Source organism: Lissotriton helveticus, chromosome 3_1 (assembly GCF_964261635.1).
Source record: "Lissotriton helveticus chromosome 3_1, aLisHel1.1, whole genome shotgun sequence".
Classification (NCBI taxonomy): Eukaryota; Metazoa; Chordata; class Amphibia; order Caudata; family Salamandridae; genus Lissotriton; species Lissotriton helveticus.
The window spans coordinates 1,996,212,577-1,996,284,665 of NC_136061.1; positions in this window are offsets into that span (position 1 = coordinate 1,996,212,577).

Here is a 72,089-nt window from a genome sequence, read left to right on the forward strand (position 1 = left end):
TTACCTCGAAACCGGTCCGGTCCTCGGATGCTTGATTCTGGTCTGGGAAAGATATGGCTGTTGTAGTTCGGACTGGACTGTTCCCATGGGGCAACAGGGTCAGAGCTGATTTGCATAAAGCCATTATCTGACCCAGGGTGGTGTGGAGTGCAAAAAAAACGATGGATTTGGGCCCAGATCTTTTGACTGGGGGAGTGTGTGACATTGATCCACATTCAGTCCATCACTTGTTGTTTTTTGCAATTGCCGCCCTAAGTGCGCTGGGGATGCCCAGACGTGGGTCCCAGGCACTCCACACCACTTGGAGTCAAGCTAGCCGGGCTGAAGAGAGGTGTTACCTCGAAACCGGTCCGGTCCTCGGATGCTTGATTCTGGTCTGGGAAAGATATGGCTGTTGTAGTTCGGACTGGACTGTTCCCATGGGGCAACAGGGTCAGAGCTGATTTGCATAAAGCCATTATCTGACCCAGGGTGGTGTGGAGTGCAAAAAAACGATGGATTTGGGCCCAGATCTTTTGACTGGGGGAGTGTGTGACATTGATCCACATTCAGTCCATCACTTGTTGTTTTTTGCAATTGCCGCCCTAAGTGCGCTGGGGATGCCCAGACGTGGGTCCCAGGCACTCCACACCACTTGGAGTCAAGCTAGCCGGGCTGAAGAGAGGTGTTACCTCGAAACCGGTCCGGTCCTCGGATGCTTGATTCTGGTCTGGGAAATATATGGCTGTTGTAGTTCGGACTGGACTGTTCCCATGGGGCAACAGGGTCAGAGCTGATTTGCATAAAGCCATTATCTGACCCAGGGTGGTGTGGAGTGCAAAAAAACGATGGATTTGGGCCCAGATCTTTTGACTGGGGGAGTGTGTGACATTGATCCACATTCAGTCCATCACTTGTTGTTTTTTGCAATTGCCGCCCTAAGTGCGCTGGGGATGCCCAGACGTGGGTCCCAGGCACTCCACACCACTTGGAGTCAAGCTAGCCGGGCTGAAGAGAGGTGTTACCTCGAAACCGGTCCGGTCCTCGGATGCTTGATTCTGGTCTGGGAAAGATATGGCTGTTGTAGTTCGGACTGGACTGTTCCCATGGGGCAACAGGGTCAGAGCTGATTTGCATAAAGCCATTATCTGACCCAGGGTGGTGTGGAGTGCAAAAAAACGATGGATTTGGGCCCAGATCTTTTGACTGGGGGAGTGTGTGACATTGATCCACATTCAGTCCATCACTTGTTGTTTTTTGCAATTGCCGCCCTAAGTGCGCTGGGGATGCCCAGACGTGGGTCCCAGGCACTCCACACCACTTGGAGTCAAGCTAGCCGGGCTGAAGAGAGGTGTTACCTCGAAACCGGTCCGGTCCTCGGATGCTTGATTCTGGTCTGGGAAAGATATGGCTGTTGTAGTTCGGACTGGACTGTTCCCATGGGGCAACAGGGTTAGAGCTGATTTGCATAAAGCCATTATCTGACCCAGGGTGGTGTGGAGTGCAAAAAAACGATGGATTTGGGCCCAGATCTTTTGACTGGGGGAGTGTGTGACATTGATCCACATTCAGTCCATCACTTGTTGTTTTTTGCAATTGCCGCCCTAAGTGCGCTGGGGATGCCCAGACGTGGGTCCCAGGCACTCCACACCACTTGGAGTCAAGCTAGCCGGGCTGAAGAGAGGTGTTACCTCGAAACCGGTCCGGTCCTCGGATGCTTGATTCTGGTCTGGGAAAGATATGGCTGTTGTAGTTCGGACTGGACTGTTCCCATGGGGCAACAGGGTCAGAGCTGATTTGCATAAAGCCATTATCTGACCCAGGGTGGTGTGGAGTGCAAAAAAAACGATGGATTTGGGCCCAGATCTTTTGACTGGGGGAGTGTTTGACATTGATCCACATTCAGTCCATCACTTGTTGTTTTTTGCAATTGCCGCCCTAAGTGCGCTGGGGATGCCCAGACGTGGGTCCCAGGCACTCCACACCACTTGGAGTCAAGCTAGCCGGGCTGAAGAGAGGTGTTACCTCGAAACCGGTCCGGTCCTCGGATGCTTGATTCTGGTCTGGGAAAGATATGGCTGTTGTAGTTCGGACTGGACTGTTCCCATGGGGCAACAGGGTCAGAGCTGATTTGCATAAAGCCATTATCTGACCCAGGGTGGTGTGGAGTGCAAAAAAACGATGGATTTGGGCCCAGATCTTTTGACTGGGGGAGTGTGTGACATTGATCCACATTCAGTCCATCACTTGTTGTTTTTTGCAATTGCCGCCCTAAGTGCGCTGGGGATGCCCAGACGTGGGTCCCAGGCACTCCACACCACTTGGAGTCAAGCTAGCCGGGCTGAAGAGAGGTGTTACCTCGAAACCGGTCCGGTCCTCGGATGCTTGATTCTGGTCTGGGAAAGATATGGCTGTTGTAGTTCGGACTGGACTGTTCCCATGGGGCAACAGGGTCAGAGCTGATTTGCATAAAGCCATTATCTGACCCAGGGTGGTGTGGAGTGCAAAAAAACGATGGATTTGGGCCCAGATCTTTTGACTGGGGGAGTGTGTGACATTGATCCACATTCAGTTCATCACTTGTTGTTTTTTGCAATTGCCGTCCTAAGTGCGCTGGGGATGCCCAGACGTGGGTCCCAGGCACTCCACACCACTTGGAGTCAAGCTAGCCGGGCTGAAGAGAGGTGTTACCTCGAAACCGGTCCGGTCCTCGGATGCTTGATTCTGGTCTGGGAAATATATGGCTGTTGTAGTTCGGACTGGACCGTTCCCATGGGGCAACAGGGTCAGAGCTGATTTGCATAAAGCCATTATCTGACCCAGGGTGGTGTGGAGTGCAAAAAAACGATGGATTTGGGCCCAGATCTTTTGACTGGGGGAGTGTGTGACATTGATCCACATTCAGTCCATCACTTGTTGTTTTTTGCAATTGCCGCCCTAAGTGCGCTGGGGATGCCCAGACGTGGGTCCCAGGCACTTCACACCACTTGGAGTCAAGCTAGCCGGGCTGAAGAGAGGTGTTACCTCGAAACCGGTCCGGTCCTCGGATGCTTGATTCTGGTCTGGGAAAGATATGGGTGTTGTAGTTCGGACTGGACTGTTCCCATGGGGCAACAGGGTCAGAGCTGATTTGCATAAAGCCATTATCTGACCCAGGGTGGTGTGGAGTGCAAAAAAACGATGGATTTGGGCCCAGATCTTTTGACTGGGGGAGTGTGTGACATTGATCCACATTCAGTCCATCACTTGTTGTTTTTTGCAATTGCCGCCCTAAGTGCGCTGGGGATGCCCAGACGTGGGTCCCAGGCACTCCACACCACTTGGAGTCAAGCTAGCCGGGCTGAAGAGAGGTGTTACCTCGAAACCGGTCCGGTCCTCGGATGCTTGATTCTGGTCTGGGAAAGATATGGCTGTTGTAGTTCGGACTGGACTGTTCCCATGGGGCAACAGGGTCAGAGCTGATTTGCATAAAGCCATTATCTGACCCAGGGTGGTGTGGAGTGCAAAAAAACGATGGATTTGGGCCCAGATCTTTTGACTGGGGGAGTGTGTGACATTGATCCACATTCAGTTCATCACTTGTTGTTTTTTGCAATTGCCGCCCTAAGTGCGCTGGGGATGCCCAGACGTGGGTCCCAGGCACTCCACACCACTTGGAGTCAAGCTAGCCGGGCTGAAGAGAGGTGTTACCTCGAAACCGGTCCGGTCCTCGGATGCTTGATTCTGGTCTGGGAAAGATATGGCTGTTGTAGTTCGGACTGGACTGTTCCCATGGGGCAACAGGGTCAGAGCTGATTTGCATAAAGCCATTATCTGACCCAGGGTGGTGTGGAGTGCAAAAAAACGATGGATTTGGGCCCAGATCTTTTGACTGGGGGAGTGTGTGACATTGATCCACATTCAGTCCATCACTTGTTGTTTTTTGCCCTGTTCAAGTCTGAGCGCCAATCCACAGTTCTCAGACCAATCACAACGCTGCATCGCAGCATTGTGATTGGCTCAGGGGAGCCTCCGTGCTGGGTACTTTCTGCTGCTGGCCGGGAGTCTGCAGGAAGATGACGGAGGACGCAGGAGAGGCGGCACCCGGCTGTTCCAGGTAAGAGGACTTTTTATTTTTAATTTGTTGTTCCGACCATCATGCCCCCCCTGTACCCCTACCTCACCACCTGTGTCCGATAGCAGCCCCTACTGGGAGCCACTAGGCCCCGCTCCATTAATGGTACATAGAGATTCACTAGGGACACCCTATAACTGTCAACAAGGAGCAAAGGTCTCTAAAAATAGTCTACAGATCATCACCAGCAAAGTCGCAAAAAATTATAATGAACGAGAAAGGACACACATTCCAGAGATAACAACTGCCCATCACTGACACAGGGAGTGAGCTCCAAAAGGGGAATGAGCGCAACGCCGCACCGCCACTACTGCCCTGTGACAATTACCGTCTCCTAGGTCATGCTCTGCATGATAAATGTTAACCCCCAGATATTTAAATGTGTCAAACCTCCACTGTACCCCGAATTCAGGTACTTCTGATAGGGCTATGAGCAGGAATAAGTAGGACTTCTCCAATTCTTATGGAAGTCTTCTATCCCTCTGAATTCACCCAAGGATGTCATTTTGAGGGACATGATGTCAGAGGTACACAAGTGCATCGTCCACATAGAATGATATTATATGCTAGCAGGTCACAAGCTCTAGGTCCCATTTGGGGGGCTTCGTTCTTAGTAGACATGGTAGGGGCTTCATTGCCAGGGAAAAAAACAACAGTGAGAGCAGGCATCACTGTCTGGTACCCCTTTGAATAGGGATTCATTCAGAAACCAGTTTTCCTGCGTGCACCCTTGCCAACGGTTGGGCATAAAGAAGATGCACCCAGCCCAAGAACTCCAGACGTATTCCCAGTCTGTGCAGAACTTCCATAAGGAAAGGCCTACTCAATGTATTGAAGGCCTCCTCAATGTTTAGGGAGGCCAACCAGTAATCTCATTACCCCATCCTGGGCCATGACCTTGAAGGGTCTTTTCAGATTGAGAAATGTGCTGCACCTCTCCATTAACCCATTCTGATCATGTGTTCCAAGAGGTGTATAATGGGCATCAACTAATTATCCAAGAATTTACTCAGCACTTTACAATCTAGGTTAAGTAGTGACAGGGGGGCGATTGGGCCCATCCTCTAAGGGATCCCTTCTAGGTTTAAGAAGGACCACTAGTAAGGCCTCTATCATGGAAGTGTGGAGTAGTCCTTCAGTATTAAAAGCCTCTAGTATTGCCAACAACCTGGTGCTAGTTGTAAGGCATATGTTGCATATACTTTGACAAGCAAGTCATAAATTCCCAGTGACTTGCTACCGGTTGTTGAAACATCAACTTAATTTCCTCAAGAGAAATTGGGTCCTCGAGATTTAGGCCCTATCGTCTGAAAGCTGGGGTAATGTGATCCTGTCAAGATAGGCAGCTATGAGGGATTTGTCAGCATTTTCGAGATCGAATATAAGGCACTATAGTATTTCCTAAAGGCAATGTTAATGTCCTTTTGGATATGGCCATGCCCCTTCAGCAGGTATGTATTGCTCCTATGGGAGATTCTACTTGCTCCGATCAGAGCAGCCAGGCCAATAGTTTGCCTGCCTTGTTGCCCTCTCCATGTTGATGCATTACATATTCTCTATACTCAATGTGAATGAACTTATCAAGGAGCTCTTTGTGTTCTTTTCTACTGTCGCTCAGCTTTTGCACGAGGTCCCTATCCTGTTCAGCTCCCAATTCTAAGTCCCTGATGGTGTCTTCTAGGTAGCTCAACTCCCTCAACAATGCCAATTTTACCCATAGGTGGTCATGAGGCACAGGTCGCTGATCACCACTTTGAAAGTATCACATTCCACCGTAGAGTCCAAGGCATTTCCCTCATTCACTGTAGCGTTTCTGGCTGCCCTTTTTTGATCTTGAACTAGGTTTTAACAAAAGCTCCTTTTCTGGCTAGCTCCTGTCTTTGCATCCTGAATTCAAGCCTCATTTGCGCCGGAGATGTATATCCAGGCAGCCAGTATATTATTCTCAGCGCTCTTGCGATGGTGCCATTCAATGTTTCCGCGTCCCTCCCTCTCATGACTTCACTTCCATAGGTGATTGATGGAATAAGTTTGGCCTGTATCACCTTGGTCTGTGGGAGAAAGCTTGGACCAGCGGTTATATTTTTCAGGTTTCTTAATGCTACCGCTGTTGTTATTCCCTCTTTTTTATTGCCTCAAATTGTGCTTTATAATTGCCTTTGCTGTCAATCATGACCCCCAGATATTTGTAGTCTTGTACAACTTCAGGCTTGACTTTTGCCAGGTGCCAGTTGTATTTTATTTTTATTTTCCTGTGATTTACACACATGACTTTTGTTTTGTCTTGGTTGATGCTTGGTTTGTTGGTATCTGAGTATTGAGATGTAATGTCCAGCAGGCGATGTAATTCTATGGGTGTCCGACTGATGAGTACTAAGTGTTCTGCGTACAGTAGGTTGGGTAGCTGGCGACCTCCTAACTTAGGGGCATGCTTGTTGCTTCCGTTAAGTTGGACTGAAAGCTCGGCCATAAATAGATTGAATAATGTCGGGGCTAATACACACCCTTGTTTTCATCCTGAAGTTGTGTTAATTTTTTTCGATAGATGGTCTCCTGCCCGCAACTTTACTTGTACCCAGGTATTACTATGCAGAAGGATTAGTTGTCTTAGGAGCATGGGATGGGATACCTAACATTTTTAGTTTTTGACACAGAATATTTCTGTTTATGTGATCAAATGCTGAATTATAATCGATATAGCAGATGTACAGAGGCTGTTTGATTAAAAGTGCAGCGTCTATCATTAGTGAGAGGGCGGAGATGTTAGTGGCAGTGCCCATGTCTCTACAGAAACCGGTTTGATTGTAGGGTATTGCTCTAATTTCTGTGGCCCATGTTTTCAATTCTTAAAGGAGTACCCCGGCATAATATTTGGTTTCATTGTCCAAAAGAGCTACCAACCGCTAGCTCTTTGGATCGCTCCTGTTGCCTTTTTTGCAAATAGGAGAGATGATTGAGCCCCTCCACGATGATGGTAATATTGACTTCTGCAGGATTCTATCAAAGATCAGTTTTAAAACTGTAGCCCAAAAATCAGGGTCTTGTTTGAATAATATGGGGGGATAACGTTTAGGCCGGAGCTCCTTCACGTCTGCCTTTCAAGATTCTTTTGTAAACTTGGGTGTTTGTGATTGTGAAGTTCTGTCCATGTTCTGCATTAAGGTTTGGCTGTAGCAGTTGATTTTCCATACTAGGCACAGGGTTATTTAAGCCAGTTTGGGGAGTCTGTTCTTTGTTAAAGTGAGGTTCGAGGTAAGTTATCCATGCTTCTTCTGTGAAATTGGAGCTGATGCGCTGGCCTTGCGGGTTAGGTAGGGCATTAATCTTCCTCCAAAATTGTGCGCTATTGTTGTTTTTGATGTCGTACCGGAGTCTGGCCCAAAGAGATTCTTCGGCTTCCTTTTTGTTTTGTCAAATACGTTTTTTGCGAGTAGCTTTTAACTGCCTCAGCTATTGTAATGCCGAGGGGTCTTTCTTCAGCCTCCGCAATGTGAGGTTTATCCGTGCTTTTAGCTTTTTTAATTTGGCGTTATTCTGTTGGTTGGAGCCTGGCCGTAAGTTTTGATGACACTTTATTCTCCAGTTTTGAGAGTGGCCCTTTATATCTCCGCAGCTGTTACGTAGGGCGTTTGTGAATGCCTCCCAGCCTCCAATTATGTCGGGGTTGGCTGCTTTCCCTTCTTCTCAGAGTTGTTTCGCTAAAGAGAGGAGACCTTCATGATCATTGGTGCTACATTTTACTCTTCTCTTGTTGTTGGCATATTCTGAGCAGAATGAGTTTGCTGGGGGCAATTTGTATGATGATGGCTTTTCTACCGTGATTTCTTGGGGTAAGTGGTCGCTGAAATCTATGCTCCCAATGCAATAGGTTTTTACTTTTATGAACATGCAGCGAGAGAAGAATGTGTAGTCAATTGTGGACCTTGTTACTTCGTTGTTAAATGTTGCTGTTTGTGGGCGATCCCCAGGGAATCTGCAGTTTAATGCGCATGAGCCCAGTTGCTCTAAGAACGACAATAGATTTTTCGAGATGTTTGTGAGTCTTCAATCTGTGTTAATGTCTTGCATGTCCAAGCAAATGGATCCTCCTCTGAGTGGTTGTCACCAGCTCGTCTCCTCAGCATGTTTAAATTGAAGTCCCCTGTGATTATCCAGTTATTTGTTTTCTCTTCTGTTATTATTTTCACCAGATTCTTCTTTCTTGGACACAGCACTGGACCAGCTGGGGTTACGGCAACTCTGGGCAACGTCGGGCACCATGGCAAGCTTCAAAATAATCGTAAATAACATTGTTAAAAAAGAGTCTATCTTACAAGACAAAGGGGTTTTGACAGAACGCTCACATGGCTGGCTCACTATACAATCCTACTATAAAGCGACTCCTCAAGCTTACCTCCTTTCTAACTTCTCCAAAATCACCAAAGAGAAGTTTCTGAAATTTCAGTTAGGTTTATTACCATCTGCATACCATCTGCCCCCTTGGCTGCGCCCTCCAAAGCCAGCAATGTGCCGTCTTTGGGGGTAAGGAGAGGAGGACATAGTCCAATCATAAACATTTGCCGTGAGCTGATGAGGAGCGCCGGTTACTACTTAGACCTATTTTCAACAAAAAACAAATACGGTTGTGCAGACAAGCGGTGCTTGCAAGCTTCTCTGGTGAAGACACTCAACTAAGCTGCTGCCTGGTAAAAATTTTAACTGCAGCTGATCTTCGATTAAAACAGCGCATACAACTGTAACAGCGTTTTAAGCACATCATTTCAAGCATTTTTGCACATGTAAGCCTCAAAGGAAAGCATCAATAGGCTAACTATATGGTATTTTTTGCACAATTCAACGGATGTTGAGGCGGCACTAGGCACTTTAAATTGCACTTTTCAGCATGTCATCACTCTGTAGCCAAGACTCTGATAAGGGGGGTAATCCTATCTCACGAACTGCTGCAAATCTCTACTAACAAAAATGAAGAAACAAGACTATTGGTCACCAAGGCCGGGGGAGTGCTTCTGTCCTGCAATCTTAACGTGTCTTTTTAACTGTGGCTCTCAGCCTTTTTAAACTGAGGTTTTATTGCTTATAAGAGATGGTTAATTTTTTTAATGGTTTTAATTAACTGCACAATAAATAAATGACTTACTTACTTACTTACCCTCATTCACTGTGAAGTACTGGTCAATAAAATCCCTGCACTACTCCTCTGAAACCTGGGTCTTTAAGCGCCTCCATGTTGAGGCGCCACACGGGTATGTGTGTAAGCTGTGGGCTCCATGAGAGCAAGAGTTTCAGGGGGTATAATACAACAGTGTGCATCCTAGACACTCCACATTCGTCACACTCTGTCCTGCCTCTGTATTACAGTAAAATAAATCAATCCTGGTGTGTAGAGCATCTAAGCCTGAGAAGAAGGAAAAGGCTCTATGGTTTGGGTGGTGTGCCCACCATTGCTCAACTACCTGGGCAAGGGTGGCTGATTGATATACGGATCTGGAGGCTGTTATATTGTAAGTGTCCCATAGGAGAGGAGTCAATTTGTCTAGCATAGTGTCAGCAACCCCGTTGAAGTCACCTCCCCAAAGACATGGTGCGTGGTGTACCAGAGCAAAGCATGAAAGTGTTTGGGGCCTAAAGCGCTACCAGAGATGGCTGAGCACCATCTAATGCACCCTCTACCATGATATATCTGCCCTCTTGATCTACCAGTGAATGAGTAAGTGTAAAGTGTACCCCGGGTGCTATCCAAATCAAAACCCCTCTGGAATACTTCAGGTAGGAGGTGCCCACCACTGTACCTCACCATCTTTTCTTGATTTTGACGAGCTGTTGTGTAAGAATGTGAGTTTCCTGGAGGTAGGCAAAGTGTATCTACCTGCATTTAAGGATGGAGTGTATACAATATTGTTTAATGTGTGACGCCATATTCCAAACGTTCCAAGTAAGGACGTTGTACTTATCTGATACCATTTAATGTGCTGGTGTCAAATAGGGTTACCTGGGTTGATAGTGTTGGGCCCGCCATGCCGCCTCTTGTCCCCAGCTAATCTGATTTGTTTGACTGTTGGGTACAGACCCAATGACCATGTAAAAAAGCAACTTATACATTTAGAAAATCTCAACTCCCCTCCCAGACTATTCAGCCAAAGGCCTCTCCATCACCAATGAAACATTATCAGTATGTGTGCATTCTTCTCTTGTATGGAGATCAAGAGGGGTGCCAAGCACTCTGTGCAAGTAATCTGTAAGATATCTGAATCCTCCAAACACAGAGCATGGTCCATGGCTCCCTCCTCCCTCTAATCTGCCTTTATTTAATGTTGGCACTCATTAGGGTGACGTCTGGTTCTCTCCGCAGTTCCGATCCCCCCCAGGTCTACATTTGGTGCAGAGGTTGGGGAATCAGATACCCTTGGACGATCCACCATGGAGTCCCAGTTCTGTCACCGCAATGACTCATTCCCTGCCTTCCTGTTCTTTTGTGGGACCACTCCACCATATCCCGTTCTTCTGGTGTTTGACGCTCTGTCATCAGTCCTTTTGGTGATGAGGGTTTTGGAAGTCCCTTTTGTCTCCAACCAGTCCCAAGCTTCTCTTGGCATTGCAAATGTCCAAACACATATAATTTTCAACTTTGCTGGGCGCAGTTAAAGCATGTTGGAGTGTTATTGTCCTCAATGGACCTTTACTGCCAGGAAGGATTCACATTGTTTTGTATCGCCACTGTGTAGTCCGGAAAAATATTGACACAGCTGTTATTGATTGTCCAGAGACCACTAGCTCTGGTAGCCTGTAAGATGTGATCTCTTTCTCTATAATTGAACAATTGGGCCACCACCAGTCTGGGTGGGGAGCCCAGCGGTGGTGGTCTGCCAAGGATTCAACAGAAAGGAAACTTGAGGATTTACCTTCCATTACTGCAATGACCAATCAGCCTTCCAAGACAAAGTCAATGCTGGGGCCCTTCTTGCTCTTGGGGAGACCCACTATCAGTATGCTGTTTCAGCGCGAGTGACATCCCATTGTAGGAACCGTACTTCCTCTTGTAGCTCATGGACTGTGAAGTCCATTTCCATTGCTATTGGTTAGAGCATTGCCATGGTTGACTCTGCCCTTTCTTTCAGTTTCTTGTGGTCTGTATGGACCAGTCAAACGTCTAAAACTAAGGCAATTAATTTAGGCTCTTGTGCTGCCTGCAGGTCTCTCACCACCTGCAGGGGGATGTTGAATATGGCTGTGTACTCCTGTAATGTGTTTTCCACTGTCGTGGCAGGAGCAGATTTGTCTTGTTTGCCCAGTCCCGTCGCAGAGTCCTTAGGGGTCCCCTGGTCTGTGGCATTTCAGTCTCATTCTTGCCCCCTGAGCAGTGCCGGGCGGGATGTCCCCCATACTCTCACCAGAAACAGTGGTATCTAGTAGGGGGACAGGCACCCATGCTCAGATTCGTGTATCCCTGTGATTCTCTGCATCTTCAAGGTGAGAGAGGCAGTGGGAGAGAGGGCATGGCTAGAACAATGTAGAAAGTGCCTTCTCCCACATGTCCTCAGTGGTCCTCACTCACCAGGATCCATTCATGGCCACTGTCACTCAGCCTGAAAAGGATTTCTAACAGTGACTTGATTAGCAGGATAAAAGCCGTTCTGTGCAGTTGCCATGTATAGCCATTAACTCCACCTACGCTGCTTCTCTTAGATCCCCCAGAAACTCCACACATGGGTTCCTGCACCCCCTGATGGGGAGGTCTCTATCAGGGACGTAACAAAGGTCCAGCAGCCCCCACAGTGCGGGGGGCCTCCCAGGCTTACTCATACTGGAGGGGGTCCCTTTAGCCCCTACTAATGTGAGTGTGAGGGGCCCCTTCAGTGTATCTTGCATGGGGGCCCCTCATGTATTGTTGCGCCACTGGTCTCCATGTCCCAGCAGCCTCTTGGCTGGTAGCATGTCTGAAGTGTGTGAGTAGGCAAGGTCGCTGAGCGCGAGTCCCTTCTCTTCCAGTTCTGACGTAGTGCAGTTTCCTGGGCTGGTGAAGTGGGGCCCCTTTCCTGGCAGTGATTATTTCACCTTACTTCTTTTTCGATGTGGCCATGATGGCTGCCCGTCCTGCCGGTCTGGGCTATGATTGGGATGCCTGATGAGGGAGGAGTTCACATCCCTGATCTCTGGCTCCATACCCTTCTCCCCAGCAGGGTTCCAAGAGTGCACCAATCGTGCCTAGGCCACTGCCGACTGTGGGCCCCCAGCAATGTGGTGAGGGGACCTCTAGAGGTCCCTTGGGATCTAGACACTTCGCCCCTGTGAATGTTCAAGGGACAGCGCTTTGGGGACAGGATGCCGTCATGGGTTGCAGATCGGAGTTTGCATTCCAGCATGCCGCCATCTTGGATAGGCCCCCATCTTAGACAGATCTGCAACACACTATATCACTCATGGCATGCTAAATGACATAATTGATGAGGTCACTATGGTTAGCTCAGTAAACTACAAATGGTGAATGTTAGTATTTGTATTATTTCAACACATAGCTGTAGCATCACTTTTACCATTGTATTTTTCAGTGATTTTCTCAGGTTTTGTGAACAGCAAGGTAAGATCTAGTCACCATACCTAACTGTAATGCCACTTTAATATTTGTTCTTTCCAACAAATTTCTGGTTTATATTCACCCAACTCCCCTGCTTTGCACACATATTGGCCATGTGCACCAGTGTGCTGGCGGCAGGGCTTAGTTTCCAGCCCAGGCTCTGAGGCCAACCTCTGTCGGGTTCCCAGCCCGCTACAGGTTCCCAACCCCTTACAGTGCATGGATTCAACTGTGCATCTGCAGGTTCTGGTTTTTCACCAGACCCCACGCCCAATCCAGGCAGGCACTCAACCTCGGCACTGTGCATAGGAAGGGAATGGATGCAGCACCTGTGCTCTGGCCCCACCCTTGGATGCCCAAACCACCACTTCATACGGTCTTCAGCCATGCACAGCATAGGGTTCACTTCACTGTTACTTTACGTTAGAAAAACATCAGAAATTCACGGAAAAAAAAACAATACCAATAATTAGGAGAAAAGTCTGTTAAAATGCAACATATTAAACTTAAAAAACACTGAAATTCAATAGTTATATTTAACTGAAGTGGCTATAACTCACGCCCTCATCATGCACTGCTTATGAACTCACACATTACATCACTCATGACATGTTTTATGATATCATTGATAACATCACTGATGACATCTAAAATAACAATTGATTACACTGTACACCTTGAGGGTCTAAATTATAGTTACTACAGTAAACTATAACAGGTGAATGTCAGTGTTTTTTTTTGGTTTAAAATATTACGTTTTAACAGATGTTTTGACCTACCTACAATGTCACATTAACCTTTAGTCAGTGAAAGTGATAGATATATATTTACTGTATGTATGAACTTCAAGTGTGTCTTTGAAACCAATCACTGTGTTATTCTAAAGCCTGATGAAAATCATAGATAATTTAAAATACATTGGAATGTTAAGTGGTCTCTTGAATGTTTCTCATTCCTTTGCTGTGGGTAGAGTATTCTAAAAGCTTTAGAAGACGTGTGCCTCCGACTATATAGATGTTACATGCCCTTCCTTCCGTTAGAGGCAGGAGCAAGGTAACAAACATTGTAGCTCTTGGCAGCGGGCTGTTATGACGCTCTATCATTTAATATTATGTGTGTAAGTAACAGAGGTAGTTATTCACCAACAGTGGAAATTGTTCTTATATTTATACGCTGAACTGGACTCGACTTCTGTGATAATTGTATCCTTTTTTTCAGTTGTGTCCTATCCTTTTTAGCCCACTCAGCGGTAAAGAGCACGGCGTGTTGCTGTGTGATTACCTCGGTAGTTATATGTGACACTTGCTATCCGTCCTCACTCGCAGTTCTAAGTGGGTCACATTTTTGAAACAGCAAAGAAAAGAAAATAGTTTCTTTTTTCTTTTTCTGTGCGCTCTTTGACGTATTTGGTTTTTTTTTCAATTCAAGATCGTCCATCCTTAGCAGAAATAAAAGCCTTTAGACGCCTTTCAGAAGCCACTAAGCCGTTTTCTCAGATTTTTCCGTGCAGGGCAAGTGTGTGGAAAATACCCTTAATTCCTCAATTTTTGGCGTTGGACTTTATTTCACGCTGGGGTTCAGCTGGATGGCTCTAGGCCATACAGAAGGTTTCACGAGTCAAAAAGTCTTGAATTGATGTCTTTGTTTCCCCATTGCTGCTGTTTGCATATGACCTTTTGCTACCTTTCTATAAAAATATATCTTCATTCTAAACTGTTTTCATTGTTCTCACATGATGATCTTAGTTTAAAAAACAGTGGCTCAAGACAGCGAAATCTGGCATTTATAAGGCAAGCTATTAAATATCATTCAGAGGGAATATGTGGGGTTGAAAAGTTTCCAGTGTTGATCCACTCTTTGCACTCAGAGGGGATTTATGGCTTGAAATTGACATCCTATGTTGTGGTTATGGCTGCAGGCCCTGGTTGCTCGCATGAAGTGAAAGGCATATGTGGGTATAGAGTGTAGGTGAAATGAGGTGGAGTGGGCACCGCCAGTGCTCTAGGCCCACATTTTGGCATTGTCCCCTAGTCTATCAGGCCCACCATCCCTCCTTGTAAAAAAAAGTGCAGGGGTAAACCTTGATAAATAAGTAATATTATAATGGAAGGAACTTTGTGATGAAGGAGACTCTGAGTGAGGGACTGGAAACATTAAATCAATAAAATGTACAGTGTGATTTTTTGATGGTTCACCCATGAATGTCTGTAGGGAGAGTGTTGAAATACAATGTGTAAGATACTGGGTTATTGGTTGAGAGGGGCGGAAGCCCCACTCAAGCAACAACATCAGTTCTTGTATGGGAAACCCACAAAAGTCTCTAAAGTAACCTTTACTTAACCCTCAGGTAGTCTGGTACAAAAGCAGTCAGGCATAACTTAGAGACAATGTGTAAAGTATGCAGCACACAAACAGTAATAAACACAAGAAAAGTCCCATACCAATTTAGAGTAAATTTTAATAAATAAAATGACATGAAACCAAACAAAATCCAATCAGTGGAAAGGGAAAGTTTGATGTTTTTATTTTTTAGTGAATATAGTGCCAATAAGAAGAAAGTGTAATTTCCTATTATCTGGTTGCCCTGGACCTGGGGAAAAGTCACAAGTTCAGATTGACTATGATGGAGCATGGGCTAGATACTTGGATCAGATTTGTGCCACTGAAAAGTAATCTTCTCAATTTCTGGAATGAAGACTTTCATTTGCGAGGCCGCAAAGAGGAGACTTTTTGTGCGGAAAGCAGGTCGGGTTTTGTAGTCGGTCATTGCTGTATCACAAACAGCTGGTCATTGCTTAAGCTGCCACTGATTGATAGGTGCAGAATACCGCAGTCGACATGAAGAGCAGATCTTACCACAGCTTCTGGTTGGCGGTTGGCATAGGAAACATAGTATTGGCACAAATGAGTCAGTTCGTGGTCACGAGAAGCCCAAACTTCAATATTTTCACTTTATACTCCAGGAAGAACTATTATGGATAACGGCCAAAGTCCATGATCTGGGGGCACCTGTTGGCGATCAGCAGCAGGTTTCATGCAGGTACAGTTGCAGGTGGTCAAGTAGGCAGTTGCAGGGAGGCCTTTGGAAACTTGTGTCCCTGTAGCTCACACAGGAGGTCAGCCAACTGATCCTTGGAGTCTCTCTTTCTAAAAGTGGCATTTTCAGAGTTGTAACTTAAAATCTAGCTTCACCATTAAATAGGATTTTAAATTGCAATTCATAAACAGCATATCTCTATTAGCTCCTCATCTGAAGTTCATGCTTATCAAATGTAACAAGCTACTCCAGTGTTAGTCAATGGGTGATAAACCGTACAACAGTGAAAAACTACTTTAGGAGCTTTCCACTGCCAGGACATGTAAAACTTAATTGCACATTTGCACATTTCCTACTTTTTAAATACAATGCACCCTGCCCTATGAGCCTTTAGGACCTACCTTAGGGTTGACTTATACGTAAGAAAAAGGAAAGTTTATGCCTGGCACAGGTTTATTTTGCCATGTCAAAATGTCAGTTTAAAACTGTACTATAGGCTGCAGCGGTGGGCCAGAGACATGTTTTAAAAAGCTTCTTTAGTTGTTGGATGAAGGAGTGCTGTAGCCCACTAGTAGCAATTCATTTCTAAGCTCTGGCTACAAGTGGTACCAGTTACTAGGGATTTACAAGTAAATTAAACATGCCAATTACATGTAGTCCAATTTTACCATGTATGAAGGAGAGAACACAAGCACTTTAGCACTGGCTAGCAGCAGTAAAGTATACAGAGTCCTAATGCTAACAAAAAAAGGTTTCACAAAAATCAGGAAGCGAAGGCACAATGTTTGGGGGAACCCACACCAAGGATGTCAGGTCTAACTGTATGCTTATGTTTATATAAAGGAAAATGTATATTAATAAGCAAAAGACTACATATCTGAGGTTAACAGGGAAGTTGCATCCCAGCAGGACCAAGTGTGTGAGGTGCATTTAGGGAAGTTATGAAGTAGTACAATGATCTATTAGTTGATGGTTACTACTGTGTGTTGGTAAGTTCAGCCTGTGGAAATATAACCCAGGATCTACCCTCAGCTGCATATGCTCTCACTTGCAAGAAATATTGTATATATTGTAATATTATATATACCAAGGGGCTGGGAGCTCACCCATTGCTTACCATTCATTGGTTTCATTGTCACTCTTAATTGCAGCCCTCTAATTGACCTGCATGTGCCGGCTTCACTTCTTGTTTTTTCATATGGATTATGGACAAAGTACTGATTGCTTCATTTTTAATGGGGCCCTTCCTCTGCTCATGCTGTTATTGAGAAACTATTTTTCTGCTTCTTTATTCTTCATGTCATGTTGCTTCTTTCCTCCAGTGTTCATTTTATAATTTCCCTCCATTGTATGTGTTTTTACTTTTAAACTGCCCCCCCACTCCCTCATTGTCCATGTTGCTTTTTACCCCACTCATCCCTTCAACCCTTGTTCATGTTGGTTTTAAGCCCCCTATCCTCACTTATTTATGTTGCTTTTAACCCCTCCCAGCTCCACCTACCATAACTAATAAGAAAAAAGACCTATGACGCGGCCAGAGCTGGCCACCTCATAGCACTTTTTTATTGTCTTGCTGTTTAACACTCTCCCTCCCATTGTCCATGTTGCCCATTCCCTCCTACCCTCCCCCAATCTTCAGAGTTGTCCACCCTCACCCGCACTGGCCGAGTCCTAGCACTTTTTGCATATGTTTAGCCATGATGCACAGCAGCCACACTGCAGTATAAAATGGTTAAAACTAAAAAATATTGGCAAAGCCAACAGCTCTCACATAGGTGAGACCTATTGGCTTTGACAATCTTGTTTACATACCAATGAATTTATGATTTTCATGATGTTTAGCACCAAAAGTTATTTTTGTAATACTGTTGTGCTGCTTATCGGAGGTGATACTCACCTGACAGTGCTGTCTGACATGAATCGCTAGGAAAATTGTAAGTACTTCCAAATAACTGACTGTCTGCTAACTTAGTCGAGTTTCAGAGTATCTCATTGGGACAGGAGACACACTTGGCAACTGATGTTAATTACCTTATGATATTGCAGGGGTTTCAAAGCTGCCAAGTTTTCCAGGTCCATGTGTGATATACTGCTCCAGTTCAGGTTTCTCTCCTTGAATTCTGGGTATTCTAGTCCTGTTTTATAACGGAATAAACTAGACTACAGCTCCCAAAATTCATAGAAAGAACATGGACTGGAGCAGTACATTATGCATGGAACTAGGAAACTTGGCAGGGCTGATGTTTATCAGCCAATGTCCTGGTTGAAATTACCAACTACCTCCATTATGCTGATGACTTAAAATACAAAGCTTTCCTTTTCAATGCAAAAATTGAGTTAGAACAGAATTACAAAAAACGATTGTGGAGTGAAATAATGTGATTTGTGCAAGTTCTCCTAGTGTGATCAAGGGTACAAGCAGAGTTTTTATTCTGAGCATAATGTCGTCCTGCTCGCCATCCATGTAATGTAATGTAACGTGTACTTATAAAAGCACACTGCAACCCATTGGGTATACTGGAGCTAAAGAGACGGAAAAGATACCTATAACAGAGACAAGTAGGCATTCAACTCTGGGATAGAGACAGGTTTTTATTTTTCTTTCGAAACAGCAAAAGATGGAACATAAAACTCCCCACACCACTCTCATCATGAGCCAAAGACTATCATTAAGTACCACAAGCTATATTAAGAAATAAGCCACTTTCAGAATTGATTGCTAAACCTTCACTGTATAGTATCTGTACCCTCCAAAATATAAAAGCAACTGCTGAAGAACCGGGGTTTAACCCAGCGGCGTCAGGGGCACGCCTAAGATCTTCGAGTTCACCTGTCTTGGTATTCAAAGACACGGAATACTTCTGGATGGCGTCAGAGACCAAGTTTATTAGCTGCAGCTAGTAACAGTGATCCTAGAAATATATCACGGTGTAAATTCTCAGGAGACTGCTCATTTTACTAAGGCGAGACGTCTCCTTTTATACCCAATATTCACATTATAAATGTAAACCCACTGCACAAAATTCTAGCCAATAAGATACATTTTCAAACAAAGTATCACATAGCAAAAACTCAATTTACAGTATCCCAACCCAAAAGTTAATTATTAGGAATGTCCCAAATTCAATCTCCACAAGCCGGACAAACCTATAATTGAAAGCATAACCCATGTAATGAAGAAACATAAAAAAAGAAAACAGTAACCGATGCTGAACAAGATAAAGCACGTGCAAGGAAACTAAAAAGTTAACGATGTCCTGAACATTGATTGGCAATCTCAGATAAAGATCGATAAGGGAAATTGGCTTTGCGAGGTCAGTTTCAGGTGAAGAGGTCAGTTTCTTACAGTTCATTTCAGAGTCAAAAAGAAACCTAGTTAATGTATACATGAACTAAGAAGGCCAGGCCCATTCGTTCGCCAGGTTACTTTTACAGGCCTACGTGAGGGCAACACAAAATGGTGGCACAGAACAAAATGGAGTCAGACTCGAGAATTATAGAACCTCACTGCATGGGAGATTCCTGGGTCACTGTAAAAAAGTATTTTTCTTGATAGCTTACAAACAGAACACATACTTCCAAAAATGTGAATGCTTTTTGTAGTGTCTCGTAAATATGTATAGTGGAAGCCTTCTGGTCACTGATGGACTTCATAGAAGAATGACGTAATTGTTAGGGTATGTCTGGGTGTGGTTAATAAAGTTCATGGCGCAGTGCATACAGTTAGTTCATGGTTGTACTCTGAAGAAGCAAGACATGCACTACAGAGCTCTGTGTATGGCACAATCCTTTACGTGCAACCGGTTGGGGAGGACGCTATATCTGGTGATAAGTTAAGGGATCTGAAACCTGATGCAACAAGAGTGCTTTCCCTGAGAGTTTGCTGAGGTTCAGCATACTGCTCTGGCGCACTACGTGCGCCGCAGGCTAAGTGAAGCAGTCAACAGTTGGCATATGTGGAGTCAAAATGATGGAAATTACGGTCACAGTTTGTCCGGAACTTGCTAGTAAGTGCTAAAGGTAGTGAAAACCAGGTTTGATGCAGGAGGCTAAGAATGGTGATGACCACGTACAGAAGACTAAACAGTTGTTCACCACCAAAGATGAAAAAGAGGCCATGCGATATCGGATCAGCTACAATGATGCTGATGCAAGCACGCAGCTGGGGCTTAGAGATGGTATGAATGGAGCAGCTCCTCACGGGCAGCAGACAGTGCCAGAGAGGGCCCTAATCTTAATATCCGTGAGGTCTATGATGCTGTCATTTTCTTGAAACCACCACTTACATTCAATACCACCAAAAAAGCTGAATACTGGAGCCAGATGGATTGCTTGGATCAAAAATTTCAAAGATTTCATTGACGCACTAGAAGAAACACATGACAAAAAGATCATCAAATACTTAAAGAACCTTGCAGATGACAGAGTGAAAGAAGCGATAAAGAAAATACCACAAGCGGATGAAACATCTTACCGTCAGAATAAGACAGCATTAAGATTCAAATTCAACCCAATGCTGCACAACTACTATGAAAGGTACATCTTCAACCAAGCCAGACGGCAAACTGGAGAAACGATGGATGGGTTTGCTGGAAGACTTGAGGCCTCATCAAGCTTTGCAAGTTAAATTAATTCAATGATGAAGAAGCCATCCATCTGAGAGTCATCGAAGGTTGCCTTTCCAACTTGTTCAGACGATGGATGCTGCATGAGACACTCAGTCTGTAGAGTGCTCATGGCTGCCAGAGCACAAGAACATTCAGATCCAACCCAGAGAGAATCAGCATTGAACATGAAAAGTGAGCAACAACATAAGGTCGAGGGCAATAAAGTGATTTCTAAGAGGAAAATGAAATTGTGTTTCCGATGCGGATTCTCCTTTCCGCATGATAGTAAATTTCCTGCCATTGGCCAAACATGCAAAGGCTGCGAGAAAGGAAACCACTTTCTAATGGTTTGCAAAGCTAAAGAGAAACTGACTGCATCACATTTAGAAGAGAAAATGGATGCCAGAAACCCTCTAGCCACGACCACAAGGCAAAGCAGCGACACCAATTGAGGCAAGTGGAAACTAAACAAAGTCAATTGTCATCAAATTCATCTTCCAAAGGTTCTTCAACATCATTGTCGAGTGACAGTGTAGAAAATGGCTGTGTGATGATGGTGTTGAATGGTGAACAACATAAGCACATGAGTTTGGCTTCATGCAGAGAAGAATCCATGTCCAAGCGAGATCACCATGTTCTTTTGAACATTACCTCAAAATCACACTGAAGGTGAATGATTTTGCCAATCCTTTTATTATCGATAGTGGTGCATAGATAAACATCATTCCTTTTTACCAAAATTCCGTTTCACATTTGCGCATGCTCTGATTATGTTCGTTTCAAAAAGATACTCAAAATCTTGCTTTTTTGACTGCACTCCTTCCTCTGGGTCAGTGATTCATCACACTATATTAAATGTCGGTAACGTAACATAACATGCTGGGAGAGAGTACCAGGTAGGACACTACACGTTCCACTGTTAATGGTACAGTCTCAACAGCAAAGCTAAGTCACAAGATGTTAAGAGATTCAAAGCTGTACCAAAAAAGAGGAAACTGAGGGACCATGGTTCCTGTCAGATTAAAATCCCCATTTCCTCTCCACCACAAATGGGCGACTCATGGACAAAATAGCCGGTAAAAACATTTAATTAAATTTAAAAAATACCACCGTAACCATCAGGCTCGTGTAAAGAATAAGACAAAATATAATGTGCTGAGTGAATAAATCAAGAGTTGACCAGGTGCAACCACAAGAAAGCAGAAAGCAATAGTTCATCAGGGTAAACAAAGAAGGGAGCTGATAAGAGGACTGTACTTCACAGGGAAACATTGAGGGAGTCATAACAGAAAATGGATCAGAAAACAAAGGTGGTAATACTCCCCATTTTTTACGAGATAACTATTTAAGCAGGATCAGGGTTCCAATCTATGTACATTTAAAACCTAGCAGGGCAAAGTGCATTCTACAGCTTTGAAAAGCAAGCAAGTCTTTAAAGCAAGGATTTCAGACAAATCTCTGATCAGTGATGTGAATGCTGATAACGTTTCAAGGGGAAACTGTGAAGTCGTCAGTGACTTTTTAATGTAAACTTTGTTTTCATGTGATGCACACGAGCAATGAATTGGGCACATAATCTACACAACTATCAAGAGTTTCTAAAACATTTCCAGTTGATCCCATAATGTAGTTTTGTGGGCAGTTTAAAGATTGATCGAAAACGAAAAAAGGAAAGTTATGATGAAAGAAAATTGTAGGGGTCTGACTGAGCAAGTAAGAAACTCGGAAATTCATATAGACAGAAAAGTATTTTGCAAATAGCAAATTGTAAAAAATCTTGGATTGGATCGTAGTAAATTATATGTGTTGAGCAATGGGCCTCAAACATGTTATGAAAGGGAACAGGCAGTGACCTATAATATAGAGACAGTGGGCGACGGCAACTGCTACCTGTCCATGCCTACAACAAATAGTATAGCAGCAACAAGACCGGACAAACGTACATGTATGGCAGCAGTAAACAAAAACAATCGAAATAATACACACCATAAGCAAAAAAAACTACCTAGCACCCCCTTTATAAAGATAGTAAATGACATCTGTACGAAACAATTGACAGCATAATAGATGGTGGAAAGTGAGATTCACGCGTCATAGCCCAAAGTGAGCCTGTTGTGAGAATATAGTGTGGTGCTATATTATGGATGACACAAACAGCACACAGGACAAGCAGGAGACATTCACGTATACCGCAAACGTCAGATGTGCTTTTCATTTGAAGTGTGCCTAGCACACGCATGACGTCCACAACAAAGGAGAAAAGCACAATTCACAGTAATTAAGTAACCAGATTGGAATTATGTTTTGATATAGCACTTCATACCACATTTCTAAGCACTATAAACAACTATTTCTGACTTAATTGAATTTACTTTATTGGCCTAAGAAGGATGGAAGCTTGACTTGGCCTTATCTGGATTTTATTTCGTAATCTTCAAATGACTGAACAGGTCAACACTTAACACTTAACTAACCCAGTCAGTGTTATTACAACAAAACGTGATGCACAATAGCGACATCAGTCATGAAAACAACAGGTCACATCTTACAGTCAGGACGAACATGCTTACACACCGATATTCTCAACACACCCTACAAAACAACAAGCAACTCACCGACGTTCTAAATACCGCAGGAACACTCATTTAAAAGGTAAAAGACCCACCGGTGGAAAGGGTAACAAAGCCAGAGACAGATAGTTAACAAGAAATCAAAGAGGGTAAATAAACATCAGCACACCAACAAGATATAAACATACTTGCGAAATAGCAACAACTCACCAATGTAGAGGGCAACGAGAATTAAGGAAGACAGAAAGGTACAAGACAGTGTGCTGAACTTGAAGTTATGAGCATACACCAGCTTCACGGCACCGAGCCGTGTCCTCTCAGCAACAAAAACGCGCAGCTTATACGTTATTCACACAAACACGGATGTAACGAAAAGCCATGATGCATTTTCGGTGTAATGTCAGTGGCATGGTAAAAATGCTGGAGTTTAGTGATATGAGCGACACCGACATGTTTATTGGTGTCTGTGTTGGTCAAATAGAGACAGACAGTGAGCTGTCCTGTGGAACTTAAACCTCAACTTGTCAACTGTAGACTTGCCCTTTCCTTTCTAACAAATGCCACTCACGTTACTTTATCTGTATAAATGACTACCAAGTGTGCTGCACAAACTATAGCAAGGCTCATAAGCTCATCAGTTTCAGGTCGAAGATTCGGCCACAGTGTGATATCTCACTTACTTGCTTCCAGTGTGAGGAGCACTCAAGCTTCACTCTTAGTTACAAGATGAGCTGCTGGGCAGACTGTATGCACAGCTTCATCATTGGTGGGCCAAAGTGCATGTGCCACCGGAGTAGAATTTTTAACACTTTCTTATCCGTGCTGCATAGAGCCGTATCCAAAATATGTATAATGTTTAAATGATGTATAGACAGTTCTTTAAATGGGCCGGTACTGTCCTGAGTGTTATGTTGTGGGCCCTGGGCCCTCATTGCTAGAAAGGACTGACGCAGACACAGTCAGATACTTGGTACAACTGGCCCAGAGCACATGGGCTCGGCCCCTTTTATTAAAGCTGTGTCACCTGACCAGTGACATCAGTGGTGGGTGGGTGTTCAGTGTGCTGGCTTACAAAGCACTAGACTGCTGACCGTGATTCTGGATCACTACATCCCTCCCAAACTTCGGGGAAAATGAAAACAAATGAAAATCCAACCTGTGGAAGAAAAATGCAGTTCGCAAACCCCACGATAAAGTTCAACCTGTGGGAATGAAAAATGTACATACAATATAACACTGGACTCTGTAATTTGAAGTGAGTCTCTTTGGTGGATTGCAGGTCGCAGATGGTGTAGTTACTGCATTCAGGACTCATGAGTCATTGTGGCATGGCTTGCCGTTCTTCGGCGGGTCCTATCTTCTGTCTGCGCCGCCTGGACGTTGTTCTCTTTCTTGCCTTTGCTTGGCACCACTGGTGACAGTTTGTATTTAGATAGAAGGGTGACGTGATCCGAGTATTGTTTGTCTTCTCGGTTTTCCTCTTCAGTCCTGGTCCTTGGTGGTGTCTCTGGGCAGGCTTCAAAGTATTTCTGGGCAGATGAAAGGAGTAGGTGCATACATCCCTCTCACTAGGATGCCCCTCTCCGCCGGTATTCTTCTCTCACAAGATGTCCGGGAGGACCTCTTTGCCAGGCTTCCACTGGACTGGTGTTGTCGGTCATGTTGCTCCACCTTAGCCTTCGGGCCGTGAGCGGGGCGCTCCACGATCTTCACCGTTGTGTCCTAGTTCCACCTGAAGGTTACACTGTTGACTCTTTTCTTGCACACGAAGCTTCCCTCTCAGTGGGTCTTGCAGACGCACCGTTGTGGATCTGTCTCTCTTGCGGGACTTGCTGCCACCAGAGTCCCTTGAGGCCTTTGCTTCTTGGGCTGCCACGGGTTGATGTGGAGTGGTCAGTTCCTCAGCCGGATGTGTGAGCACTCTCACCATTCAATCTTCCGCTCAACCCCAAAGGTAGAATTGTTGTCAACAGTCCAAACTTGTTCTCTTCTAGGATCGCTACATGGATGGATGGCTTGTAGGTGGATATCTTTGACTTGTGCCGCCGGTGTTCATGCCAGGCCTTGTTTTCTGTTGCACTCCGGTGTTCTGGTGCATGTCACCATCTTCTTCTGATGGGTGTGTGAGTTGACTGGTCACACCTCTTCACTTCTTGTGATCTTCTAGTGGCACTGTGGCACTCACTACCCTTCTTCTCCTCCATTCCTTTCACGACGTGGTCGGTCCCTTTTCTTTTCTTCAACCACCCAGGCCATCTCCGTGTGGCGTGCACTCCACACGAATCTCCCTGGTTGCGTCCTACCCTTAGGACACGCCTTCTCTTCTTCCGATGACCAAAACCAGGCATCGCACCTTTCTTCCTGTCGCTCCTCCTTTACTTCGGGTCGGTGTCATCAGACATCTTCTGGGTCCCGTCCATGGACCTCTTCTTGATCTATTCAGTTACTATGCCTTTGATCTTCTAGCATGTCTTTGCAGTCGTGATCTTCTGACTGTCCGCTTCTCCTTTCTTTTCTTTCCGGGTGACCAACTGCCTGGTCATCTTCTCCTTTTCTTTCCGGGTGACCAACTGACTGGTCATCTTCTCCTTTCCTTTCCGGGCGACCAACTGACTGGTCATCTTCTCCTTTCCTTTCCGGGCGACCAACTGACTGGTCATCTTCTCCTTTCCTATACGGGCGACCAACTGACTGGTCATCTTCTCCTTTCCTTTCCGGGCGGCCAACTGACTGGTCATCTTCTTTTCTTTCCGGGCAACCAACTGACTGGTCATCTGGCGGTGACTTTTGGCAAGTCATCTTCGCTGTGACCTACTGACAGGCCTCCGAGGATGCGTTCCCTGCGTTATTCGGTCGTGGTGGCGTGGAGTTCCTTCACTCCTTGCGCGGTCCTGCGCAATGCTGTTTGGTTCTGAGGTGTGGAGTTCCTTCACTCCTTGCGCGTTCTGCGCAATGCTGTTCGGTCCTGAGGTGTGGAGTTCCTTCACTCCTTGCGCGGTCCTGCGCAATGCTGTTTGGTCCTGAGGTGTGGAGTTCCTTCACTCCTTGCGCAGTCCTGCGCAGTGCTTTGCTTCTGGCGCATTCCGGCGCCGTCTCCTTGCGTGTTCCTGGAGTTTTTCCGGCGCGTTCCTGCGCTGTCTCCTGGTACGTTCCCGAGGGTTTTGGGCGCGTTCCTGCGCTGGTGAGGCGTTTCTGAATCACTCTTGCGTCTCTGGTGGTGCTCCTGCGCCGCTTTCTACCTTGGACGCTCTTTAGGATTTTCTGCATGTGCAGTGCTCACTGATTCTTTGTGTGCACAGACGCTTTACACTGCCTCTTTCGTGTATGTCCCTGTCTGGGCATCGTCTGTGTGCACTACGCAGTCTTAGCATTGGGTTGCCAGTGGCAGTCTCTGTTGTGTCTTCACGTGCTCCTGACGCTTTCGCTGCGCACTGCTCACAGTGCCTTAGGTGCAAACCTTGCGGTCTCCTTGCTGTTTGGGCAGCTGTTTGTGCTCGGACTCCTGTCTGTAGATTGCCACAGTCTAGAATTGTCCCTGAGCACCCTCAGTGCTGATCTGCTGCCCTGTACTTGATCAGAGGGTGCATTGCCGCGAGATGGCCACTGGGTGGCAGTGTTCTATGCTTTTCTCGGTGTCTCGCAGCTTGCTGGGACCCGTGGAGATCTGCTCCTGTCCTGCCTCATGCTGCACTCGCCGCACTGGGGCGGTGAGAGACCAGACTGGCACCCGAGGGCTACTTCCTTACTCTTGGTGAGTGTCTCGGTTACTTTCTCCGGCCCCTCGCAGCAGGCAAAATGTTCACAGGCTTTGGGGGAGGGGGGGTGACTCTGATCGCTGCGGGCAGTCTCTTTCTTTTTCCCTTGGGGTCATGCAGTCTGCCATTTGACTGGGGGGTTCACCTGCAGCTGGCATTGGACCATGTGCCTCCCTGCACTGCAGTGCTCTCCCTGCGCACCTCCGCCCGGTCGCCGCAGCACCTCAGCTCACACGCTGCGCTGGGCGGAGGAAAGGCCGACTTCAGTGAGTGCTTGCCGCTTTGAACGGCTGCAGGCTGTGTCCTCTCACCGCTGCCGCAGCTCCACAGTTCATAGGCTGCGGGGGACAGTGTGCGTGCAGCAGCTGCGGGTACTGGACACTGTCGCTGCGGGTGGGCTCCGCTTTTGTATTTTCAAAAAAAAAACGGCAGCTCTCCACGCGCTCCCCGCCGCCGCAGCTTCAGTCACACGCTGCACGGCGGGACTGGGGGTCGCTGCAGGCAGGACGCGGGTAGGCTCCGCTGGTCCTGCTTAATGACGGGCAACAGCTGGTACGGCTCACATTGCTTGGGGCACTTAAGTTGATTGCGGGTGGGCTCCGCTTGTGTGTGTATAGGCGCCCGGCAGCTCTCCACATGCTGCGGGCGCTTTCTTTGGATAATTACCCCGCCGCCGCAGCCTCCCCTCAAACGCGCTGCGTGGCAGGGACGGAGGAGGCTCCTAGCAGGCCGCGGGTGGGCTCCGCTGGCCGTGCTTCATTGCGTACTGTTGGGGCACAGTATATGTTCATAGCGGGTAGGCTCCGCTCTGTGTTATTCGGCGGCGCCGGCTGGCAGCCGCCATTATGCAGTTCTGACCGTTGCGGGTGGGCTCCGCTTTTGGTTTCCGCATATGTTGTGGGCTCACCTTTGGTCAACGGGCGTTTTTGACCACGCGGGTGGGCACCGCGATGGTCTTCCTCGTAGCAGGTTCCGTGGCGACTGATGCAGGTGGGCTCTGCACGGCTCTCTGTCTTCACCCCAGGCAGGGGGCTCAGTCGCGGCCGACGCGGGTGGGCTATGGTCGGTCCGCTCCTTTTCCTCGGCACTTCGGGCCGTGCCTCCACGTGGCACTCGGTTGCGGCCGACACAGGTGGGCTCTGGTCGGTCCGCTTCACTTTCCCCTCACGCCGGGAGGCTCGCGCTGGGCATGGAGGTGCGGGGTGAGTTCCCGGTCACCTCTGCTTCATGTTCTCGGATCGGGGCACTACACACGCCCCTCGGGCCTCTCGGCGGCCGGCGCCGCTTCCCCAGAGGGGTGCCCTCCACATGGGCAGTTCCCTTCTTCTTTCCCGGGGACGTTCAGCTGCGGCACGCGTGGCTAGCGTCCGCCCTCCTCGTCGCCAATGTTATGTTGTGGGCCCTGGGCCCTCATTGCTAGAAAGGACTGACGCAGACACAGTCAGATACTTGGTACAACTGGCCCAGAGCACATGGGCTCGGCCCCTCTTATTAAAGCTGTGTCACCTGACCAGTGACATCAGTGGTGGGTGGGTGTTCAGTGTGCTGGCTTACAAAGCACTAGACTGCTGACCGTGATTCTGGATCACTACACTGAGTACTGGGATATCTATATTTTTTGAGAGGGAGAGTACCTTCACTTCTCAAGAAAATCGTAATTCTTTTAATTGGAGCGTACCGGCACTTCTCAGAAACAAGCAGGTTATCCGTCCCAGAGTTCCGCAATCAAATAAGGAGCAAGAAAGGGAATATAACCAGGTAGCCCTCCACTCACGTTTGTCACACAAAAACAAAACCTGGTTATAGAGAACACAATGTCATCTTTGAAAAATCTGTTAGACAGGTATTATAATTTACTCCTAGGTATAGCTCTGCTTAATTATCTAGTCATGCCCACCTATAAGTGTTCATCATTGTTAAAAAAAATATATTATCAACCATCCACAGCTGTTCTCACACCCACTAAAGAAAAATTGTGAGAAAAGTCAGAAAGTGCCTCACCTAAGCACCCTCCATGGAGCTACTGGTCGGTACTCACCAGTTTTCTCATTCTGTCATAATCTGCACTTCCTTTTAGAAAAAACATGTGACCTAACTCTTAAGATCATGTGAAGTAGGGAAAAAATAACTTGTAAATGATGGTGTCATCCATCAACCGTCTAAGCCCCATAATGTGAAAAGAAGTGAATTGATATCCTGATTAAAAATGAGTTGTGAACAACAATCCCATACATTCTTTCATGTAATAGTGTCCACACTCTATTAAAAGAACTAACATGTTAACTTGAACGGCTGACAAGTTTCATTACCCAAAGAATTTTTGGCAACTTCAATTGGGCACAGGGACGCATCTCCACCTCAATGATGCAATGGATCGGGTGGTTGTCAGGTGGACTTCTGCCAGCATCTCACCAAGGGGGGTCTCTAAGGGTTGTCCACCCCCAAGGAACTCAATGCAGTAGAAGGAAAATATACCGCCAGACCAACAGTATGCGTTCCGATCCTCCCAGAGTACCTGCACTTTTATTTTTCCATTTCAAGCACTGTGTATAGCACATTGGTTGGATGCTAGGCAAGGATGAAGTGTGATCAAGTTACATGGAGCTGAGTGTGTCTGCAGTTCCAGAGGTGGTTTGATCACTCAAAGAGGAACATACAGGTAATGTTAACTAAAGATAATCCTTGATCCCCCACAGACTAGGAGGATTTTTATTGCATGGATGATGATCTGCAAGAGTGTGGGAAGGGCCACCTCTGAGCACCACTGCGAACTATATTCCAAAGAAGCAGCAGTGTATGCACTAACAATTGTTAGAGCACTTTACTTACTGGGAGAATTTACCACCAAAGAACCTATTGTAAGGTGTTCAGTCACATAAACTCAGCAGAGGCTGTGGGAGTCAAACCCATCTCCTACTCAAAAACCATGGAATGGAGACAAATTGGAGTGATTAAGTTTCCAGTATAACCTCCGTGGAGGGGGGTGGAGGGAGGTAAAAAGGGGGCGCCACAAGACCTTCCTGCTTTTTCTGATGGACGAGGGATGGGTGGGTGCCCTAGCACTTCTCCATTTAATCTGTATTGAATGCATCACTCTTGTACAGTATTAGGTGCCTGTTGATGTTACACACTGCAGATGATACAAAGGTTACTTTCCCTTTCATCAGTGATGTAGGGAGCCTCCCAGTTTAGCAGCCAAAGCAGGGGTTGCCGCTGTACAAGGTGGGCTGCTAAGCTGGGTCCATTTAAAACACTAAGGGGCATATTATCAAGGTCGGTGTTAAAATTATCGCCGGTTTAGCGGCAGAAAACTGTTGCTAAAGCGGAGATAATGTGCTTGATAACATGCCCTGGAGAATTCCAATAGAAGCCCAGGTTCACACCAGAACATGGACTTCTATTGGATTTCTCAAAGGCATATTTTATCAAGCCCATTATCGCCGCTTTAGCGGCAGTTTTCTGCCACTAAACCGGTGATAATTTTTAACGCCGCCCTTGATAATATGCTCCTCATTAATTCTTTAGGGCTTCTTCTGTTTGCATGAGCAGATGGAAAATCCTAAATAAACCCTTAAGGGAAAACATGACAGCGCTAAGTGTTGTGGGCTCAGGGTTTCCAAATGAGACAAGACGGTGCTAGGACAGAGAAATTGAAATTAGGGAGAGAAGCAGAGAGAGAAGCAAATAGAGCGAGTGCGAAACAGAGAGCTAACAAAAAGCAAGGAAACAAAGAAAGATAGCAAAAAGAAGATGTGAAATGAATGAATGAAGGTAGAGCGCGAGTGTGCAGTGGTGAAAAGAAGGAAGTTTGAAATGATGTAATACATGTGGAATAAAGGGTGAAAAGCAGTAAAAGTGAAAGTAAGATTTAAGGAGGATTAGGAGGAAAGGTATGAAAGATAACACGCATTGGTAAATGCATTAGGTTTCGCCTATGTGTTTAATAATAAGCTGTGTTTTGTTGTAGCTTGGTAAGTAGTTTTGCATTATAAGTTACTGAAACTTTGTTAAAGTGTTATAACTTACAACTATAATAGCTAATGGAAATAAACAAGAGAAAGACACATGGTTAAAGGATTCGTAAGCAATGCATGGATGGCAGATGGAGCAAGGATGGTGCATGCAAGAGAGAGGTGGTAGGTAGAGAGGAGACTCGAAGAGCAAAAATCGCTAGTGAAGTGAGAGGTAAAGGGAAAAGAGAGAGGGGTTCGGAGGGCAAGGGAAGGTGCAGGAGAGAGTTAAATTGCTGAGGCCAGTGAAACTATGGCGCATAGTAGGGGTTAAGATGCTGGTCGAAAAAGGATTCGCTTTGGTTCAGTGTGCGTGACACATAATGAAAACAATTTCATGTTGTGCAGGGATCAGGTAATCACTGAATGTGGCAGCCACAATTATGCAAGTATAAACAACATTGGTGCACTGAAATTAACAAAAACATTAGAATGCCGACATAGGTTATCAGCACATATTAAAGGAAGAGGGAGCAACCCTGGTATGTCGGTGCCACATCAGAAGAAAAACACAAACCATCAGCACATATTAAAGGAAGAGGGAGCAACCCTGGTATGTCGGTGCCACATCAGAAGAAAAACACAAACCATCTGCAGGTACGACCATGTTGTTGATAGTGTCCTCAATGCAACTCTATGGGGCAGATTTACAAGCCCCTTGCACCACTTTGGCGTCACTTTTAAAAGTGGGAAAAGCGACACAAAAGTGGCGCCAGGGGCTTGTAAATCTGCCTCTAGGTATATAGAGTGCAGCCGCTGACAACAAGTCCCACCGCCAGCCATGGGAAACACGACCCAGTGTGTGCGAAATGATTAAATACCCAAACATATATACCCCATAATTTAATAAATGCCTATGACCGAGGAACCACCCTGTGGACGGGCCCAAAGCAAAAACAAACAAAGAAGAAAGAGGGAGCTTGTGAAAACTAGAGCAGTGTAGGCCCCCTGACGTTTCAAACTTCTGATCTTTCTTCCTTTTGATATCCCAGGGAGGAGTTGAGGGCTCTTCTCCACCACCAAATGCCAGTCTCTCGCCTGGCCAACATCAACTGCTTTTCCCTCAGAGCTGGCTAGCAGATCCCATTCATGTTGAGTACTCTATTTCATCAGGCCACCCAGTCTTATACATTTAACACTACAGTGCATCCTGGGACCAAGAGTCTTGTTAAGTTCAATTGGACTAAACAACCTTGACAAAATGATCTGCAATCAGGATACAAGTCGGAGGGGACGTAGCATATGAAATGCCCCACACCCACTATTTTAGAGAGGTCACTCCGATCCCCAGGCCTGAGACAAAATGAATTGCAAATATGTAGTGGTTTTCCGTTGTATAAGGAACAGTAGAGAAAACAAGCCAGTTTACATGGAAACAAAGCAGCTGTAAGTGATCTCAGGTCACAATGATTCAAATTGGCCACAGACATAGTGAATGGCTTTCCCATGCGATCTGGAGATCAACACTGAGCGCAGCCCCCCTTTAATCGGATTTCCACACTATAAAATGTTTTGTTCAAAGTCCTTTCACAAAGCAAAAAGTAGCAACACCAAGCAGTATAACAGCAGTATGCATGCTGTTTTGAACCGCAGACAAGTATCTTGCCTTCTAAAGAAGATGTTAGAGAAACAATGTCATTAATATAGCAAAAGAGAAAAATCTCTTGGAGAAATCACCAGTCAGATAAATCACACTCCACTGTATCATCTTTCAGAAGCTACTCACTCTCAGTCTTAGCCTTATTGGTAGGGAAGTACACCTAGAGTATCGATCGCCTTCTTTAATATGCCCACATAGGCCCCCTTTTTAGGAATATGTAAGGAATCAGGGTAATTTACAATTCCTTTTCTTTCTATGAGAATTATTTTAGGGTCATTTATTGGATCTTATTTACCAATATTACATTTTTCTGAATTTTAGACTAACACTAACTAATGGATATGTTCCTGAGAGATGGTAGTTCCGGGATATACATGCATTTGGAGGGCTGATTAGTCCCCATCATCAAGTCCTGGATTGTCGATTTGAATATTGAGATTTTAATCAAGGTATGTATTAGACAGAATATGGGCTGAGATAGGGTTGAAATATACCATTTATGGTGGATTGACAACATTTTCCCCTCTTTTAGGTTTTTATAAAGCATTACGAACTATATCCGTTAGGAGACTATAGACCGCAGGAATAACACCCAGGAGGTAGGTTGCCTTTTTTTTGTCCGAATTGAATATGGCCATTATACTTTTTAACATTCCTTCTTGGAGGATAGTAACACCCATACATAATACTATTTTTTACAGTACAGGAAATAAAAAATGTCCTGGCCGTAATATGGACTTCTGAAAGGTTAAGTCTCCAGTATCTATGGGAACAATCAGTTAAATAGGAGGTATACATATTTAGGTATCCATTTTGATTTTCAGAAGAAGGTTTTTTAAGAAATAGGGGGCATAATTCAATAATTCACATTTGTCTCTTTTTGATTCCTAGTTTTATGTGTCTATGACCAGATCAGTGATCGTCAAAAGGTTCACTTTCCCCTATAGCAACAGCCATAGAATTTTGGTGAGTGCAATGATTTATTTGTTCTCATTTATGGTGTGAATGTGACAGTATGTCTGTGCAGCAAACAGGTGAACAAATGATTGGTCTCAGTTTTGACGTGGACCCTTCTGACAAATATGAATCTGACCTACAACTGTTGTGTTTAAAAGATTTTCTTGGTTTAGTCATGGAATATATCATGTAAGAATTATATGTTACCTTTTGCAAGAGCAAGCTGTTAAACACATAATTCATTGCTTTCTTAAGACTGTGTGTCTGATATTTGTTTTGCTTTTCATGTAGAGGAACAATGCATAATCAATTAGAGAGATATTTATACTATTGTCCTTAAGAAGGTGGTCTTATACTGTTTTTCCACCGAAATGCTTTGACGCCCCCTTGGTTTTGTTAAATTTGAGGAACAATGAACAATTTGTGACATTTTGCACTTTCCCTTACTGATGTCTTCAAATTAACAGTTTTTCAAATGACAAATGTATATTTCTGGAATGCTGTCTCTCTTATTTGTGATGTTTTATAATTAGTATACAATATGCTTTTTATGAGATTATTTTGAATGTTTTTAACTATATTGTTCTATGTTTTTTTTTAAGTCTATGCTTGATTAAACAGATGTTATTCAATTGCCTTTTGGGTCCATTTAAGAGTGAGAGTAAGTAGCTTCTGATAGATGATACAGTGGAGTTTGATTGATCTGACTGGTGACTTCTCCAGGAGATTTTTCTCTTTTGCTATATTATTGGTTCAATGAACACTGTCTCTGAGAGTAGTGGGGCCTCTCTCCTTTTTATAGAGAAACGATGTCGATAGCATTTGCTGTTTTCATTTACCATCACAATTCTTCATTCTCTCATATTTGTCTGGCAGACTAGAGGGTCAGAGGGAGTAGGAGTGTTTGGTGGACAGAGTATGGGAGGAGTAAAGCTGGACAGGCAAGCAACACGTTGGTGGGGCGTGGTGGGGAACAGGGTTGGTAAAAGGGGAGTAACAGGAGCACAAGGGCACAAGGAAACAGATAGTGGGAGAGGCCACAAGTAACATAAGCGGGGGGACAGATTGACTGCAGACACTTGCACTCTTAGAGAATGTGTGTCTAAAAGTAAAACAAGCTTGCTTGAAATACCTTCTGTTTTAACCTAATAAGAGAAGTTCACCCCACTCATTTGTTATTAGCGTGACTCTTGCCTGATTCCAAGATAACAGCAGTCTCACAAGGGCCAAGATAAGCTCGGTATTTTACCTAATGGTGGAGCATGGGGGGGCAACATGAGGGATGGAGAGGAACTGCGGAGAGCCGTAAACAAGCACAGGTCAATTGATGTGCAGGATGAGCTAAGCTCTGCATTTCAGCTGCTAGTGGTGAGTGGGAGGAGGGAAAAGAGGGGGAGCAACAAAATAAACATGCCCTAAAGTGGATGAAAATAGTACTTGGGCCTCGGTCCTTGGGCCTCTTATCAGTATAAGAGCAAACACATGAGGAATAATAGTAAATAGTATGCTACGGCCAATGAATATGGAATAAAAGTAAGTGGCAAGCACATGAACCAATGGAAAGCAAAGAGTGGGATGTAAGCCCCTTTTAGGATTTATATTGAATGCAATAGATTTCACAAGCACAGTGTGAGTGCTGTGCAGGCAAAACCTAACAAGGCAAATGAAGAGATAATGAAAAGGGGAAGGATGGGCTGATCAAATGGTGAAAGAGAGAGCATTTTTAATTTCTGTCTCTCCCCTGTTTATAGTGCTGGCAGTTAATAAAATAAAACATATAGCAGAATAGAATTTAAATTATACACAATAAAGCTTAACATTATCACTAATACGTGAATGGTAATATAAATCCTCAGTGCCAAATACAGCAGGACTGTGATTAGAAGGTAGTAGGTGTCATATCTGCTAGATGTTATTATGACAAAGACATAATGACATCTTATGATCCATTATTGATGGATGGCTTGTGATGGATGGATAATCACAAATGTAATGGTTTAGTGATACGGCCACAATATTTTACACAGTAGAACATGCTACAAGTAATGCCAAACTGTGAACTTCAGAAAGGACAGAACAGCGATTAAAGTAAGATAGTTGAACAGGTGATGAAACATGTAAAGAAGCCTAGAGCTAAAGCACAGCTGTGAAAGGTCACTAAAAAGAAATGTTCTTTGGCTAGGGAGGGACGATAGAACCATAGCTCAACAATGTAAAATTAGAAATGCCAATATTCAAGTCCTCATTGGCATTAAAGCAGTACATCTGGGGAGTGGCCAGTAGCGGCCCGTTGAGGGAGTTCCGTGGGTTGGTGGAGCGGGGCTGGGTAGGGGCAGGGTGGGGGGTAGTAAACTCCGGCTCATTGTCGACCGGAGTAATGTAAATAAATAAATAAATAAAACAAATTTCATTGCGCTCACTGAAACACCAAATGTGTTTCAGTGCGCACAATGAAATTTGTTTTATTTATTTATTTTTTTACATTACTGCGGTCGGCCGTGAGCCGCAATTTACTCCCCCCACCTTACCCCTCCCCCGTGCCGCCCCACGGAACTCCCTCCTCAGGCAGCTACTGGAAGTGACACTCAGTTTTGGGAATAATTTTCCCCTAGATCTAGGTAACAGTCATGACATCTTGTTTTTCAGAAAAACGGCCTCCAGACTTTACTTTTTCAGATCTTACCTCAGCGGAGAGTAGCCAAGCTCCCAGGAAGTCTACAAATTGCATGCGCATCTATTCTTCCCATTGCAAACACCTGTTGTCTCCGACCCAGCCATGTGGACTTTTGACAGTTCTTTATTATTGTTAGCTTGCTCCCCCTTTACCACTTTCCCTCCATCTTCACACCCCTGTCCCCTTCTTCCCTCTTTTAAGCACATGTAAGTTACATGTGGCTCTCTGTAAAACGCTTTCATGTCTGTTATATTGACAAGGTGAAATATAAGAACATCAAATAAATATAATTGCACATTCTGACACTACAGAAACTGCCGATTTTAGGTATGACGTATGATTTAGGTAATACATTTTTAAAATGATTGCTGGATGCAATGAAGATCTCTACTTTACTACCAATGATCCCATTCAAGACCCCAACTATGACACCTGGCAAGTTCACAGAGGCGTTGTTCATTATTCAATTACCCTGATCTAGTTATTTAGATTTGTCGCTTTGCTGAGATTTAATTTTTTTTATAAGTGTAATATGCATTTCAGGAGGCTTACTTTCTTGCTGCAGGGATGTTTTCCAACATATGATAATGGCATGACTGGTTACATACACCAAAGTTTTTAGGAAATGTTGTCAATTGTTTTTAACTTGGAACGATATTAAAGGCATTTATTTATTTAAAATCAAAAGTATCAAGATTGTGACGGTGTTTAAGGACGACGTTATTGTTCTACTGTTCCCCGACTTCAAAGTCGGCAGCTCTGGCCGTTACACCACATCCTATCCCTTATACATTTTCTTTGCAGACTTTGTATTTTCCAGTCTTTAAAAAAGTAAAAACATTTAAATGCTGTACACCAACACGATAGTGGTATAATGGAGAAGTCATGCACTGGAGTCAAAAAACAAGATCATTTCATATACACATTCCTCACAATAAGCAAAATACGCACAAATAGAAGAGCAACGAGGAAATGAATTGGGCTGATCACTTAATGGTGCATGTCTGCTGCTGACCGACCAAGGCACCTCCTTTGGTATTCATGGCAGCGGTCGGAGCTGAGCTGCAGGGATCAGCAGAGAGGTGAAACTGCCTCGGCGCAGGGCCCGCGGTGAAGCCCTCATGTGACAGGCCTCGTGCCTCTCCTTGGCAGGAGGGGATGAGACGGAGCGGGAGAGAGGGCATTCAGGTGGCGCATGCTGATAGAGACGTCAGAGACGCTCCAGTAATCTCAAGATGCCTGGGACCAGTGTGGAGGCTGCTCGGGCCTGCACTCCTCGCAGCATGACGGGGAAGACCACCCTGAAAAAAAAAAAACCTGCAAGGGGGCAAGCTGCTGGGCAAATCAAAGCAGGAGAAAGTCATTTTCAATAAATTAAAGAAATCTCCATGGAAATTACCATGAAACATTTTGTAATCTCCCGCCTCTCTCTGCCGACATGGGTCAGCGGTTTAACTTCTCTCTCTCCGAGTTCTGTATTCCCCAAATGCCTTCTGCATATTTCCTTCATTTCCTTCACTTTTTTTTGCTGTGTCTTCTTCTTGTAGTTTATCACATTAGCCTCTCTCGCTGCAGCTGCTTAACCCTTCTTTACTCTGCTGAGTAAATAATTTTAGAAATTAAATGGAGCTGCATCCGAAGAAAAATGTATTTGTAAAATGGAACAGCTAACTGTCAAAGTGGGAAACTGCCTCTCATGTCATAAGATGTTCTTAACATGTATGTAGCACGCACATCAAAAAATGATTTCACTCTTTTCTCTTAAATAGCAGTTGTTATTACTCAATTTCATAGGACTCCCTTTATTTACCCAGGAGTGGCAGTGGCAAACAAAATTTGGTTCGTGACTATTAGGTTGCACGTGGATCTCTGCAGCAGGTGCTCATTCATATATTCTTCTGACGACTTTCTAAATATTTCTTAAATCTGCTTTAGCTGGAAGAGCTGGTTTTTAACAGGAGAATCATTTAGAGATATTGCTTAGAAAAAATGAGGTTGCCTGAGAGAAATTAGGAGAAATGGAAATTGACACTATTATGTTGCAACTTTCAAGTTTATTAGGCTTTATTGCAGCTTCTGTGATTTTGCCAGTGTGCCTTTAGCATTTATAGGGTTTAAATAGATGATTGGTGGTTCCCGTTATCAATCACTCACGTTTAAAATGCATGGTATTAGGAGCAAAGCTATAATTAGCGAAGCAGGTGCAGTAGCACTAGGGCTCAGTGGACTGAGAGGCCCATTTTGCTCCAGTTATGTCCGATATTTAGTACCAAAGTAGATGATTGTGGGATCCATGGGAGTGGGCCCTAATATTTTCAGTTGGACCCATGCCGCACCACTTTTCTTTGGCTTTCTATTTTGTAATATACATCGTTCAAATACATACATTTATCCTCCAATAGGATCCAAAGTTGATTACTTCCCTTCCTGTGATGCGCATTCATATTCCTGTGATGTCCATTGATATTCCTGTGATGGTTTAATGATATTTTCTCAGGTCCATCATTGATTCATCTTCGATATTCATTGCCCAATTTTCTTATTATGCCTGGATTTAATAAATCTACTTTTTTTTAAAAGTACATTTTACTACATTCTCCAGGGCTTTTGAATAAGCTGAGAGCTAAACAGCAGTCTATTCAATCTCACTTTCTTTTCATAAAGAAACGAAAAGACTTTTCTCTTTTCTACATCATTTTTGCTTTTGTTGTAGGACTTCAACTTTTGCTTGTAGCACCATGAAACCTCTGGGTATAAGTTCACTTTCTAAATACGAAACATAACATATCACTTATATTCGGCATATAATATGGCGACAAGGATCAATAGTTTCTTGTCAAATAGTTAAAATCAACCAAGCACCTAAAGGTGGCTCCAAGTCAGTTGGTTTTATTTGTTAAGCTTGCAGTTTTTGATGTTAAAGCTAGTGAAACCTAAATTAATAAAATGTTAGATTCCCGGTATACAACAGCCCAACAAATAATTACAAAAATAATATACATTTACTTTTAAAGTTGACACAGAATATTCTGCGTTGTAATCATGCCTTGAACCTTCCAGTAATTGGCAAACTCTGAAGGTGTATTGGTGTAGCAGAAATTATTCATTTTTATCAATTCCTTTATCTGCTAGAGTGAAAATCCAATCTTATTGGATGAGGAGGCCTCACTCATATTACCATGATGGCTGATCACGGAGGAGGGCGCAGGCATAACCGCCATGGCAACTATCTTGACTAATGTGTGACTTCAGGAGTTGCCGCGCCAGTCAAGCCATGAAGTTTAAACAGACCTATGTTTGGGGCCTGAATTTAACACTATGGAGGTAGGATAATTCACTTACCACGTTTGAGTGAATAGACTAGTGTTGTAATAGGGATCCTTTTCAAGCCTCGACAAATGTGCCTGACATGATTTCTATAATGGCCAGAAACATGGCAAATTTTTGGATGAACGATGATTAGTACCCAAATTCACCCCAACTATTATTTTACCTCGGGTTATTGTGAATAAAGGTTTTTCCTTAAGGGTTTCCCTGTGGTATTCTTTGAGTATCTGGATCCCAGCTCTATCCAGTTGAAACTTTATAAAGAACTCCCTCTAAACAGGGCGAGTCAACCCTGGTAGCACCATTTTACCCGGATGGGGTGGATTTGCCAATGACGAAATATGCCATAATCTGTTGATGAGGCCTCTTCATTCAATAAATTGGGTTGTCATCCTAGGGGATAAATCAAATAGATGGTTTCTGCTTGTCTTCCCCACCGTACCTTTAGTGTTTGCACATTTTGCCTAGGAGGGTGTGCAGTGGTTATACCTCCATTTCTCTTCTTGTGTAGATATACCTTCCGGTAACTGGAACATTGTTAATACAACAGAAGTTAAATAACTACCCACCCTAGCAATGCTCTTGTTCCAAGTCTCAGCTCCTTAGTGAAATAATAAATACTACAAATATTGTTTGGGTTGGACCTTCTCATTTGTCTAAACCTTGTTACAATTTGCCAATGCATATCCAAAAAATCTAGATACCTCATCTGCTTCCTGATGCCTCCTAAAAGCTCGCTGCTATTCTCTACTTCAGGTACTCTCCACTCAGCCACATGTTGCCAAAAATGTAAATGTCTTCCTCTTCCTCAAAACCCTTTTCCATTTTCCCTCATGCTCTGGGAGATCCAATGATTGTGAGAGAGCACAAATCTGAAAAATGTAGAAGTGCACCATATTTACAAGCATGTTGTATTAGTCTAGTAGATAATATACAAGAGTGTCAAACTTATATAGAGAAAATATATACATGAGTGTTTAATTAGAATAGAGATACATATATCAGTGTGAAAAACTAATGTAGAGATGTAGAAATGTTAGAATGATGTTGGAGTCTCACGTTATGGGGCTGTGTGAAAAAGAAATGTAATTCTGCAAACCATGGAAATGTGTAGGCCACATGGCATTTCACAAGAGACGAAAGATGCTGCTACACTTTTAAGTAACTTGGATTCTAATGTCATTTTACTATAGAGTACTGTTAATCATAGAATTGAAATAATGTTTTAAATAGATGTGTTACATTATAATAATGTGTGTTAGTTAGAATATTGTTTAAACAAAGAAATTAAATGTGCATATTGCAGAGGCCCGTTTCATGTAATTCTAGTAGGCCTGAATAGATAAAGTCGCTTCTTTGATCTGCATGTGCTCGTTAAGGAGAGGTCGCACAGAGCACGAATGTAAAGCCTGTCCAAAAATAGTTTACGACCTAAGATATGGTGGAGGCCGGAATTTGGGGCCTACCGAGAAAGTGTCTGTTTGCAGGTGCGAGGGGGACTTAATCAGAAATGATGAATAGACTTTTGTTCAGAGACGCCAGGCACAGGCCTGTAGGAGTCTTCAGGAATTTTAGGGGGTACCGCCTGGTCGGAGAGAAGCCTGGGAAGCAAGGTCAACTTTAATGAAGGGTCCCGAGGAGCACCAGCACGGAATTTGCCGCCAGAAACTACACCACGTGAGAGGCGTCTCCAGGGGCGTTCCTATTGAAAATGTGATTTTGTATTAGGGACAGCACCCCGGGGTGGAGCTAGAGCAGATGATCTGAGGAACCTAAGAGAGCGGATGGGTAGGCAGCTAGGGAACTGCAAGACTTCGACTTTGAAACAAAGACTAAGGGAAGTGTGTGATCTTCTTTGGAAGTCACCACTGCTGACACCTTTTTAGGTAAAGATCTTGTTAAGTAGGGATGTCACTTAGTCCAGTGTAGGGACAGCCTAACCTGAACTTTTCCTTTCTGTAAATGACTCTCAAGTTGCAACTCATAGCGATTCTTGCAACTCTCATGGTATTTGAGATATTTTTGATAATTTCCTTTTGCCGATTAAGAGCATTCAGAGAATATCTTTTTATATTGATACCTGTATATCTTTTGAATCTTATTCTGAGATGTTTGTATCTCCAGATACTTTTGGCTTTACAATAAACTTTTAAACCTTTTCTAGTGGTAAGTGGTTCTTTAGAGTGGTATACGTTCTTTCTTGATTAACCTAGAAGTGGATTGCCTTTTACTCAATGACAGGTACCAACGATTCAGTCGACCTGAGCTGGGATCTGGTAAGGTAACAATAGACCAGAAATCCCGCGTCAGCAGTTGGTAGCAGAGTGAGGATGGTTATCTTCTTGAGGAAGGTAATCTAGGCTAGGTTAGTTTACCCCAAGGTCCCTAGAGTTCGAGAGGTGGCCTGCCGAAGAAGGCACTGACGGAGAGAGAAAAGCAGCAGTATCGGACAAGAGTGAGTATAAAAAGGGTCATGCGTGGACAGATTGCGGCGTTTTGTGTTGTATTTGTATTGTAATGTCATGCGGAGTTGAATGCCTGTAGTGTGATTGTGAGAAGGTTGTGAGCGCGCGCAAGCTGGTAAAATCTTAAGTTCGGGGTAGAGCTTAAGTGGTTCGGGTGTATCGAACATCCAGAGTAATTGTCGACCAGAGTAAGGAGGTCATGAGGTACCATTGACCGCCGCAGGACCGAGATAGGGGGAACGCAAGAGTGTATGTGTGAGTAACGGACGCAGGTCGAAAGTTACTGTGTGTAAGTAACCTATCAGAGAAGGCAATTGTCTGGACGTAAACGGAAAGACATTTAGTCAGTTAAGGTGACAATTACAGTTAGACTGTGGACGTACAGTCAAAGAAAAGTGATCGCTTGGACGGAAGTAATCATTTTTCAGAGTATGAATGGGACGCATGCATAAACGCGGAGAAGAGTCGAGAAAGGAGGGGAACTGCTGCGAAGGGGGACGAGTGACGTCAGCGAGAGTCGCGCTGAGATAGGCCGGTTAGTGAGAAGCCGCGACGTGATAGGGCGGTTGGTGTGACGTCAGTGAAAAGCCGCGTTCTGATAGGGCAGTTAGCAAGAACCGTGCTGAGATTGGTGGATTGTCATCAGGAAGTAAACAGACGCGGAGAAAAATAGAAATTTTGTAGGTTTTGAACATGAAGTGTTTTAAATGTTTGAGAGGGATTTTTAAGAGAAAAAGAAGGAACTCTTATTACGGGGAAGAGGCACCGCCAGAGGGTACACCAGCTTACTATATGGCAGCGAATGTTGGCTTGCATACGATACTATGGATTAGTGAATGGAATAAGATTTCGGAAGGGAATGAGGAACTGACGTTTCCTAAGTATGGAACGTTCAAATTAGAGGCGTTACATCGGCTGAAATCAATTATGTCCTCATCTAATCCTCCGCCTAGACCAACAAAGTTTGAGGCCCTTAATGCGTGGCTTAGGGCGGCACACGACAGAAATCTGAACAGGCGCCAAGAAAGGTTGAAGCGATCAGTAAGGGCAGTGCGAGATGCCCAATGGGATGCGGACGCCAAGAGATGGAGGGTACAGGCTATTGAGGTGGATAAGTTATACCCAGTGAGAGAGGTGACAGGAGAACAGAAGCTCATGGAAGAGGATGAGGAGAGCGAGTCAGAGGACAACTTGATAAATAGGTTGCTGATAGATAGACCGCCTCCGAACGTTGGGAGAATGGAAGATAGGGGACTCGCAAGGGATGATGGGCCCGCCATAGAGGGGTATGTACCACTCCCTGTATCAGAGTGGACACCTACCAAAGGTGAGGAGACACCTCAACATAGTACAGTACCGAGAGTAGTCGGAAGGTTTGTGGTGCAGAAGGTACCAGAAACCGAGAGGGTTGAGTCCTATGGGTTGCCAGACGCTCTACAAGTACTCGTTACCATAGGTCCTATAGTATCGATATACAACCCCGAGAGAGACAGAGAGGAAGAACAGATGAGTTTAGATAGAGAGAGAGCTGAAATGGAAAGGAGAAATAACACGACAAATGCCTGGAAGCAATTGCCAGGACCAGTGACATGGAGCACCCCATTTGATTCAGCAGAGGGTCCCGCAGCAGAACAGGGGGGCCAGAGAGGACCGATGGACCTGAGGGGACCACGGCCGAAATCCTTTAGGGAGTTGAGAGCTGACTTGAGAGAATGGGATGGGACCACAGAAGCACCAGCCCACAGGTCAAGAACAGAGGCTGATTGGGGAAGTCGAGGCAATGGAACATTGTCTCACTGCGGGGCTAGCGCCAGTAGTCAGGAGTGGGATGGTAACAGTCCGGAGAGTAGAGGAGTTATACGTCATACTGACGGTGAGAATGAGCAAGAGGACGTGAGAGAAGTACAGGATGTGGAGAGACGTCCCGTCTCATAACCAGTGAGGGAGACAGAAGGACACAAGAATACAGGGATACGTTTAGATGTACTCACCATGCACCTAATGATAATGTACAGCACTGGAGTCGTGGGAGCATGGGGAACAGTGAAGGATCTTGCCATGGGTCGAGAGATCAGAGGCCACCGGCAAAAGATGAAGAAAGGGGGAATAACGGAATGTCTTACCATGCATCTAGGGAAACCATGCAGGATGGGACTTGTGGGATTATGAGAAATGGGAAAGTGTTTCACCATACACCCAGAGAGGATGGAACTGCATGGGACCTGGAGAGATGGGAACATGGGAGGAATCCCCATAACTCGCCTGAGCCTAGACGTAGGACTCGGAGCTGGGATGGGAGAGATGTGAATGGACCCCCTAGAGCTAGCATACTGAAAGCTGCAGTAAAGGCCAGAAGACTTGATGTCACTAGTTTAAAAAATGATCTGGACGAGATAATAGATGGGACGTTAGCCTTAGAAAGGATTGACCTATACGAACAAGATGAGTTACTGTTTATAGCAAAGGATATTACCCGAAAGGCAAGAGCAATTCATGAGAAACTGTCTGAACTGGCAGACAAGTATATGGTAGACTTGTCCAGAACAAGGACATTACAGAGTAACCATAGGTTGCAGTATTCAGACCAAGACTTAGACGAGAAGAGAACTACAGGATTAAAAACACACATAAGGGAGCTGATAACAGGAATAAGAGCGTGGAGAGATCTGGACAAATGGGAAGAGAGGTGGTCCAAAAGGGGTACTGTCAGGCGGAGCACGAGTGTGATGTCTCCGGAAGGAAGGGTAATGCAGATGGAGGCATTTCCTTTGAGAGAAATATCGAATGGGAACTGTGTACATGTGCCCTGGAGTAGAGGAGATTTGGCTGCATTTACCAATTCATTCCCGAAGTTAAGGGACAATCCCGTTGAGTGGTACAAGCAGGTAGAAAGGTTTGTGAAAATCTCCAAGGTATTGTGGATTGATTTGAACACTTTGTTTGACATTGTGGTGCCAGGAGATTTGTGGACAGCATGCAAGACTAGTGTTGAGTGGCCAACTGTAGAACCAGAAAGGAATGCTGCTACAAATGGACCGTCTGAAACTGTAATGTTGAAATATGAAAGAGTAATCACTTGGTTGAAGGAAAAGGTCCCACCACAAGACATAGATTGGGTAAAAATAGACCGAACAAGACAGGAACCCAAGGAGACAGTTCGTGAATTTTATGAGAGATTGCTGAAAACATTCAAACAATACAGTGGACTCGATGTAATGGATCCTAAGGATATAGGACAGTTTGTGTCAAAGTTTGTTTTGGGGTTGAGACCTGATATTTGTTTGATGATTCAGCAACATTTAATTTGTTGGCAGAACAGACCATTAGATGAGATTTTGAGGTATGCCAGGTACTGCAGTGACGAAATAGATTCCAAAGCAAAGAAGCTAAAAGAGAAGCTGATGGTAGTACAGATGCAGTCAGCTGGAAAGGGTGGACAGCGCCAACAGGGAACAGGGACAATGGGACGAAAACCAAACGGACAGAATAGAGACAGCGAGGAAAACCCGAGACCTAGAATAGACCTTGCTACGTTGAAGAAAACGACAAAGTGCCACCAGTGTCATCAGGTGGGACATTGGAGACGCGAGTGTCCCTATAACCCTGAAAACGGAGAACTAGAAGTAGAAGAGGAGGTTCCAGAGGTTCCAGTTCAAGGGGTGCCAGTGCCGAGAATCAAGGTGGCCAAAGGGGGGGACTTCGGCTCCACGAGCTCAGTTTCCGCAGCCACCAAAGATTTCGACAGGGGGAAAGGTTTTTAGACAAATGCCTCTTTTCGTAGATGAGGAAAAATGTTACTACATTGATCCCTTGACGGGACAACGTGTAAGCAAAGAAGAGGACTGTACCCTCGGGGCAGTTCTGGAAGTGGATCAAAGAGGACCATTTGTAGAGGCAGAAGTGGCAGGGTGTCCCACAACATTCTTGGTGGATACCGGAGCTACTCGATCAACTTTGAGATCAGCAGTGGTTCCGGATCTACCAATGTCGGGGGAAACAATTCAGGTGGTAGGAGTCGCAAACAAGAGAATGACTAGCCCTTTGACGGAACCAGTGTCAGTGAAAATCGGAAACTACACGAATGAACATCAGTTTGTGGTGTGCGATTCTAGTCCTGTGTGTCTGTTAGGAAGGGACCTATTGTGCAAACTGAACTGTACTATATACTGCACACCACAGGGAGTAGAGGTAGAAACGACAGATGATGATGCTACCTTCAAAATTGTGAATTCAAGAACATGCATAGAACTGTATCCCACTCTAACTGTGGAGGACCTTCCTTGGGACTTACGTGAGGCAGTATCATCAGAAGTATGGGATTTTACAGGAGAAGAGATAGGATTGGTCAAAGGGGTAGAGCCAGTGAAGATCATAGTGAAACCAAATGTTGATTATCCAAGAACGCCACAATACAAGCTGTCTCAAGAGACGATTGCAGGAATAAAACCCGTGATCGACTCTATGATTAAACAGGGAATACTGAAGGAAATCGTGGGAAGCCCATGTAATTCCCCGATTATGGGTTTGCAGAAACCTAGTGGGAAATTTAGGATAGTACAGGACCTTCGAAAAATTAATAACATTGTTGTTTCATGTTGTCCAGTGGTACCGAATCCATCAGTGATACTGTTTCAGATACCATTCCAAGCTGAGTGGTTCACAGTGATAGATCTTTGTCAGGCTTTCTTTTCAACCCATTAGACGAAGAGAGCCAGTATCTCTTCGCTTTTAAAATGGAGAGTCGCGTCTTAACATGGTGTAGAATCCCACAAGGGTTCACAGATAGCCCTGCAATCTTCAACCAGCTGTTGAAAAAGAACCTTGAAAGTCTGGTACTGCCCCAGAATTCGGTTCTGGTCCAGTACATAGACGACCTACTTGTTGCGTCAGAAACAGAAGAGGCTTGTAAGACAGATACCATCGCCTTGCTGAACCATGGACACAAGGCATCTCCGAGCAAATTGCAGTACTGTCTGACAGAAGTACAGTACTTGGGTCACCGGATAGAGAAAGGAAAGCGCAAGGTGTCACCAGATAGAATAGAGGCGATAATGAAGATGAACTCGCCTACAACACAGAGAGAAGTCAGGATGTTTCTAGGAATGGTTGGTTATTGCCGACAGTGGATAGCTAACTTTTCACTGAAAGCAAAACCCTTACAGAAACTGACGCACAAGGAGGTGAGCGATCCGGTACCATGGGACAATGAGTGCTTGATGGCGTTCCTACAGCTGAGAGATGACTTGTGTCGTGCTCCGGCTCTGGGAATGCCGGACTATGAGAAGCCATTTTCCCTCTATTGCTGCGAAAGGGAGGGCTGTGCTTTGTCAGTTTTAGTGCAAGTCCATGGAAATGCCCGTAGACCAGTTGCATACTTTTCGGCTACCTTAGACCCAGTAGCCTCAGCGTTGCCCGGATGTCTCAAATCCGTTGCTGCAACAGGTGTCAGCATTGAGCGTTGTGAAAGCATAGTGATGGGACACCAGTTAGTGGTGTATGTACCTCATTCTGTGGAACTATTGATGACCAGGACCAAGACTCAGCACTTGACTAACAGTAGGCTCACGCGCTATGAGCAAGTTATTCTTGCTGCAGAGAATGTGACCCTTAAGAGGTGCTCTGTCTTGAATCCTGCTACACTGATGCCACTCCCTAATGACATTGAAAGCGAAGACTGTGAAGATCACGATTGCCTTGATGTGACTGAACTATGCACGAAGCCCAGACCAGATATTGTAGATGAGCCATTGATCGACCCTGATGAAATTTACTTTGTCGATGGTTCATGTTTAAGAGATGATACTGGTCGGTTGAGAGCAGCTTATGCTGTTTGCACCATTACTGGAGTTGTGGAAGCCGCTTGCCTGGAAGGAGTACACTCCGCACAGGTAGCAGAAATCGTTGCATTGACACGTGCCTGTACAGCAGGCAAGAAAATTAGAGTCACCATATATACTGATAGCCAATATGGTTTCGGTGTAGTTCATGATTTCGGGCAATTGTGGTCTCAGAGGGGTTACATGACTTCCTCTGGTTCGCCAATCAGAAATGGAGAATTTGTGCGGCTGTTGTTAGAAGCATTACAAGGTCCAGCTGCAATCGCGGTTGTAAAATGTGTAGCTCATACAAAAAATACAGATTTTGTGTCACAAGGAAATAGATATGCAGACGAAACTATTGTGCGGAGCATGGTTATTCTTTCACGGAGGTGGAAGTAGGTGGGGCTCAGGAAAGGACAGAATTAAGCATGATGTTAGAAACGGTCTATACTTGGGAAGATTTGAAACAAATGCAAGACAATGCACCTGAATCTGAGAAGCAGGCATGGGAAACAGCAGGGTGTGTGAGAAGCGAAATGGACTTTTGGGTTTCAGCAGATGGAAGGGCAGTGTTACCTGAGGAGTTAGCGAGCCCAATGGCACGACAGATACATGGTCCAGTGCATTTAGGAAGAGATGGCATGTTGAGGGTGTTTAGGCAGACTTGGTATTGCCCAAAATTTAGGATTGCAGCAGAAGCAGTGTGTAAGCGATGTGTTACCTGTCAGCAGTTGAACATAGGGAAAAGAACACCAGTTACACTGAGTCACATTGGGAGGTCTGGGGGGCCTTTCAACAGAATGCAATCGGATTTTATTGAAATGCCAAAAGTCAACCGCCTTAGGTATGTTCTGGTGGTAGTATGCATATTTTCCAGATGGGTTGAAGCATACCCTACACGCAGGTGCGATACACTCACAGTAGCAAAGTTGTTGCTTAGAGAGTTGATACCGCGCTTCGGGGTGCCTGCCTCTCTGGAATCGGACAGAGGGACACATTTTAACAGCGAAGTTGTGAAGATGCTTTGCTCTGCATTGAACATTGATCAGAAATTGCATTGTAGCTATCGACCAGAGGCTTCAGGTATCGTGGAGCAGATAAATGGGACGTTGAAATGTCGAATGGCTAAAGTGTGTTCATCAACTTCCTTAAGTTGGCCTGATGCTCTTCCTTTGGTCCTTATGAGCATGCGTAGCACACCCGACAGGAGGACAGGTCTCTCTCCACACGAGGTGCTGATGGGGAGGGCAATGAGACTTCCAACTGTCCCAACAACTGCATTACTGAACATTACAGATGACCTGATCCTGGATTATTGCAAGGGGTTGTCTGACGCCATTCATTCTGTGTCTCTTCAGGTACAGGCCGCAGAAGTTCCACCTTCAAGAAATCAGTGCCACGACCTGTGCCCAGGAGACTGGGTGCTGGTGAAGAAGCACGTCCGGAAGAACTGCTTGGACGTGCGCTGGAAGGGTCCTTACCAGATAATCTTAACGACGAACACTGCCGTGAAGTATGGAGGTCTGCCAAATTGGATCCACGCTTCCCATACTCGAAGAGTTCCAGCACCTCTTGAAGAAACAGCTCCTCTCACAGACGAAAATCCAGTAGTGGAAGAAGAGTCACAAGAGGGGATCGGTCAAGCTGTGGGGGTGTCTGAAGAAGTTGGGAGTGTCACAGAAGACGAAGAAAGGCAGGACGGCAGTGAAACCGAAGTCGCCACTGAAGGAGAAAGCTGTTGTGAAACCAACTCAGAGACAGAACAAATCCAGAGTGATCGAGAACTGAGTAAACGGACAAGAGATAGGAGAACAAGGCGTGGAGCAGCTACCTGGCCTGAAAGAAAAAGGAGGCCAAGCTTGAAGCTAGCTCGAGAGGAAACTCTTGCTCCTATATCCAAAGACTCAGATCAAGAAGAAAGTGCACAAGGACAAGAGCAGGAAGGTCCGAGAAGGTCAAGGAGGGTGCGAGTGCCTTGCAGAAGATACGCTACTCCCGAGTGGACCTACCTCGCTACAGATGTCCTCAGCGGGACGCAGAACTGGGAGGGTGAAGAAATTGACCCTGACCAGAACTGATCACTTCATAACAGTGGAAGTAGAGTTGGTGGTACCAGGAGTGGAGGTCGAGAGACTGCTGACACTTAATATCGTCTATCCTCCTTTTCTGAGCGGAATAAGAAAGTTGATCCTAGAGACAGTTGAATTTCCATGTTGTTGTTCAAGGTGTCCAATACTTGAGGGAATCCTTCTTCGAATGGAAATATTCGAGCAAGTGGTGGAACTTCTTGGAACACGCATAGTTTCGGATTACTAAAGACTTTGCAAAGAACTTTGTAAATACAGACTGAGAGATAACCTAGTGCGAAGAAGAAGAAGAAGAAATTAGGGATTTCCATTTTAGAGGATGGAGAAGGACTAAGGTTGCCTGTTGCTACAGAACTCAGAGACTGTTTTGCGGAGGGGATTTTTCAGCTTCCAGGTGTGGTTCGAAAGATTGGAGAAGCAAAGGAAAGAGACTTGTACTGTGAAAAGAAAAATAGAACTACACTGTTTTGAGACCATGGAGGCTGGCAACCCGAACCGCAGGGCAAAATGCATAATAGGCACACTTTTAGTGGTAGTGATTTCCCTTATAGTTTTAGTGGTTACTGTATCATATGTAGTGGGACATGAAAATGATGTGAAAGCAGAAAAAGAAGCAAAAAGTGCATCAACACAGAAGCCTCCTACGATTGGCAAACAGGGGGAAAACACAGAGATGGAGAAAGCTTTGTTAGATGCTGAAATAAAAAGATTACATGCAGATGAATCACAGGGGAATTTTAAAACAAATGCTTATGCCAAATTGCTTTATGAATATATTGATGTCATGGAGGCGAAGAACTGCTACGTCTGTATGCAGTTGCCAGCTTCTGTAGATGAAGGCATCAGATATCACCATTTTCCATTGACTTATGGAATATCATGTAGTTTATTGCTGAGCATATTTTATGAACGTGAGGGGTTTGAGTATTACTTCTCGAACTTCGATTCGGTACTGCCAGAGGTGCCGAATTATAAACACCTAAATAAGTGGGATTATTATAAGTGTGAAGACAGGTTACAGAAGTTTTTCCTTCCATGGAGAACTTTAGATACTTCACATGCCCGAAGAAATAATTTGACTTGTAAAGTATCCGAAATTGAGAAAAAGTTTATAGGGCAGGTGGATGATCGATATAGAAGACAAAAGATCCTAAAAGCTTCAGGACAATGGAAAACAGATTGGACCAAGGAAGAAAGAGAACACCAAAGAAAGGGTAGCAGTGGTCCAATAGCTTTAGACCGAGAGAAACGGGGAAAGCTATGTATACACAGAAGTCGAACATATTATGAGAATGTGTTTGTGGGAGAAGTCAGTTGTGAACATGCTTTCCAATTAGAGTACTATTCTAAGGATTTCCTGAAGGAAAGGCAGGCGATCCCGAATGTGTATTTTGTTTGTGGAAGAAATGCATACGTGAAACTACCAGATAATTGGTATGGATCATGTTATTTAGCTATAGTCTTCCCCAAAATTTACCATGCTGAGGACTTAGAAACCAAAAAGAGGGGAACACAAACTAGGAGAAGGAGGGGTGTAAGCGCTGAGGAGGTAGTTGGAGATGTATTTGGTGCTATGTTCCCTATTTTGGGTATAGCACTAAATGATGTTAAGATAAGAAGATTGGCAACAGTTGTAGATAGACTATGCGCCAGTACTGCTAGATCTTTAATGCTGGTGGAGGGAGAGATGCAATCGATAAGGGCAATGGTTCTTCAAAACCGACTTGCTCTAGACGTTCTGTTAGCCAAAGAGGGCGGAGTCTGTAAGGCTTTGAAGGTCCAGGAATGTTGCACTTACATTCCAGACAATTCAAAACCTCTAGAAAAGTACATTCGAAATATTACTGAAATACACCATGAGATAGATGATTTGACTAAGGTAACAGTGTGGGAAAAAGTAGGTCAAGGAATGGGTAAAGTTGGAGGTTGGTTTGCCAACCTGGGAAAGAATATCATTTGGTACATACTGGAACCTATCATCATAATAGTGATTTGTATAATCACTTTGTGGGGATTGGTGAGACTGTACAAATGGTATCGAGCAAACAGATTGCAGAGATCCATGCGAGAGCAGGGGAGGAAACTAGCTGCGATGCAGGAGAATCAGTACAGGAGTCTGAGGGCTCTAGAGGAGATGAAACGAGGGAAGGTTGCAACGACTTCAGTTTGATACTCTATACCTTAGAGAGGGTGTTGTGATGATGATGACTACTGTAAGTCATCAAAGGGGGGATTGAGAGAGCACAAATCTGAAAAATATAGAAGTGCACCACATTTACAAGCACGTTGTATTAGTCTAGTAGAGAATATACAGGAGTGTCAAACTTATATAGAGAAAATATATTCATGAGTGTTTAATTAGAATAGAGATACATATATCAGTGTGAAAAACTAATGTAGAGATGTAGAAATGTTAGAATGATGTTGGAGGCTCACGTTATGGGGCTGTGTGAAAAAGAAATGTAATTCTGCAAACCATGGAAATGTGTAGGCCACATGGCATTTCACAAGAAACGAAAGATGCTGCTACACTTATAAGTAACTTGGATTCTAATGTCATTTTACTATAGAGTACTGTTAATCATAGAATTGAAATAATGTTTTAAATAGATGTGTTACATTATAATAATGTGTGTTAGTTAGAATATTGTTTAAACAAAGAAATTAAATGTGCATATTGCAGAGGCCCGTTTCATGTAATTCTAGTAGGCCTGAATAGATAAAGTCGCTTCTTTGATCTGCATGTGCTCGTTAAGGAGAGGTCGCACAGAGCACGAATGCAAAGCCTGTCCAAAAATAGTTTACGACCTAAGATATGGTGGATGCCGGAATTTGGGGCCTACCGAGAAAGTGTATGTTTGCAGGTGCGAGGGGGACTTAATCAGAAATGATGAATAGACTTTTGTTCAGAGACGCCAGGCACAGGCCTGTAGGAGTCTTCAGGAATTTTAGGGGGTACCGCCTGGTCGGAGAGAAGCCTGGGAAGCAAGGTCAACTTTAATGAAGGGTCCCGAGGAGCACCAGCACGGAATTTGCCGCCAGAAACTACACCACGTGAGAGGCGCCTCCAGGGGCGTTCCTATTGAAAATGTGATTTTGTATTAGGGACAGCACCCCGGGGTGGAGCTAGAGCAGATGATCTGAGGAACCTAAGAGAGCGGATGGGTAGGCAGCTAGGGAACTGCAAGACTTCGACTTTGAAACAAAGACTAAGGGAAGTGTGTGATCTTCTTTGGAAGTCACCACTGCTGACACCTTTTTAGGTAAAGATCTTGTTAAGTAGGGATGTCACTTAGTCCAGTGTAGGGACAGCCTAACCTGAACTTTTCCTTTCTGTAAATGACTCTCAAGTTGCAACTCATAGCGATTCTTGCAACTCTCATGGTATTTGAGATATTTTTGATAATTTCCTTTTGCCGATTAAGAGCATTCAGAGAATATCTTTTTATATTGATACCTGTATATCTTTTTAATCTTATTCTGAGATGTTTGTATCTCCAGATACTTTTGGCTTTACAATAAACTTTTAAACCTTTTCTAGTGGTAAGTGGTTCTTTAGAGTGGTATACGTTCTTTCTTGATTAACCTAGAAGTGGATTGCCTTTTACTCAATGACAGGTACCAACGATTCAGTCGACCTGAGCTGGGATCTGGTAAGGTAACAATAGACCAGAAATCCCGCGTCAGCAATTGCATTATAAAATCCACTTGAATGGCTAACATCTTTCAACACATGATTGGTCAGATCTCTTACCTTAAGACACGGTAACCAAAATCTTCCCAGGAAGGACACTCTCCAACCACGGACTGAGCTTGAAGCTTTCTCCTTCTCAATACATCATGCATTCGTGGATGTTGACACATATTTTAAATATACTGTCTGCAATTCACTTTATCAACAACCTATTGTGAAAATGTTAGTTGTGGATATTTTTCCAGTATATCCAAGCTGTATTATGGTTCACTCACATTACATAAATTGTGACTGTATATTGTAAATTTTTCTATGGTACAAAGGTAATATCATACCACACCATATGCACTGTCTCTAATGTTTTAGTCTAAACTTTTATAAGTAATTGTCGATGTCACATTTTAAATTAATATTTTCACTTTTTCTTGTCCAGCAGTAGATCAAACAATAAAACGCCAATACCATTTCTTCTTATAAGATGCATCAATCTCTCACAAAGAGATGCCCAATAAGAAATCATAATATCTGATAATCCCCTTCCCACTTGGATCACTAGCTATTTAAGACGCTGAAGTAATCTATATGTGGTTCTGTAGTCCCATGAACATTTAAGTATTTGAAAGACATTAGGGAAATAAACAGAGGGATTGATTAGAAGCATAAAACATCTCCTGATCAGCAAGAATGATAATAGATGCCAGTATTCTTTCATAATATAGTGTATCATTTATTTGGTTATCTTTTAAAACTAGGAAACACCATACTAGCAAGTCTTGGCCACTAGATAGTTATCCTATGAAAGCACCACTGGCATAACTTTATTAAGACTTTCTGATATGATTTCCCAAAGCTTTATATTTGTTCAATGTGACTTGGGTCTGCTTAAATGTATCCAGAATGTCTTCGAATTGAGGAATACTCCTTGTGGGATGAAAAGTGTAAACTACCACATTCTACCTTCAAATATGCATGAAAAGCAGACATCCATGCCAGGTACTTTCTTGATCTCGATCTATCCTCATTGATCAGATCTTGGTTTGGTCCAAAAGAGCCTCGAAAAAAGATCAACTGATTATACATCGAAGGACTTCTTGTCTATTATCTAAGACTTACTAACACAATTGGTCAATATGTCTGTATTGTGTGGTGGGTTTACTTTTTCTGGTAGCACTGGAATCTGAATTTAGTATCAGTTATTCAGAATAAACTGCATGTTTCTAGTAAAATCGTAGGCAATTGCATGGAAATTGTATACCCATATGCAGTATCCTTTAGATTAGTCAGCTTTAAATTAATAATGATCACTTCCTGCAAAATTAAAGGTAATTCTGGTATCTATGACAGAAGCTCTGACAAACTCGGATATTTGAATTTCAGCTGCCCTTCTTTCCCTTCATCTGAGAACTGGAAATTGCCTTGGGGAATAGTTCTTCATAATACTAATAAAACACACTTTTGCCATTTGTGTACTCCTGACCAATGCTGATTATATCTTATTTGGTACCAATATTCACAAAACGAGGCTTAGATTTAAAATAGAAACGTTTCTGGGAGCTTCCTATATTCACAAGCCATTAGTTGCTCTCTATAAGCAGCTTTTGCTAATATTTTCTTAAGGATTCTCGCTTTTTTTTATTCTTCACCATTTCTAATTCTGTGTGTAGTACAAAGGTTTTTTCCTCAAGCGCCTTGAGACCCTCTGGGTATGTAGTGCGCTATATACATTTTTTGACTTGACTTGACTTGACTAAATGCCAATTTGATTTTCTATTTCCTGAAGCTACCATTCTCTTTCTTATCTCCACCATCCCTCCTGCCTCTTCAATATGTACTTCTAAATGGTATAACTGCCCATTATGCACATCATTGCTTCTTTTAACAAGCTGCCTCACTGGAACCAGAGTCTCCATTTAGTCTACAATAAACTCCAGTCTTCCTTCTCAGCCTCTATCAATGGGCAGAGTCTTCCAAAAACACATCAGCAAATATTCACTGAGGTAAACAACTTCCTTCCTTGAATATGTAGGTATCAACAAGGTCCACAAATGTACATTTAATAATAGTAAATCTCTCTGCATCTACATATACTTGCCTTCACAATATTGTGGTAGTCAGTATTCTTGATACATTTTTTGGCATGAAGATATTTAAAACCCAAGATTGTGGTACAATTCTGCGTCACACTCGTTATTTTATTTTTATTTTTTAAACATTTATTTATTGATTTTAGTTATGTATAGCATACAGTACAGTCATTAAAGCTGGTAGTTACAAACATAATAACAGGGTACACATTCAGCATTCTTGTCTGGTAAAGGCAAATGGAAGAAATGTAGGGAGAGAATCAGTAATAATGCAATATCATGTCATAACAAAAATATTTCTCCCAAGTACAGTCACATTGATCACAACATATCATACTGAAGTGTGGTGTACATGAGCCATAATATATTTCATATGACATCCACCTCGGAACTTATGGAGGGGTGATGAGTAATCTTCATAAGGGGGCTATTTGAAAGTAGTACATTCTTATCCCAAGGCCCCCAACATTACAGTATTACTGAGGTTGATATGAAGGAGAACGCATATTACGCTCCCACCTCCGTCCTTGTATCCGCTACATAGTCCGCAGCTCGTACCGTAAGATAGCTCTTTAAAGGGTCCCATATATCTTTGGGCATAGATGCTCTTGGGAGCGTTTCCACATATATTGTTGTAGGAAGGTGGATATCTGACTATATGGTTACCCCAATTTTTTGCCCAGTGTTTAGCTGTTTTCTTACGTAGTTCGCCTGGGATCCTGCTATTCAGGCCCCCAGGCTATCTGCTCTCTCTGTAAAATGGACTCCATGTCCTTTAGGTTCATACCTAATTGGGTATTGGTTCACCTTTGTGAGCCCCTGTATAGTGTACCATAGGTACCCAGGGCATAGGAGCATCCAAGGCCTACCAGGGGCTGCAACATGTATTATGCCACCCCTGGCTGGCCATCCAAACTGACACCACAGGCTGATCACTCAGCTAGGGTAAGGTGGTGTAATCACCCCTTACTTACATATAGTATTTCTATATCTACCTTATATATAGACACCTAGGCACCTATAAGTCACTCCTATGGCAGGCCTTAACAATCCTGAAGGCAGAGTGCTTGGTTTTATGTGAGAGGGTGCTCTAGCATGAGCTGAGCACTTCTGCAGCTTTCGTAACCATGTCCTTATAGCTGTTCTATGATATAGCCATACCATATACTCTTAAGTGCATTATAATCCTCGCAGTTAATGCTAACTTTGGTTTGGCTTTATCAAAACATGTCGTGTAAGGTGTCAAACACTTTGGAATACTACCCCCCTGCCAATTCTGGCGGCGGAGGTAGCATTCCACCCTTCTAGAGGGAGAAGACATGTTGGTTACTGCTTTACCCGGTTATAGTTAAACAGAGCCTCAGCATCACAAAATGGATGCTGCTGCCACAGACACGAATCTAACCTCCTGCTGCTGGACGAAACTCTGGTAGGGGAGGTCTGGACAATAGGGGTCCTGCCTTGGGAGGTGCTAGCACATCCCCAGACAGGCTTTTAGTGTGTTGGGGCAGGGAGGGCTGCAAAACGAGACACTGCCTGGGGCACACAAGGTGCTCCATGCATAGCCCAGTTCAAACCAGTTGCTGGAGCACTCCAGCCCCGCTCTGGCGTGAAACTGGACAAAGAGAAAGGGGTGTAACCACCCCCTTCTCAGGGTCCACCCACAGGAGGGACCTAACAGGTAATCCAGTCCCTTAGATTAGTATAAAGATAGGAGCTGTGTCTAGAGGTATTAGATTATCCTGGAACGAAACTCTGAAATGAACTCTTGGACCTTCGACTTTCTATATCGACTACAAGACGGAAGACATCTCCCTGGTGGTCAAGGAGTGACCACCCTGTTCAAATAGGCACCACCAGTAACTTGCCAGTTTGCTTTGTCGATGCTCCCGACAGAACCCCGAAGACTCAGTTACTCAGAACTGGACTTCCAGACTTCTGGGACTCCGACCCACATCCACAGCAAAGCTGAGATCCGTGGCAGACACGAGAGATGTGGGACTAGACTCCCTGGACATCCTGCAAATTGCTAACTGCATCGACTCCTGAGGTAACTCTGAGTTGTGCATTGGGGTACAGAAGCCCCAGACCTTAGCACCATTTGCACCGAAGCTCAGCCCCCCTGGGCAAGAAGGCAGACAAATGGGTCAGAACCAGGATTAGGCCTAAAAATCAGGGTGGTGACCAAAAGAAAGATTCTACCAAGCCTCAAGAGAAAGGTGGGGATAAATCTAAGGACAAATCCACTACAGGGCTCCAAAACTCCTCTGAGGGGTTTGTCCCAAACTCCTTCTTCTAATGTCAAGAAACCTTATTGCCACATATGTAAGCAACCTGGCCATTGGAAAACTGACAGTAGTTGCCCAAAAGCCAACAATAAGGAAAATAGTCCTCCAAGTAATACTCCCAAACCTCCTGCTACTACTAGTAGTAATCCCCCAGGAGGTGGGAGTTCCCCCAAAAGTGTGGCTGGGTATACTTGGGGAACTCAGGTGGACTCTGGCCTAATCAGGTCCCCTACTACAGAAACTCTAGTCTGTGAGAATGGCATGGGGTTTGCCAACTTCACTGCTTGTCCCAATACCTTGGGCAAGTACAGACAGGAGCCCCTCATCAATGGTCAGAAAGCTGAGGCCTATAGGGACACAGGGGCTAGCATCACTATGGTGACTGAGAGACTAGTCCCCTCAGAACAGCTTTTACCTGGGTTCACATACCGGGTGATATTGATGGAGTACAGAAAGATCATGCCATGGCAGTAGTAAATCTCAGCTGGGGAGGTGTCACTGACCCAAAGAGAGTGGCAGTGTCTACAAACTTGCCTGTAGATTGTTTACTGGGCAATGATCTTGAGATCTCAGCTTGGGCTGAGATAGAGCAAGAAACCCATTCCAAAATGGTAGGTCTTCCTGAAAAGGTTGGTAGGGCTGTGATGGTCACAGCCCAAACTCAAACAGATGTTAGTGTTGTGAAGCCTGAAACTATGGATCACTCCACTCAGACAGAGAGCATTGGGAAGGAAGAAGAGTCTCCCTCCCACCAGACATTAGGTGAGGGTCAGCCTCCTCAGGGAACTGACCCTACTCCTTGTGCAGGAACTGCCCCGAGGTAGTCAGGCCTGGCCTGGCCGAGCCCCTGATGTAAGTGGACCCTTCCAAGGTGGGACCCAGTCTGGAGCAGGTAACCTGCCCCTCTCTATCCTGCCTCAGTCAGCCCAGGGCTGCAGAGGGCAGGGAGGCCAGTGAACTCCAAAGGGCCCCCTGTCCAAAGGAACCCCCCCATCAGCAGATTAGGGGCACCCAGTCTAGCAGCCCTGGCCAGGTGAAAATTCCTAAAACTTCTGAGGGATCTCCCTTACCCTTAGGTAGGAACCTCCCCCAGATGGACTCTGTTGGGCACAAGCAAAGCTGGGACCTAATGGCCCCAAACCTGACCTGTCCCTCCAGAGGTCCAACCAAAGGGACCCAGCCTCCAGCTGTAGGTAGCCAGATGTTGAGCCGGAGAGCACAGTGCAACTCAGTCATGGAAAGAAAGGCATACATGGTGGATAGTGATTGGAGGAAGCTGAGCCCTACATTAGTGGAGCCTCACTTCAGTACTCCATCTATGCACCAGCCTTTTACTTTACCAAAACACACCACAGGTAGAGACTCCCTATGGTGGAGACCCTCTGATACTCTTAGGGTGAGGGATTGCTTAGTGGACCATGAGACTGGGGGTAACCATGCTAGTGCAGGTACTTCCTTATATGGCCACTTAGGCAATATAGGCTTACCTGGTCAAGGATAGCCTTATCTCCTTTCGTTTGGGGGGGAGTTGTGTAGGAACGTGGATATCTGACTATGAAATGAACTCTTGGACCTTCGACTTTCTATATCGACTAGAAGATGGAAGACATCTCCCTTGTGGTCAAAGAGTGACCACCCTGTTCAAACAGGCACCACCAGTAACTTGCCAGTTTGCTTTGTCGATGGTCCCGATGGAACCCGAAGACTCAGCTACTCAGGATTGGACTTCCAGACTTCTTGGACTCCGACCCACATCCACAGCAAAGCTGAGACCCATGGCAGACACGAGAGACGTGGGACCAGAATCCCTGGTCATCCTGCAAATTGCTAACTGCATCGACTCCTGAGGTAACTCGGAGTTGTGCATTGAGGTACGAGAAGCCCCAGACCTTAGCACCATTTGCACCGAAGTTCAGCTCCCCTCACTCCATGAGTGCCGCGTTGGACCTGCTCCTGCATTTCAGCTTGATGCGTCTTCCCAGTTGCTAGCCTGTTGGCTAGTGAGCCCCCTGAAGTCAAACCTTTAAAATTATCTTGCTTTCCAGGTTGCTTTCGGCTTGCTCCAGCTTCCCTGCAAGGAAGAAGCTCCTCAGATCTTGCTGGTCTGACCTGAAGCCAATCTTCACTTCCTGCGTGAGTTGCGGTTGCCAAGGCTTGTTAGGTCCAATCTGGATACCGACACCACAGTCAACTAGATCCTTTGTGGGACAGCTGGAATCCAGCTCCTGGTCATCGCTGACACCTCCTGGTCCTCGTGGCTGCAGAGACAAGCTTCACCTCTTCACCTGTTTGCATCGCGACATCACCTGGTTCCATCCTGGTTCCTTCCTGGTCACTGGCTAGTGATCCAGACTCTGTCCCCTCTGCTTTCAGCTTCTTCAGCTCCTCGATCCACCCTTGGATCCACCCGGACACTCTTCCTTCGGCTGCCTGCAACACTTCTTTTGCAGGTCTCCATTGAAAGCATCGACAAAACCCGAAACGAAAAGATACCTATGCACCCGGCTTCCCTGGGTGAGGTAACTCGAGTACTCTGGTGTTCCCGTGGGTATTGACTATCCAGGTGTCCTAGTTTAAAGGGCTTTCACCGTAGTTCACCTGGAAGTGTCCTTAATCAGCAACTTTGGGACTTCTTTGTTCTCCATTGTAAGTCAAAGGTAACTCACGACTGTGTTCCCACACTGCACACATCTTCCGTGGGTTTCCTACTTCCTAACCTTTGCTTCTGTAGTGTAGCCCCAGGGATTCCCTAGGCCCTAGGCCTATTCACTATTCCTGAATTGGTTCTTATACCACTTACTTAGAATATGGTTCGTGAGGCCCCTAGGGCAGAATTGTATTTGTGCAACTTATAGTATGCTTCATGAGTAACTTGTAACATATCTCGAACTCTGACCTCATAAAGAGTGCAGAGGGGTTGTGTTGGTAATAAATACATATATATTTTATATATACCTTGTGTGGTGTGCTTTCATTTGGTATTCAAGGGATTATATATGGTAAAACAGCTGGCTTCACATGCTCTCTGAAGTTTTAGCCTAAGACTGCTGGTCCATGCTACCACTAGGATAGCTTGTCTATAAGGTTGACTTAACAACCACCATCAATAAGGGTCGTTAAGACTGGTGCAAGGTGCCCACTAGAATAGTGGATATCGTATGCCAGGCTAACTTCTCACAATAGTCATCTGCTTCTGGAAGTGTATTAAGTCATCAAGCCATTCCTTGAATTTTGGGGCTCGCCCCCTGCCCCATCTACAAGCTATTCTACGCTTAGCCAGCAATAGCGATATGGTAATGTATCGGCTGTATATTTTGGGGACCTCCGCAGTAACTCAAAAGAGCAATTAGAGGACTACACTCCAATGAGACAGAAGTCATCCTCTCCAATGCGTTGAAAACCTGCACTCAGTAGTCCCGCACCTGTGGACATTCCCAGGCCAATTGCATGAAACAAGCCCCCGGACTGTTAAATCTCTCACATCGATCTGTGTCTTTCAATTTGAACCGAAACAGTTTTACAGGAGTGTAGTATAAGCTCTGCAGGAATTTATAATGGATAATATGCAAGTGACAGCTGTCGGAAATTTGTTCAGTTTGTAAACAGCAATATTGCCATTGTTCAGCCGCTACGTCATGCCCTAGATCTGTGTTCCAATGTGTACAAGAGGTGTTAGGGGACTCTGGTTGTTGTGTACGTATTTTGTGATAGAGTGTAGAGACCAAGTGACCCCGTTCTGTGGCTCCGAGCATATGATGTAGAGGAGCAAGCCTGTGGGCTCCTGAGGGAATTCAGGAACAACAGTGCGTATTCTTTGCCGGAGACAAACATATAGAAAAATGTCGAGAGTGGAGGGTTGTATCCAGAGGAAAAAATTATTTGAGGAGCGAAATGTACCATCATGAATGAGATCACCTCATTTAGTAATGTTGGTGTGCTCACATACTTTAAGAAAGCCCTTTTCCTGAAGTAGGGGCATTCAAGGGTGATAGGACAGGGTAAGTACACCATGGGATCCCAGAGGAGCCCCAGTATATGATGCCAAGCATCAACCAAGCCTGTGATAGAAGTGGATGCTATGTCGTGTGTGTGAACAGGTGCATGCAGCATCCCGTCCAAGGGGATAGGGTCAGCTAACCAGTTTTCTGCCGACCTGCAAGCGAGAGTGTAAAGGAGATCCAACGGATGACCCTGCTTGCAAGGTGATCCATAGTTGTACCATGATTGAGGCGTATCAATTCATCCCTGTTCCCAGAGATTCATAACCCTAAATAACGCAGGTCGGTTTCGAACCATTCCAACAGGAAATCTAGGGGGAATATAGTGACCGAAGGTGTTAAGGGGAATATTTGTGATTTCCCCCAATTGATGTGAATTCCGGAGAGTTTCCCAAAAATAATAAATTCCCGAAGCAGAGGATTAATATTTTGCTGAGGGTCTCTTACATAAAGGTTAATATAATGCGCATATTTTTGGCATAAGTTATATTGAAGTGTCTTATCCTGGTGGTGATGTCGCATCTTGCACGCCAGAGGTTCAATAGCAAGAGCGAATAATAAGGGGGAAAGTGGGAATCCCTACCTCGTGCCTCTCAAAATGGGTAATGCAGATGATAAATGACCATTTATTAGCACTTTAGCCATGGGGGGATTATATAATAATCTTATCCAGGATATGAAGAGGGAGGGAAAGCCCATGCGTTGTAGACTTTCAAGGGGGTAATCCCACTCCACTGAATCAAATGCCTTGGTGGCATCTAAGAACACTGCAGCCAGTGGCAATTCAGGAGCCACATTTTGGAGAATGGAGAACAGGGTGCAAAGATTGTGTGTGGTGCACAGGATACGAAGCCCGATTGGTCAGGAAGAACAAGTGTGACCATTAAGAGCACGAGGCCGTTAGCAATGACTTTAGCTAATATTTTAGTGTCATAATTTATGAGCGATAGTGTCTATATGAATCGCACGATTCCGGGGATTTACCAGGCTTCAAAAGTGAGGTAATGAGAGCCTCCCTCATAGGAGGCGGAAGCATGCCAATTTCGAGGGATTCTTCATATAGCTCTTTCAATATCGGGGTCATCAAATCTATATAATACTTATAAAATTCGACAGGAAGGCCATCCAGCTCGGGTGCCTTGCTGGATTTCATCTGCATTATCGCCTCGTGGATTTCATCTATCTCAAAAGGGGCGCATAAGAACTCCAGCTGTTTATCACACAGCCATCCTAGTGCTACATCTCCTAGGAAGCTGTCAAGCTCAAAATTGTTTCTCCGTTGTGAGGTATATAGCGTGGAGTAGTGTGTGGTGAATGTCTCAAGTATGTCAGAGGTATCGCGGTATAGCACCTCCCCCGGCCCGCAATTTCCGGTATGTATTTAGAGAATCGTGGCAGCTTTATCACCTCAGTCAATGCTTTCCCAAGTTGTTCACCCTCTCCGTACCTGTGAGCGAATGCTTTCCCAAGTTGTTCACCCTCTCCATACCTGTGAGCCACCCAGCATTTTCCTCTGAATTTTGTCTCGTGCACTGGGGTATAAGTTTAGTCGGATAGTTTCTCTCTGAATTCATGTTGTTTCCGTCTCCCTTCCCCTGCAGCAAGTGTCTCTGGTGTTCTGAGGTCCCTTTGCAACTTCCGCAATGTGCCCTGGATATCTCTAAGTACCTCAAAACTTTTGGAGATGTAGAACCCCCTGCTTGCGACCTTAAAGGCCTCCCATAGAATTTCCACACTATCTACAGATCCCCTATTTCTCTGGAAAAACTCTTGGATTTCCTCACCCAACTCACCACGGAAAGCCGTATCCAACAACGCTGTAGCCTCCAGCTGCATCTTGATACATAATTTCCCAGTGGACTAAGCACAAGTTTTACGGGAGGGTGGTCGGAGAAGGTCCTAGCTAGGTGTATGAAGTCTCGTGTACAGGGTCCTAGGCCCCTTGATAGTAGGCAATAGTCTATCCGAGCTCAAGTTGCAGCCCGTGTTGTAAAGTGTGTACCTTCCCTTGCACTAGGGTGAATATGGCGCCAGGCATCAATTAAGCCCCCCTCCTCTAGAATCCCCCAGGACTGCCTGAGATTTTTTATAATGATGTAATGCAGTGTTGGATCTATCAGCTGCCGGGATAAGGGCCACATTAAAATCTCCCCCCCAAATGATATGGGTGGAGCCTATGTCTGGGTCCATACCCAGTCAACCCCATGCAATTATGTACCTCCCATATTGATCAGTGATCGTACCAATTGGTGTAAAAGGTGTCCGCTTTTTAACAAGAATTGCGGGGCCCTGTGCATACGAGGAACATGAAGCGAATATCCTCTAGTCTGCCCATTTGCTGACAAAGATGGTGGGCTGCTGTGGATTAATGTGCATTTCCTGAAGCATGACAATGTTTATCTGTTGACGGTCTAAGTTAGCTAGAATCTGTCGACATTTCCGCGGGTCACCCAGCCCTCGGACGTTCTAAGATAGTATCCGTAGGTGTTGTGTAGTTGAAGATTCAGCCATACTTACCATTGGTGGAAATAAAATAATAATAATGCATGTCTGTACCTATTGCTATGAGAACAAGAAGACAATCACAGTTGTGTCTGTAGCGCTGTATTGTATAAATCGTGAAAAACGTACCAACAAATCCCCCAACTGCCCCCACCCACTGAAGCATCCCAAACATGCCAGTCTTGTCTATCCCTCCCCCTCCCTATTCCCTTAAACAGTAGCTCAATATCAAACAGTACAGCACTATGCGAGGGAAACTCCTGAGTGGCACACGAGTACCCCTCGACCTCTAGGGATAGCGAGATGGAACCTTCGAACCCTTCAAGGATATGAGGGTGCCTGGTGACATATTTCTCTTTTTGCCCATCATGTGGCGCAACTAGCCAGAGAACGCGAGTATCCCACTATGATGGGATCATAATACAGTATCGTCATGGAATTCACATCAGTTGAGTGTCTCTGGCCTCTGATAGGTGGCACTTATCTTCTTTAATCTCAAATGTTCATTCCATATTTGGTGAGGACGATCTTGGCGATCCATCTGGAGTGATTTTAGTAGCATTTTGGCACCTGAGATGTTTCAAAAATTCTTCAGCTTGTGGTTTTGAGTAGAACATCTGTTTCCCTTGATGTGTAACATGCAGACGCGCTGGGTACATTAAGGGCATAGTCTATCTGGGCTTATCTTAGCTTCTGTTTACCAGGAAGAAACTTTCATCTCTCCTCCTGCACGGCTGCTGTGGAGTCGGGATATATGGTGAATGGCACTCCCTCAAAGTGCAGCCGTTTCTTTTCCCGTGCTACTGTAGCAGGAATTCTGCTCCTACACAGAACTGTTTATAGAGACTTGGAACCTCAGTGAATTAGGGTGTGCCAAAACTCACCTTCCAAACTAGCATCAGACTCTCATTGGCTCTTCCATAACACCAATGATTAGACAACCCAGAACATGGAACTTAGATTACCTCAGGCAATGTGGAACACATGAACACTCTTTCGTTATACTATCATACCAGTCCAAAACAGGGAGTAAAAGATGACATGTGCAAGTTTGAAATATTTATTTCTAATGCCGTGTTCAAGCGCAGTATCTTAGCTAATACAAGCAGACATATTATACGCAACAAGATTATCAGCATAGTTACTATTCCATAAATTACAAAGGGAGAAAGCATGTTATTATGCTAAATGGAAACAGGTTTAAAATAGACCTATATTTCACCCTCCCTTGATAGTAGGTTATTTTATATCTACAGAAGGTCTCTTGGGATTACAAAGGCGGACCCATACCTCTGGTACTAGGAGAAATGGATCACATCAGATTCTGCACCAGCTCTCAGCATGCGAATGTTCTCCAAGTGTGCGTGATCATGCCTATGCAGTGCATTATTAAATGCGCCAAATCAGAGGTGGCCACAGCGGCATATAAACGTGCACTGATCAGTCCGAACAACAACCACTGTGATGAAATAACCTTGAAGGCCTCGGCACTCACTGTTCAGACTAAGCTTACTAAGCAAGACTGCTAATATAGGAAAACATGTTATTCTCGTGTGAAGCAAAACACTCTGCTAAACTCTAAACATTTATTATAATGTGTGCCATGCGCAAAACGCAGCAGAAAGGAAAAATGGCGTTTAAACTTCTAATAAGCTCATGTCAACTTAACACAGTATGAATGCAAGGCTCAGGCCCTCGACACCCTCCTTGATCTGAGCACGGGTAAGAAGGGGCAAATTTGGAAAGCAGAGTTCAAGAACAATAGTCAGAACAAAGTTCAAATTGCCACATGTGAAAAAACGGGAGCCAGCTCCAAAAATAGAAAGTACTTCAAATCAAGCAATTGTATCCACGGGCATAGGGAAGTCAATAGGCCTGGGTGCAAAAAAATGAAGACGAGAGTAAAAAAATAAAAAAATCCGATGTCCAACATGTGACCTCGGTCATGGAAGAGAGAGAAGCGATAACACATCTCACTCCAACAATGTATATCCAAAGTATGTTGCAACAGCCTCCAATAGGAAGTCATTGTTCCCATCTGAAAACATTTCAGCCATCCAATTTAGCAATGGGAAGGAACATACATGTTCCTCAATAACCAGAGCCTCTAGCACCAACAGAGGACAACTTGGGTCTTCTTCAATGTAACTGCATGCCAAGAAATCATGCGCCACTGCTAACACATTCAAACGTCCCAGGACTCCATGCATCGCTGCAAAGGCCATAATCCCTCCGCCAGAACAAAGCAATTCATGAGCAACTAAGGGGCTCATCAGTTGATCATTATCCGCGTTGGGAGACACCGTATTGCAGAGACACAAATCCAGGGCCCAGTCGAAATCGCATCTCAGGCAATGAAAAACAGGCTGGACGCATGTGAAAAAGGAAAATCAAAACGATAATCCATAAGCTGCACTCAATGTAGCAAGAGGCAGTGCTCCATAATATTCAAGCATTCGGTTGCGGAGCGGCAACAGCCGTGACAGATCTTCTCGCAACACAGGACGTGCATCCATTTTGAAATAAACAAAACAACAGAAGTACACCTGCAACCAGAGCGAGCATTACGGGAAATCCACCAAACAGGCTGGAAAAAATTGAATGAAAAAATACCGGGAACACACCAAATATAGATTGAAAAGAAGTCACAAGGCCACTGCTAACAACTTTAAAAAAGTGAGCCAGCCCTGTGGTGGAGGACGCATTAAAGACAGTGTGAACTAATTCACCGAAATGCAAGGGCAAATCCGTATTTAATAAAGCATGCACTTCTGTGCGGGTGTTTGCAACGCGAAGGACAAATGTTTCACAAACAGATGTCAGGGCGACTTCTTTCTGAGAAAATGGAGCTCTTATGTGACTCATCTTGTTAAACTCTGCTTTCAAGGTCGGAATCGACGGCCAGATGGAAACATCAAGCTTCCCAGGCGGAGGAGTAAACATTACTGTTTCACAGTAACTACATGTTCACTGACTGTAACCACATAAGGAATACCATACCACAACAATCCTCATTATTTAAAAGTAAATAACTACCGTTTGCTAGTAATGTGAATGTGGGTATGATAGCAGGTGCCGGTGTACCTTTTAAAATACAGGCCAAATTTGGCTCATTCTGATTACAAGAGCCATGCAATTGGATATTCCTACACATTAATGAGTGATCTGGTGTTGTAGTGCAATCCTTCCATTCAAATAAACCTCTTTTTCCTCCCTAAGGCACCTATAGGTAAAAGGCAGTGACCAAGCTTCATGAAGATAAGCGGTGCCCTGAGGCTCATATCTGCCAATTGCGTAGTACTTCATGCAGGCCTCGAACTTGAAAAGGTAAAGTTATCAACCCATGGATAAGCCACACATCAGAATTTGTCTCGGCCACAGAAAGCGGCAAAGGTTCTAACTTCTCAATATGTAACATGGAAAAAGTTGCATCTTTCATAGACATAAAACGTTGCTTTTCAGTCATATTAAAAGGGGCAAACAGAGATGATGTATTCATGTAGTGCCAGGGCACTTTTCCTGACTTCAACGTCTGCAAAGTCCAGGCAAATTGCATAATAGAACGCAATTGATTTTGACCATGGTACAAAACAGACACATCCTCTTGCACAATATCATCAACAGACGAAACGATATTATCTAATGTGTAAATGCGGGAAGAAAGCGTGTTAATGCTGTTATCTACAACTGTTAGCACTTTTTCTAAATTTGCTTGATCTATTGCTCTAATGCGAGAAGCGATACAAAAGGGGATGATGGACGGAGCGTTTGAACAAATCAAACACTCATCCCCAGTCCACTGATCTGGGTTTAATCCATCACCATTCTTTAGTTCACTCAGCCACCCCAGTTCAGACATGGCTATATGCAAATCAGTCTGACCCTGTGCCTCCTGGGAACAGTCCAGTCCGAACTGCCAAGCCAAGTCTTCCCTGGACCGGAAACAAGCATCCTGGGACCGGTTTCGGATTCATAATCCTCATCAGCCAGGCTATCTTGAATCCAGTGGCCAAGTGAACAAGGGACTCACGTCTGAGCATACCCTGCCACACTTAGGGCGAACAAAGCGATACAAAAGGGGATGATGGACGGAGCGTTTGAACAAATCAAACACTCATCCCCAGTCCACTGATCTGGGTTTAATCCATCACCATTCTTTAGTTCACTCAGCCACCCCAGTTCAGACATGGCTATATGCAAATCAGTCTGACCCTGTGCCTCCTGGGAACAGTCCAGTCCGAACTGCCAAGCCAAGTCTTCCCTGGACCGGAAACAAGCATCCTGGGACCGGTTTCGGATTCATAATCCTCATCAGCCAGGCTATCTTGAATCCAGTGGCCAAGTGAACAAGGGACTCACGTCTGAGCATACCCTGCCACACTTAGGGCGAACAAAGCGATACAAAAGGGGATGATGGACGGAGCGTTTGAACAAATCAAACACTCATCCCCAGTCCACTGATCTGGGTTTAATCCATCACCATTCTTTAGTTCACTCAGCCACCCCAGTTCAGACATGGCTATATGCAAATCAGTCTGACCCTGTGCCTCCTGGGAACAGTCCAGTCCGAACTGCCAAACCAAGTCTTCCCTGGATCGGAAACAAGCATCCTGGGACCGGTTTCGGATTCATAATCCTCATCAGCCAGGCTATCTTGAATCCAGGGGCCAAGTGAACAAGGGACTCACGTCTGAGCATACCCTGCCACACTTAGGGCGAACAAAGCGATACAAAAGGGGATGATGGAAGGAGCGTTTGAACAAATCAAACACTCATCCCCAGTCCACTGATCTGGGTTTAATCCATCACCATTCTTTAGTTCACTCAGCCACCCCAGTTCAGACATGGCTATATGCAAATCAGTCTGACCCTGTGCCTCCTGGGAACAGTCCAGTCCGAACTGCCAAGCCAAGTCTTCCCTGGACCGGAAACAAGCATCCTGGGACCGGTTTCGGATTCATAATCCTCATCAGCCAGGCTATCTTGAATCCAGTGGCCAAGTGAACAAGGGACTCACGTCTGAGCATACCCTGCCACACTTAGGGCGTACAAAGCGATACAAAAGGGGATGATGGACGGAGCGTTTGAACAAATCAAACACTCATCCCCAGTCCACTGATCTGGGTTTAATCCATCACCATTCTTTAGTTCACTCAGCCACCCCAGTTCAGACATGGCTATATGCAAATCAGTCTGACCCTGTGCCTCCTGGGAACAGTCCAGTCCGAACTGCCAAGCCAAGTCTTCCCTGGACCGGAAACAAGCATCCTGGGACCGGTTTCGGATTCATAATCCTCATCAGCCAGGCTATCTTGAATCCAGTGGCCAAGTGAACAAGGGACTCACGTCTGAGCATACCCTGCCACACTTAGGGCGAACAAAGCGATACAAAAGGGGATGATGGACGGAGCATTTGAACAAATCAAACACTCATCCCCAGTCCACTGATCTGGGTTTAATCCATCACCATTCTTTAGTTCACTCAGCCACCCCAGTTCAGACATGGCTATATGCAAATCAGTCTGACCCTGTGCCTCCTGGGAACAGTCCAGTCCGAACTGCCAAGCCAAGTCTTCCCTGGACCGGAAACAAGCATCCTGGGACCGGTTTCGGATTCATAATCCTCATCAGCCAGGCTATCTTGAATCCAGTGGCCAAGTGAACAAGGGACTCACGTCTGAGCATACCCTGCCACATTTAGGGCGAACAAAGCGATACAAAAGGGGATGATGGACGGAGCGTTTGAACAAATCAAACACTTATCCCCAGTCCACTGATCTGGGTTTAATCCATCACCATTCTTTAGTTCACTCAGCCACCCCAGTTCAGACATGGCTATAAGCAAATCAGTCTGACCCTGTGCCTCCTGGGAACAGTCCAGTCCGAACTGCCAAGCCAAGTCTCCCCTGGACCTGAAACAAGCATCCTGGGACCGGTTTCAGATTCATAATCCTCATCAGTCAGGCTATCTTGAATCCAGTGGCCAAGTGAACAAGGGACTCACGTCTGAGCATACCCTGCCACACTTAGGGCGAACAAAGCGATACAAAAGGGGATGATGGACGGAGCGTTTGAACAAATCAAACACTCATCCCCAGTCCACTGATCTGGGTTTAATCCATCACCATTCTTTAGTTCACTCAGCCACCCCAGTTCAGACATGGCTATATGCAAATCAGTCTGACCCTGTGCCTCCTGGGAACAGTCCAGTCCGAACTGCCAAGCCAAGTCTTCCCTGGACCGGAAACAAGCATCCTGGGACCGGTTTCGGATTCATAATCCTCATCAGCCAGGCTATCTTGAATCCAGTGGCCAAGTGAACAAGGGACTCACGTCTGAGCATACCCTGCCACACTTAGGGCGAACAAAGCGATACAAAAGGGGATGATGGACGGAGCATTTGAACAAATCAAACACTCATCCCCAGTCCACTGATCTGGGTTTAATCCATCACCATTCTTTAGTTCACTCAGCCACCCCAGTTCAGACATGGCTATATGCAAATCAGTCTGACCCTGTGCCTCCTGGGAACAGTCCAGTCCGAACTGCCAAGCCAAGTCTTCCCTGGACCGGAAACAAGCATCCTGGGACCGGTTTCGGATTCATAATCCTCATCAGCCAGGCTATCTTGAATCCAGTGGCCAAGTGAACAAGGGACTCACGTCTGAGCATACCCTGCCACATTTAGGGCGAACAAAGCGATACAAAAGGGGATGATGGACGGAGCGTTTGAACAAATCAAACACTTATCCCCAGTCCACTGATCTGGGTTTAATCCATCACCATTCTTTAGTTCACTCAGCCACCCCAGTTCAGACATGGCTATAAGCAAATCAGTCTGACCCTGTGCCTCCTGGGAACAGTCCAGTCCGAACTGCCAAGCCAAGTCTTCCCTGGACCGGAAACAAGCATCCTGGGACCGGTTTCGGATTCATAATCCTCATCAGTCAGGCTATCTTGAATCCAGTGGCCAAGTGAACAAGGGACTCACGTCTGAGCATACCCTGCCACACTTAGGGCGAACAAAGCGATACAAAAGGGGATGATGGACGGAGCGTTTGAACAAATCAAACACTCATCCCCAGTCCACTGATCTGGGTTTAATCCATCACCATTCTTTAGTTCACTCAGCCACCCCAGTTCAGACATGGCTATATGCAAATCAGTCTGACCCTGTGCCTCCTGGGAACAGTCCAGTCCGAACTGCCAAGTAAAGTAAAGTCCACATTTGTAAAGCGCACAATCACCCGTAAGGGTCTCTAGGCGCTGGGGGCCATCGGGAAGATTAAGCGAGCTATTGCCCAGAGTCACATGGTGCTGGGCTAACCTGCCGCCGGAGCCGGGGATCGAACCGTGAGCCCCAGATTCCAGCGTCAGTCGTCCTGCCCGCGGCGCCACACCTCTCCAAGCCAAGTCTTCCCTGGACCGGAAACAAGCATCCTGGGACCGGTTTCGGATTCATAATCCTCATCAGCCAGGCTATCTTGAATCCAGTGGCCAAGTGAACAAGGGACTCACGTCTGAGCATACCCTGCCACACTTAGGGCGAACAAAGCGATACAAAAGGGGATGATGGACGGAGCGTTTGAACAAATCAAACACTCATCCCCAGTCCACCGATCTGGGTTTAATCCATCACCATTCTTTAGTTCACTCAGCCACCCCAGTTCAGACATGGCTATATGCAAATCAGTCTGACCCTGTGCCTCCTGGGAACAGTCCAGTCCGAACTGCCAAGCCAAGTCTTCCCTGGACCGGAAACAAGCATCCTGGGACCGGTTTCGGATTCATAATCCTCATCAGCCAGGCTATCTTGAATCCAGTGGCCAAGTGAACAAGGGACTCACGTCTGAGCATACCCTGCCACACTTAGGGCGAACAAAGCGATATAAAAGGGGATGATGGACGGGCCGGTCCTCGGATGCTTGTTTCCGTTCTGGGAAGGACATG